This window comes from Solanum lycopersicum, chromosome 5, assembly GCF_036512215.1.
Source record: "Solanum lycopersicum chromosome 5, SLM_r2.1".
NCBI classification, from domain to species: Eukaryota; Viridiplantae; Streptophyta; class Magnoliopsida; order Solanales; family Solanaceae; genus Solanum; species Solanum lycopersicum.
This window is the reverse complement of record NC_090804.1, coordinates 4,305,407-4,374,926: the sequence shown is the minus strand read 5'-3', so window position 1 is coordinate 4,374,926 and position 69,520 is coordinate 4,305,407. Positions and strand designations below refer to the sequence as shown.

Here is a 69,520-nt window from a genome sequence, read left to right as displayed (position 1 = left end):
CATCACAAAAGTAAATTAATACTACTTCTTTACACTATAAAAATAAATAAATAATCATCAATTTAATTTTTTTAGCAATTATGGATATAACATGACAATATACATACCATCCGTTCACATTTTAAGAGTTCATTTCGTACTAATTTTGTTATACATCAACTTTAATCACAATTACATACGAATTTAAAATTTAAAGCTATGTAATTCAAAGTTTAAAATTTTAAAAATTGATCTTAAAATCTACGTTTAAACGCTAACGAATTATGTTTTTACTTTTTGGTTCATGAGATATAAAAAGTTAGGGTATTTTTAGGGTTAGTTAGGTTAAGATATAGTATTATTATTCTCTCATATACATATAGTATAGAGTAGCTATTTTCCACGCCAAACCTTTCTGCTTCCCCAAGACCCTTGTAATCATTGTGTCTTGGAACACACTCCACCCCCCACCCCCACCCCTCATAGTGGGGGTGGGTGGGGAGGGTAGGTAGGGGGGTAGTGTAATATAATTGGTCATTTTTGCAAACTACATATTGATGAGTTTGTCTTCACATGATATATTATTCCTCCTCGATTTCAGTTGCATCTATTCATACTTAATTCATTTGGGGGGAGGGGCTAATTAGTCTTTTGGTAATTGGTAACTTTTTTTATTTTAATTTACGTGGTACGGTTGAAATTTCGAGAGTCAGATAAATTTTCTCGAATTGAAATTTTTCTATGTGTTTTTAGTTAATTATTATGATGTATAATACTTTTAACGTAGTTTACAGATATATATAAAAAATAAAAAAAAAGTTTGAAGTTTTATGTCTGAGATCACTATTATAAGTTGAAAGTTAATTTGAATCTCGAAATTTATGACGTATAAATTGGAATAGAAGGAATGGTTCGATAGAGTGTTGAAATTGATAATGAAAAGGTGTTTGATAAATATTTTTTATCTTTTTGTATTGTGAAAAAAAAAATTATCAGCGAAAAGCAAAAACTTAATTTCTTTGAGCGAATTTTTTACTGGATTAATGTTGAAATAAGAGAAAATATATCTTGATATTTTCAATCATTCTTCCTCATATTTGCGTATAAATGAATAATGACAAAGTTAAATAGGATCATAAGTTAAAAGTGATTAAGTTATTATCTTTAATTAATTTTATTTACAAGCACTTTTAATATTTATACCAAACTTCTAGATTAACTCAAGGATACCTTTTTTTTCTCTCTCTAATCTAATGGTTGGGAATTAGCAACAGATTTCCCACTATAGTTAAAGCAATAGTACTAATATTAGGCTACCACAATTTTAATTATTTATAATTTAATTATGAAATATTTAAATTGTCAAGTTGTTGCTGACATAAGTTGTAAATTCTAAAATGTTGTCTCTATTAACTTTGTGAGGTTTGGTGTGATTCTACACTGACATCATGTTGCATTATGCTTGGTTTTCTATTATTCAAAGATTAATTAATCAATTATTTATATCATCTAATTCCACCAATAGTTTTTCCTAGGGTATTAATTAAGCAAAAATTTCTTTTGTGTTTTTTTGATAAATGGGAAGATCAACCCTTTATATGGATTGAATATAACAACATATATATATATATATATATATATATATATATATATATATATATATATATATATATATATATATATATATATATATCAGTGTAATTTGATAAGTAAAACTCGAAGAAAATAATATATACACAAGTGCAAACAAATTTTTTGAGATTTTGATTAATTTAAATCTACGTTGAGTATACGCTTATGACCTCCTCGCTTTCCCAATCTTACATGAACATGAATAAAATCATTGAAACTAAAACAACATTATGTGAAGAACAATTATTAGCTAATGCTAGAAATAAAGAAAAAAACTTCTTGCTTATATTTTACTTAATTAGTTCCACAAAAGGACCAAAATATTGCTGAAAATGATTGATGTTTTCAAATGTAACGTAATACATACCTAGTGATCAAGAGATTATAGCTAAAATTCTTTCGGAAACAATTTTTCTATCTTCTTGAAGTAAGGATAAGATTTACGTATATATCACTCTTCTCAAATTTCATATGTATGATTACACTGATCGATCGATAGTCGATACATCATTGTTGTTTTTCCTTTTCTTTTTTTTGTTCCTAAAAGTCTCTTTAGTTTAGTCAAATATGCATAAAGCTCCAAAGCTGTTTTTTATGAAATGATTATAATACTACTACACAAAAAGAAAATGACTGACTAAGAGTAAAATGAGGAGAAAAAAAACTGCTTTTAACTCCTCCTGATATGTCTTGACCAACATGATCTGACTAATTACACAGTCCATATGAAATTTTGGCTGAGTAAAGTTAATACAAATATCATCAACCCCTATAATATCTTGGAATAATAAAATTAGACCTTTATTCATAATATTAGAAAAAAAAGAGTTAAAAGAACATATATAAATTTCTCTAGAAAAGTTGCGCATAAGACTCTGAATCGATGAACGTCACCCATGCATTGCTTATACAGCTATATAACGTTACTTTTATTAACAGGCCACATCAGTAAAGACGTAACATAAATATCTAGTAATTAAATATAATCTTTCTTCAAAAGAGTTGCGCTTAGGACTCTTATAATGTTAATGTTCTTTGCATGTCACGTCAGCGCAGACACAACGTAGCAGCATTTTTTGAATAAAATATGGATTTGGATATGTAACTTTTTCCATAATAAATTTGAGTAATTGAGAGAATCTCCTATATATATATTGTCCATGGGTTACTAAATTTTTTCTATAAAAACAAAGGTTAGTTAGGTACTTAATTAGGTTAAATGTTATATGTGACAAATTTGAACAAACATTTTAGGTAGGAATAAGACCCTATGATCAAACATTTAGAGTAGGAATAAAAACACTATGCACATGAATAACAAGTAAAAATAAAACATGTTGATTTCCAATGTCTCTTGTTAGTGCTTTTTCCTAGTCTATTTTTAGTACGGATATTAATTGACCTTATTCCTCTTTACACCATTGTCAGGTCACTCTAACGCACAGATTTGTCACTGCCCTCATAATATATGCTATAGGGTTTATCTAGTCTACGAGACAGGAATAAGGTTTGTGTATTCTGAATTTTCTAGACTTTTACATGTTGAATTATGCATTGAGTTTGTTGTTGTATTCGACACGAAGAAGAAGAAAATATTTTCTTGCTTTTATATTTTTTATGTTTGATAGTAGAAAATAATATTCTGAAAGTTTAACGTAATAAATAAATGTCGTGAATAGGGATAGAGATGGGAGGACGACATTTAGTCGCAAGGTCAGGATTTTCACTAAAAATATTCAAAGCATAATGAAGTAAACATGTGAAGAGGTCAAAAGAGCTGATAATGTACTATATACATGTTGAATTTCATATATCGATCTACACAATAATATATATTTTTTGAACGAAAGAGAGTGTCAATTAACGCATTTCAGGCAAAGATAGCTCCGCCTCTAATGGCATGAGAGGGTTTTGGAAAATGATCCATAAATTAGAGGCACTTAAACATGAAAAATATCAAACAATATTTTCTTTCGTACCAAACGTAACCTTAATTTCCTTTTTGGTTTTGTGAGGGAAGTAGAGGGGTTAAGTCAAGTTCTTTGCATGTAAATATTTGTGTTCAATTCTTGATCCTTATATTAATCTAAATATTGTCTATAAGCAAATACAAAAAGATCCTTTTTTAATGAGTTATAAAAGTTGTTACTTTATGTTATATTAGTTTTAAATATGATATTCGTCATATTTATATACAGTATAATTTTCTGATGATAACGTAAAATCGATCGAGCCTTTGGGATGAGAATTTTTAGGAACCATATATATATAGTGGTCACACGCATGGCTACTTTGGTCCCCATTGTTTTAACCTTTTTAGCTTAGGTTCCTTTTTCCTTGTACTTTTTTTTTTTTTTTAAATTTTAAGTCTTTCCTAATTCAAAGATTTGATGATAGCTAGTAGCACTAGCAAACAATAAAATTTTGAAAAAAATAAAATAAATTATATTGCTTTTATTTGTGAGGATTAATAATTATGACATCAGTCTCATGCTGTCATGACGTTTAATTCCTCTTAAACCACAAGTGCTTAATTAATAATTATGGTGCTAATTAATAATTCAATTGTGTAGTATATTGAGAAACCAACTCCACATGTTTTGGTTAATTATACTAATTATTAGTAGTGATGTTTGATCACCTTTTCTTAGTTTGGCTAATTACATTTTTTTTTAAAAAAAAAAAACTTTATGTAGAGTTTGAAAAAAGAAAGAAATTAAAATCATTTTATATTTGTCTTAAAGTATGTTGGAAAAAAAAATAACTTTTGGCTTTAGTTAGTCCAACTTTTAATTCTAACATGTTTATATATATATATATATATCAACTAATTAATTTTATCCAAAAAGAATTTATTTTCCCTATGACATTGTATTTGCCAAAAGGAAAAATAAAAAAATTAAAATAAAATTAGGCGCATGCTTATTTCACATTACATGATTATTGTTTTTTCAAATTTCAGGTGGTTTGCACATGCTGAGATTACACTGAAGCTTATTTTTGTTTGTTAATTTATTTATTTATACTAAATTTTTTAGCAAGATGTATTTTCATATATATTCAAACAAGTTAAAAGTACTTTCGGTGTGAAAAAGTATAAAATCTTCTTCAAGAAAAATAGTCAATTAATATTTCTTTTATGATGAGAGAGCTTAATTGTGACCCTAGTGACTTGTGATGGAATCATAAATAAAAATTATGGGAGAAGAGTAAAATTTCTGAGAAAAATATAAGTGATATGCTAGACGAATCTTATATATTAAACTAATAAAGAAATTAATATCAAGATTCTTGAAATATATATGCAATGCTAGTCCATATAATAAGAGATTGATTAGATCTTGCAAGATATATATAATATTATTAAACATTAAACATAACTAATAAGACAGATCATAAAGCAAAATAATTAATTAATTTATTATTTTTTAGCATTATGAACTTACTTATTGTCCCCTACTATTATTTTAATCAAAAGTAATTTGCTACATAACAAATTTTCTAAAAGGCACTTTCAGTTTAACTTAAATAACCATTAAATCTAAAAAGTGATGCTATAATCAGTCGCGTCAAAAATATTTTTATTATATTTTATTTACTTATTTTATTATATTTTCAATGGCTTTTTATGAAAAATACAAATCCCAAATCAACCAAAGGAAGAATCTAAATCTATAAATAATGGGAAAGTACTCCAATAGAGAAGTTTGTTTAACTCAAGATTTGCCACTAAACCTAACTAATAAAGTAAAATTTTGTAATGCCACTTAATTAATTAGGTTCAGTTGTATGGTTAATGATAAATTATGCTAATCATATGTGTTCATAACATAAAATATAGTCATTTAGAGAGCACTAGGAAGTACATATACATATATTATGACAAATCATTTATTGGAATGTATACAATGGCGATAATAGAGGCATGCATTACGTACATGTTGCTATACATATTACGTGATAATTTAATTCACTAGTGATATTATTTACTTTGAGTGTAGACTAATATATTATAAAATATATTAGTAAGATCATTTTATTATCACGATTCAAAAATAGAGGTAATGACACTCGTTTTATCCCATCAAGACGAGTTAGTCTAAAACTCAAACCATTACGATAAACTACAGAAATCTATAATCAACTTTAAAAAAATCCTAAAACCTGATTGTCACATGCACAAGTCTCTAATATATCAGATTAAAATTGAAAATAAACATAAGTCACGAATGACATTATTTCTAAAATAGAACAAGATTATACGTGAACGAATCTTACGTATCAATTGCAATGTATTTGGATCAGTTTCTTTGTAAAATTGATTTTTTCTTAAGTTCGATGATACGTTTGATAATATAAATTAATGGACCACATAGCGGTGGTGTTAGTTTTGTCCACATCACGAGCAGAAGGATGATTACATTTAAGTACCTTAATTATTTTTTAAAAAAAGTATATACATAATAAGTGAAATAACATAAATAAATAAATAAAAACTAACTCAATATCTAAGAAGAAAATAGGAGAAAAATATAGGCAAATGATTGGGAGTTGTGTAAATTGTATAGTAGAGTATATGATAATCAATATATATATATATATATATATATATATATAATTATCTTCCTAGAATTAGAGTTAATCATTTGATTTAAAGAACTTCCTATTAGAATTATAAATTTGATTAAACACTAACTTTTTTCCTTAAAAAAAAAAAAGAATCAGTCTATGCCAAAGTTTGACTTAAGCAATATAATAAATTTAGCACTAGGCTTGTCATAATTCAAGGCTTAAAAATGAAAGCATGATTTCCTCCATAATTACACTAGATCTGTCAACGTGAGTTAGTTTACATTATCGATCATAAGCTTGAAAAAAAAATTATAATAGAAAAAGAACTATTATAAAACTAGAGGTAAACCGACGATATGAAGTTATAATTGTGGATTTTTTTATGTGAAAGATAAATCTATGTATAAAAATCTTATAAAATTGAAAAGAATAGTAGGTTCGAAATCATGGTATTAAAAACATAACATGTTTGGTATCTTTTATCCGAACATACATAACATATTCAACTCATCTTTATTTGAACAAAATATGACAGAATTACAAGGAAAGTTGGGTTTGTCTTCTTCTTTTCGTCCAACACTCAACGTACAATATCTATATTAAGGATCTAATTAATCTGAATTTACATTACGTAAAATTCATTTAAAAAGTATTTTCTATCATGATTTCTCATACCTAAAAATCAAATTCAAAATTTTTAGATAAACGTAAAGATTATATTCATCCCGTCATAACTCTAAATAACCTAAAATAAGATTTGTCAATGAAAAAGAACCCAATATACTTTGTTGTCAAGTCATTCTCAAAACATGCTTTCAAATTGTCCATTGCATAGTGTAGCCGAAAGTGGAGTCTTGGTTAATCATATACCTCAAAACCCTATAAAAAAAATTTTAAAAATGTACACTTTTATTAAATTTCAATGAATTAAAGTGGCTTTATTTGCAATAAAATAAAACACATTAAAATTTAGGTCTTTGACATTTTTTTTTCCATGTTTAAGCTAGTTATAGGGTTTGTCTACTATATTATTTGGTCATGATATTATTTTTTAAAAAAATAAAATAAAATTGTTCTTTGTTTCTATTTTTGGTTCATCATATGGTTCCACCTGCAGTTATCATGATTATTATTGATCAAGATCTTGCTAAAATATAAGATTAATTATTTTTTATGTGTTTATTTTCTAGTCATTATTACCACTTGCAAAGATCTCTTGCGTCTAAGGCAAGAATTCTTTTAAGTATTTGCATGCGTTGCATTTTTGTTTTTCCTTTAATATTCAAATTTAAGATTTAATCAGTATGAGTTATGGTGGGATGATTGAGATTCTTTCATTCTTACTCAGAAATGTAAGTTTTGAGCTTCAAGAAATAAAAGAAGAAATCCTCTAAAAATGGGCATTGTAGCGCGTTCGAATTCAAATTTAATTAAAGTAATAGAACGATTTTCATATAAACATCAAACACTGAGCAAAAAACGAAAAGAAAAATAATTCAAGATTTAATTGAAAGTTCATAAAACTTCTAGTTGAAGTTTTGTATGTTTATTAATTGGTGCATGCATCTAATATTAGACTCCTCATCGATTAAAAAATGGTGTGTTGGAGAAGTTTACCTAAAATATTTTCTATACAATGTTTTATGTTTTTATTTGATTGGTCAAATATTTTAAATAATATTTTTTAAAAAGAAAATTCAAAATGATGAACATGACTTTCCTCACGAGTTTCATCTGGGTGATTGGTTCAGTCGCTTTCGAGTACTCAGATTGACGGATAGTGAGATAGCATACTCATATGATTGATTTAAAATCAACCACTTATAGATGACCTTTGATTCTTCGGACGAGTATGCTAGAAAGGATGTTTAGACGTTTACTTGGATCGTACGTGTATAATGTGTTTTCCAAGTAAACGTTTAATGTTCCTTTTCTGAAGAAGTCTAAGGGGTTTTCTGTCTTATTTAGGACCAAACAACTTTTAGGTTATTAGCCCTCTTGGGACCACAATAAATAAGAGAAAGTCGATTGTTGCCTCTAAAAAGGCTCGAATACCGCCTAAACCAGTGTAAGGTTGAGATAATTAGAAAAATAAATTACATAAATGACAGTTAATATTACTGCCACAACAACACCCCACCCCTAGCACCTCCTCACCTTCGTTGTGTTTATCTAAAGTAAAGTATGGTGAATTAATATTTTTTGCTTACTAATCACAAATACAAGAAATAAGAAAGAAAAATCTTATAGCTTCTAGAAAAATGTTTAACTATTAATCGACAACTACTTTAGCTTTAACCCGTTCAAACTTCGTTCAACTCGATCATTTAACACCTTTAATCACAAGCTATATAGGATTTTGTTAATTTTCTAGCAACTCTTTTTTAGTCTCTTCAAATTTACATATTTTTACTACATTGCAGGCCTTTTCTTGTTTTCATTTTCAGGCCCACTGGGCTTTAAAGACAGGACCAATTGTGTATTACAGAGTAGAGATATTGGGCTGGACTTATATAACACTACAAAAATGTCTTAGTGAAAACTCGATAAGTATCGTATCAGAATTTTTAATTAATTGGCGATGAACGTTACACAACATATTATCGATTGACACTATCAAATACGTAGACGATGGGAGAAAATGAAAAGAAAAAAAAAAGACGGTACTCATAACACGAGAGGTCGATCCAAAATGGTTTGTTAAATATATATCTCAATCTATGTGAAATATTTTTAATAAATCTTAAAAAATGTTATGGCCCATGCAGGTCTCGAACCTGCGACCTTCGCGTTATTAGCACGACGCTCTAACCAACTGAGCTAATAGGCCAAGTGGGTACAAATGTCCATTTTATCATTAAGATATTTATTTCGTTGTTTACTATGCTTTGTTTAGAATATTATTTGGACAAAGAGAGTAAATGAAGGGTCCTACATGAAAAATAATTCACATTTATTTGTTATGTTTCGTATTTCGAAAATTAATTTGACTAATTTTTAAAGTAAAATTAAATTATATTAATTTGATATTTTAAATTAAAAATTAAATTGTCAAAAACTATATAAACTTTTTTATTGTTTGACTCTAAAAAATACATTATGACTATTAAAAGTGACGGAGATAATATAACATTAATAGGAAAATAATAATAATGAAGGGTCCAAATCACACCAATATTTTAAATTCCAATATTTTTATATATGGAAATGTAAGGAATTAGAGTGGCATTACTAATAAGTTTATTTACATGTCTTATTAAAACCAATTAACACAAAGAAAATTGTTTTTTTAAAAAAAATATTTTCTCTTTTATTTTTATCTCTTGTTGATATGGGCTAAGGATAAGGATATCAAGTAACATCGTGGGACCTATGAATTATGATATGATAATCTTAAAAATTCAATAATAATAAAAAATAAATACCCTCTCCATTTCATTTATTTTACCTATTTTCTGTTTATCACTTTTTTTATTTTAAAACATTTTTTTTTCGATCAATTATTTTTAAGTAACATGTTTCAGACCATAAAATTAAAAGATATTTTAATTCTAGATCACAAAATTCAAAAATCTTATTTAAATTTTTAAGCTTCGCGTCAAGATAAAATCGAAAAAAAAATTAAAAAAAAAGTTATAATGATTTGTTTTTTTTAAAAAAAATCTCGATCATATCCAAAATTTCTTTAGCCTTTGACTTAATTTTAAAGTATATTTCATTATACGTTGCAATTTATAGTTTTTAGATTGTCTTTTAATATTTAAATTAAAATTGACTTTCAAAAATAAATACTCTTATTTTAAGACCGAATGAATGTTTTCTAAAAAAAAAAGACCGAATGAATAATATTATGTAATTTTAAATTATTGCGTCAAGATAAGACACAAGATCTTGGAGAATTAAATAATGTACTCGTAAGACGAAAATATTATCAAGTAAATAATATTGTCCAAATTTATTATTCAATATAAATATTTAAAAAAATAAAAAATATTATAAAATGGTGGGGTCATTATAACAAATATTAATTCCTTTATATTTTCATAAGAAAGTTGCGTGTATATTTTTTTCTTTTCCTCTAACCTTATTTATTTCTCACTTAAATTTAATTAATTCTTATTCGAATAGAAAGAAAGAATAATTTTGAATATAGATAATTTTTTTAGTAAAATCCTTTCATATCAAAAATTTATATTTATCATTCTATTATAATTTCAACAAAAGCTAAATTTATAAATCATCAAATTAATAACAGTATATGGAACGCCCAAGATTTAAAGGATATTTATAACTTAAACTTTTAACAATTGGGACCAAAATTAACCTATGCATCCCCACCTTAAATCCCTCGACTATATAGGCAAACATCATTTTCCACCACATTTGAGTTATATATATATATATACTAGATATTATGTGTAAGCGTTAGTGCTAGTTTAATGTATGTTAATTTTTAAAAAAAATTTATGTGACACAAATATAATTTGAAAAGTGAACTAAATTTTTTTATATGTGTTTTTTTAAAGAATATTTTAAATTGTTAATATATATACCTTTTTGTGTCATTTTCGAATAATATATGTTACTGTATCTGTTTTATTTTATGTGATTTTTGGAAAGTCAACAAAATTTCTTGTATGATACTCACATATTTTTATTTGTCATTTGACTGTGATTCATAGTACTTTTTAGTTCTTACATTATTTTCAAACAAAAGATGTAACTTTTTTTTCCCAATAAAAATAAAGGAATCAACCAAATTTCATTATGTGTTTTGATTATGTTCTTCTAAAAATATCTTAAATTGTCACACTGCGTTTTTAAGCTTCTTTTTTATGTAATTTTCAAATATGTAACAAATTAGAAATTAAAACGAAGAATTAAAGTTTTCAAATAGTTATATTTTATATTAAAACGTTCAAATCTATAAAACTCCTAAATGCACAAATTAATAGAAGGAAGACAAACACTTTATTTTTTTTAAAAAATATATGAAAGCTCATTTAATAATTACACACACCCGCACGCACGCACGCACAGGGGAGTATTTTTATTGTATTATAAGTGTATAGGACGAACACACACACACACACAGGGGAGTATTTTTATTGTATTATAAGTGTATAGGACGAAAATATATGTATTTGCATATGTATATACAATTTTCTCACGCTTTATACAAATACAAACGCAATTTATACATTTCGCTTATGTTTATATAAGTGAGAAAGGCGAGGGTTGTGAGCGAGATCTGGAAGAGGGGAGAAAGGGGAACAAAAATATATGTATTTATACAATTTTCTCTGTTTTATACAAATAGAAACAATTTGTATACACTTGTTTTATATAAAAAGTGAGGAAGCGAGCGAGAGATTGAAGCGAGAATGGGAGAGTGGCGAGCGAGATTTTTGAGAGAAAGGCGACTGACAAATTTTGGCAAACGTTTGCTATGGAGCACAACTAAATCAAACCCTAGCAACTCCATTTATTTTAGGTTATTAATTTGCTATATATACAATTATCCCCTTTTTATAAGCATAATGAATAGAAAAAATATTAATAATTAAACTAAAAATAATAGTAAAATAGAGTAATAATAAAATAGGTTATCACAATAAAAGTAAGTAAAGTAATAACAAAATAAGTTAATGGTAATAACAATAAACTTAAGATGTTCTAGAACTATTTAATTTTTTTATTATCATTCTTGATAAATTTTTATAGCGTGAAATTACATTTTTGTTCTCGATCATTTTTCACTTTATTTATAGAAGTATGTTTCTAGAATTATTTATTATCTTTCTTAATATATTTTGTTAGCATACACTTATATTTTTGCCCTTGGTCGTCCTCCTACTTCACTGTTCTCTCTCTCTCTCTATATATATATATATATATATATATATATAAACGAAAGAATATTTGTAATGTGTTAATGAAATTGCGTTATTCAAGTCGAGTCAAAAATAATCGTTATTAATTAGGTTGAGTCGAATAAAATATAATTGTTATTAAATAAGTTGAATTGAGCTTAAAATAATCGTTATTATGTTGCGTAAGAACTAATCATTATTAAACAAGTTGAATTGAGCTAAAAATAATTGTGTTATTAAACAAAATGTTTGGAGCAAAAAATAATTGTTACTAAACAAGTAGAGTCGAGTAAAAAATTTATAATCATTATTACACAAGTTGTATCAAGCGAGGAATCATCACTATTAAACAAATTGAGTCGAGCCAAAAGTGAATGTTATTAAATTATGTTTAGTTATGCAAAAAATAACTGTTATGAAATAAGTTGAATCGAGTAAAACATAATCGTTAGTAAACAAGCCAAGTCGAATAAAAAATAATTGTTGTTAAACCAGGTGAATCAAGCAAAAAGTAATCGTTGTTAACAAGTTATTTCGCGACAAAAATAATCGTTCTAAACTAGCTGAGTCGATCCTACAATATATGTTGTATAAAAAAGCGAAATTCAGTAAAAATAATTATTACAAAATGAATTGTTGCGAGACAAATGGGGCACGCTTTGAAAAAAACGATCTGTTACCGAGTCATCTTATTGGAAACAAGAGCATCTCTCAACACAAATAAATCGAATCAAGCCAAAAGTAATCAATATGAACCAAGATGAATGAATCAAAAATAATCGTTATTAAACAAATCGAGCAGAACAAAAAATAATTATTTTGAAATAAGCTGAATCGAGCCTAAAAATAATTTTTATTGAACAAGTTGAGTCGAGCCCACAATAATAATCAAATAAATCGTATCAAGCACAACAACGATTATTAAAAAATCGAGTCGAGCCACATAACTTTTTACTGATTAGAGAAGTCTTCGAATCGAACAAAAAATAACCAAATAAAATAAGCATGAGTTTTCACCAATTAGAAAAATCCTCTTTTATACGACTAGAAGATTTTTATACGGAATATCTATATTATGACTTACGAAATCACTTACGTAAGTCACAACTCACAAGTAAGAGTTTGATGACATCCTTCGAGAAAATACGTTTAAATTTATTTACATACCGATCATCAAATATATATTTTTCTTTTTTCATAAAAATTAATTCACGTAACTAATTAAATAATTAATATCTATTCTTTCTTCTTTTTCATAAGATATTTGATAACTTTATGGATCTGAACATTTGATAAAAAAACTGCTGATTAAAAAATAAGTGTATTCTTTTGTACCGAACACAATTTTTTTCTTATGTTTTTTCTCTCTTAACAATTATATATATATATATATATATATATATATATATATATATCTTAGACTCGCTTATGTGGCACCATTACAAATTATTATTTTTTTTACAAATTTAGTCTTTTCTTTTATGAAAAAAATTGTGACTTTTATGAAAAGTTGAAATTTTTATAAAAATTTGTGACTTTAGTGAAGAGTTGCGATTTTTATGAAAAATTACGACTTTTATGAAAGACTATGAGCTTTTTGAACGGTTGCAGGTTTTTTAATTTTTTTTAATCTTTTTGATACAACACAATAAACATTTGTGCGAATCAACCTTTGTTGTCTATAAATGAAGGAATTTCCTCTTATTTTAACACAACGAAAATTCTGAAATTCCTTCTTCTTTTCTTCCCGATCAAATATTTATATATACTTTGGTTGTTTGAGTGATTCGCTGACACCATTGCTTATATTACATATGATATATATTTTACAATTATTAATTTTTAGCTTATGTTATTAAGGCTAAGACAATGTAATAATTTTCATTTTAAAGCTAAATGATAAGATATAATAATTTTTGTTTTTCTTTATATTATTAATGTTTGTTACTATATAATGTTTTATTTTTGATGTCAAATACATTTTAAATATTATTTTATAAATTTTGAGATATTAAATTTCGGTGAGAAATCGCAAATAACTTTACTAGTTTACATTATTTAATTTTAATTGTTAAAAAATTATGTTTCAATTATTCCATCAATAGATCATATCTGAAATTCAGAACATCCCAATTAGACTGGCGTTTTGCCTTAAAATCCAATTCTATAATAAGTTCTTGCAATTAACGTTGCTTTTCTGTCTTCTTTTCTTGTTCAAACTTCCAAAGACTCCACCTTTTTGCTTTTTCTTCAACACCCACCATTTTTTTTCTTGAAATTCTGCTTTATCTTTGACACCCACATCTTATTTTATCAATTTGATGTGGGGTTTTCTTGATTGGTGAAAAAGATTGGAACTTGGCTGTTTTTTTTTTGGGTGAAGTGATGGGTGGAAGGAAAATCTTGAAGTCTTTACAAGCAGTGGTAGCTCATGGATTGCTGTTTTGTTTCACTCTGCTTCTTGTTCTCAAGCTTGATCGAGCCATTCATAATTCTTGGTGGTTTGTGTTTCTTTACTTTCATTTTGGGATTTTTTTTCTTCCAGAATTTATGATTTTTTTGGGTTCTGATTGAGGAAGTTTTTGACAGTTAATGAGCATATATGTGGATGAAGTGAAGGTCTTTTTGTCTGAATTTCTCAAAATGACATCTTTGTTGAGATTAGTCTTGTTATTTAGTACTTTGAACCTTTGATGTTCTAGATTGTAACTTGGAAGCATGATTAAAAATTAAAACTGGAATGCTGCCTTTTGGATCATTGTTGAGCTTGGAAAAGGTGAAAACTTTAGGATTTTGGATGATTTGGTTACCCTAAAATTGTTAATAGGATTGTTGTTGAGTTTGAAAAAGGTGGGAATTTTAGGATTTTGGATGATGTGGCCCTAAAATTGTTAATAGGGTGGTTGTTGAGCTTGAAAAAGATTGGAACTTTAGGATTTTGCATGATGTGGTTACCCTAAGTTGTTAATAGAGTTGTTGTTGAGCTTTAAAAAGGTGGAAACTTAAGGATATTGGATGATGTGATTACCCTAAAATTGTTAATAGGATTGTTGTTGAGCTTGAAAAAGGTGGAAACTTTATGATTTTTGATGATGTGTGACATTAAAATTGTTAATGGGATTGTTGATGTGCTTGAAAAAAGGTGGAAACTCTAGGATTTTGGATTTAGTCACTCAAGAATGAAGAGGTGCATTACCTACCACCTAGACATTTGTGAAAATTGTTTCGTTTTTTGGGGAATTTCGAGTGTTTTATATTACACTATGTGAATACAGCACGAGTGAGAGGAAGATTGGTTTAAGTCTTACCGACAAAGTGGCTCCTTGCTCGTTGGAGTTCATTCTTTACTGTATGTAGAGTCTGTTTGAATTTGTGAAGGTAGATTTAACACAGAAGAATATCTTTGCTAAGAAAATTAATGAGAAACTCTAGGGACAAAAAGAAGGATTCACATGATATTCAATGACTTGGAAATAATATGTAAGTTTCAAGAGAATTTTATTGGTGTGTATTAGAGAAGAAAGGAACTCGTATGAATTATACAAGTTTCATACATGATGTGTACAAATGAAACATTCGCAAAGTGTGAAAATGAAGGAAAGATAATAAAGGAGTTCCTCACATACTCTGGGTATATGCCTTGAATTCCACTTGTTTACTCTAGTAATAGATGAGTTAACCAATAGTATATAGATAGAAGGTTCTTTGATTTATGCATTTCCAGATGATAGATTTTATTGATCGGCAAAGTCAACCAAAAATTCAAATTCTGAAGTAAGTTTTAGAATAAAGTATAAATAAGGTAGAATATATGCACCGCACCTTTAGTCTTCATAAAAAGAAGAAAGGTAAGGAGATTAGACAGGATTGTAGTGGGTACAAGTACAATTCAGATACTAAGCTCAATCTTCCAGGAGAATAGAATGGATGATAAATGAAGATGCAGAAAATAAAATTAAAACAGAATGGCTGAAATGGAGGAGTATTCCACTGCGGGGTGTCTTTTCTTTGGTGTGTACTACTATCTGTTTCTGCATTTGTTTTGTATCTTGCTATATTTCTGGTTATTTTCTTACAATCTTGGGTCGGATACCTTTCTTTTGAGCCAAGGATCTATCGAAAACAACCTTCTACCTCACAAAGGTAAGGCATAGGTTTGCGGACATCCTACCATCCCCAGACTCCACTTGTGTTATTACACTGGGTATGTTGGTGGTGAAAGTAAGGTTGTCTTTCTTCCAATTTTGTGTCTTGCCCCTTCTGGTATAAGTATTCTAATTGGTGGAAGTGAAATATGCTAGAGCATGCATATGTGTGTGTGTTGAGAGAAAAGGTATCTCAGAAATATAAGCACTGGTTACTAAAGCCTTAGTACTCTATTTTCTGCATTACCATTTGCAGTATACAGGGACTTGAGTTTCTAAGTATTGCTGTATATTTCTTTTCTCCTTTTATTTTACAAGATACTTGAGAACATTAAAACTCCTACTCTCTTAAACAGTATGATTTGTGATTACAGTTGGTTTTCACAATTGGTTCGTTTTTGCAGGGTTGTTTTCGTTCCACTTTGGTTGTTTCATGTGGTTGTAGCAAGGGGTAGATTCTCATTACCTGCTCCATCAATGCCTCATGATCGACATGTATGACACATTAACATTTCTGATTTTTAGATTCAACGTTTCATGTGCCAGTCATTGCTGTTTGTATATTTTCAAAAAGCTGAATAGTGACACAAGCACATATTCCTTCATGAACAGTGGGCACCATTTCATGCTGTCATGGCGACACCGCTGCTTGTTGCTTTTGAACTACTTCTTTGTATCCATCTCGACAGCGCCTATGGTAAACAAGAAAATTTCCTTAGAACATCATTATCTGATGCATCTATAAGCAACTGCTTACTGCCTTCTTGCTGATTCGTAATGTTGTTCACTCACGTCTAGTTACTAGGGGCATTTTCACTAGACTTGCAACTCTACCTTAACCTTTTTCCTTTAACCTATTACTTACCTTTCAGTGCCTTGATCGTGCAAAATCTTAATTTCATCTGTTTAAATCTTGTATCATTTCTTTCTCTCTTTAAATTTGATATGCAATGCTACTTCATATAAGCGAAGCCACTTATTTGTGAACTGTGGATAATTGCAGCTGTAAGTTTGAAGATTGTGTTCTTTCCCCTGCTTGCACTTGAAATTGCTATCTTGGTTGATAATGTTAGGTAAGATACTTTTCCTGCCAAGAAATGCTGAACTTTTAAGCCATCTGGTGGCAGTTGAATTATTTTTGGGGAGGCATAATACTTAGAGCCTGTTTGGCTCAGCTTAAAAGCTGGTCAAACTGACTTAAAAGCTGATTTTTGACTTATTTAGCTGTTTGGCAATACTCAAAACAGCTTATTTTAAGTTTAAAAAAACTTATTTTAAGCCAAAAGTTAAAAGCTGGGGTAGGGGTGCTTTTTTATTTTTAGCTTATAAGCTGTTTTAAGTTGACCACATTTTTATCTTTTTGTGCTTAATATTTTTATACAATCTCCAAATTACCCATATAACCCTAACATTTCTTTCTTCCATTTATCCCTTTTCACGTTTGACATAACAACTTCAGCACTTTTATCCAAACGCATAACTGCTTATTTTAAAAATAAGTTTCAGCACTTTTAAAAGTACTTTTTTAAAGCTGCTTTTATTAAGCCCATCCAAACGGGCCCTTAAACACACACTCAAACTTGGCCTCAGTTGACAATAAGCACTCCAACTTTGAGGAGTGCACATATAGACACCTCAATTTGGTCTCAACTGGCAACAGAATACTCCAACTCGTCCCCAGTGTGTCTCGTAGACAGCAGATGCTGATGTGGCACATAAACTTTGGAGGTGTCTAGATGAACATTCTTTAAGTTGGAATGTGCAGCTGATATAGTGGAGAAGAGTTGAAGTTTCTAGATGTGCATACTCAAAGTTGGAGTGTTTATTTGGCCATTTGAGGCCATGTTTGAGTGTCTGTGTTTATGTATTATGCCTTTTTGGAATAAAGAGATTTGTGATAAGATGTCCAAACATATATTTTTTGCGGTACTTCAAAGCATGTAAATTATTGGTCTTGGTTTTGGATGTTTATCTAATTCCTTTTGAACTTCTCCCCATGCTCAGAATGTGCAGGGCGCTGATGCCTGGAGATGAAGAAAGCATGAGTGATGAGGCTATATGGGAGACCCTTCCTGTAAGTAAAGATATCCCATTCATTTTAAGAAACTACAGTTAACAATCATGTCATTCCTGTAGCTTATTTATTGGGAAGAATCTAATAGTAATATCTATTATACCTTTTAGAATGACCAGCTTAGAAACCTGATTTCTTCACTTGCATGAATCTGTAAACGAAAGAGCGTAGATGTTATTTTACGGGGTTTCAAAGGAAGTGCACTCTTAAATTCGGATCTTTTGTGAGTTGACTGCTATCTCCTCACCTGTGAAAATAGCGTTCAAACACAGTTTATGCTGAGGAGTTGCACATATTAGGAACAAACAGTTTAATTGCATATTTGAACCAGACTTTTTAAGTACTTTTTTCAGCTATATGCAGTCTGGTGTTATGTGCCTTGAATTCATATGCTTTGTGTTGTACCCTATTGATGTGAAAGCTATTTGAAACTGTGATTGATTGGTACATACAATTTCCACTAATATGTGCACATTGGTAGTTTCTAAAAGTCGTCTTATCATCTATGTCTCAGCACTTCTGGGTTGCAATCGCTATGGTCTTCTTCATAGCAGCAACAGCATTTACTCTTCTGAAGATTTGCGGTAATTATTAGACTCAGTTTCTGTACCTGTCATTGAATTCGTCTGGCTAAATTGCACCATTTGCTTCTTCTCATTTGATTTTATATCTGTACGTTCTTATCAGTTTATAGCTGTATGGAACATTAAAAAAAACATGTTTAAAAATGGCAAGCAAAAGAAAGATTATACTATTACTAAGAGTTAAAAGAGTTTGGTCCATTGGTGCAAATTACAGCAATGCTTATTCTCCTAGAGTTGCAGGCTTGTTAGTCTATTAAAGCCTTCAAGCCAGCCATCAAGTAACCAGTACAAGGGTACGTTTTACCCCTGTTTGTATCAATAGGTGTTTCTCTGTTATTTCAAAGAAATAAATCCTAGCAACTGGGTTGTATCCTCCTTTTTTGTGAAACAAAATTTAAGGTTTGTCATAAACCTACTAGGTATCTTATCTGAACGAAGTTCTCGACTAACATTTAACTGCATTCATGGTTAAAGAAAGATCTGAACCATCAGCTGACTGACAATGTGTGGTATTACTCACTGAAGATTGTAATATAATGTATTAATAAGTAGAAAGGATACTTCAACACTCCATAAGTTACATGTAGCATCTTGTTGATGACAATCTACTTTCCTTGAGCTTAGTGTTGATAACTTTTAAGTGATAAATTAACTCAGTTCGTTCTCCAAATAAGGATCAGTGGCTGTTTACCGTTGTTTTTAATTGCTCGATAGGTGGCCATAATATGTGAATTCAACAATCATATGCATTTTGACTGTGATTCATGCAGCCTAGGAGTTAAATTATTATTTCCCTACTTCAGCTTTATTTACAACAACGTACCCAGTGTAATCCCCAAGTGGGGTCTGGGAAGGGTGGTGTGTATGCTATCTTGTGAAGGTGGAGAGGTTGTTTTCGGCTCAAGTAACACATAAAAAATTAAGTATGTAAAGCAAATACAGTAGTAAAGAAGTCATGCTAACAACAATATAGAAGAGAACAAAAGCAACGACAAATAATATGATAGACGAAGAAAGAAAACAACAGGTATTACTAAATCGAAGAATACACTAGTATGAGAGTAATAATGAACAACATGCTCTACTATCAATTAACCTTCCTAATCCTCCTATCTAGGGTCATGTCATCGGTTAGTTGCAGGTATGCCATGTCTTGTCCAATCACCTCTTCCCAATACTTCTTCGGCCTACCTCTTCCTCTTCTCTTCCACCACGTCACTGGCATCAGCATATCTTCTCTTCACCTCTACATCTGCTTTATTTAAAGAACAAAAATTTGCAAATGTTCTTGTTTGTGGTAATACTGTTAGAAACGTAGTGATCCAAATATTAAGCTGGACTACAGATTAGTTTGATAGAATAGTTATAATTATTGGCTTTTCCACCTCATTCGTTTATCAAATTACAGTTTCATGTTTGTTTGCTGTGAATTGCAGGAGATGTTGCTGCTCTTGGGTGGTGGGATTTATTCATTAACTACGGGTACTAAAGTTCCCCATTTATCCTGCGTAATTGGCAATTGTGCCTGATTGCTTGCTAAACCTGTATCATACTTGGCATTCAGTGTCGCAGAATGCTTTGCCTTTCTTATCTGCACAAAATGGTACAACCCTGCAATCCACAGACAGTCAAGTCTGCGTACACCCAGCTCTTCTATAACAAGTTCTTCTATAACAAGCATGAGATATCTTACCCGGAACAGTGGATTTCTTGCATCTGTGGATGAAGATGATCAGCATAGTGGAATATGCAGTTTGCAGGACATTGGTGGTCATGTGATGAAAATTCCTCTTATTTGTTTCCAGATATTGCTTTTTATGCGCTTAGCGGTACGAAAATTCTAAGAACTAAGAAGTTTTTTTTTCAATATTCCAGTTAGTTAAGATGTGCAACTAACACATTTTGATTACAGGGGACCCCACCAAGTGCTGCATTTATCCCAATTCCTGTTCTGTTTATTCCTCTTTTCCTACTTCAAGGAGCTGGTCTTTTATTCTCTGTTTATAGACTTGTGGAGACGGTTATTCTTCTGGTAGATGGTGAACGTGGTGTTAGAAGCTATTTTAGGATGTCTTCTGTTATTCGTGATTCTTTCAGTTGCATGCGTCATGGGTCAAGGTAATGATATCAAGGCGAAACTGTACAATTTCTGATCCTTCCCAACATTGTTTAGTTTTTAATTCATTCGACGTGCTTGTCTCTTTGTGTTGATCTTATTGATACAGGTTGTTAGGTTGGTGGTCAATTGATGAAGATAGCCGAGAGGAACAAGCTCGTCTATATTATGCAGAGACAGAGACATCTGGGTCAGTGTCTGTCAATAATTGCAGCTTTTGTATTTCTATCCAGTACCTTCAGGGTCATCTGGTTCAGCGTTATAGATGGCCTTTTTTTTTTATGTGTGTGTGTGGTGTGTGTGTGTGTTGGCGTCTTTATAGAAATTTTCTGTAAAATTACTGCCACTACAACAACATACGCAACATAGTTGGGGTGGGTAGTGTGTAAGCAAACCTTACCCCTACCTTGTTTTAGGTAGAGAGGTTGTTTCCAAAAGACCCTCGTCTCAAAGAAAGCAAAAACACAACATTCATGAAGACATGAGCAGTAATAGCAGGATAAAAAGAAAATTAAAGCATACGAGAGAACAAGTAGTAGGAGAAAACTAAGGGGGAGAAATATGGAAATAGTAAATAATACCAATACTACTAGCTGGAGAGACCAGACAGGAAACAATTTACTACTAGCCTTGTACTCAAATCCTCGACCTCTATACCCTCCTATCAAGGGAAAATTTGTTGTTACTGAATAATTAATATTGGGAATACCACTATGACACTGTTGCAGCCTGTTACTGGCTCGGAGAGATTCACTTCATCATTAAACCCAAATTCTTGGCTTAACAGTCTCATATCAAACAAGAGCTTGATGAATGAAAATTACTGATGAAAAAATGATCTAAGCTTTCAAAAGCGATTAGATATAGATACTGTAAAAGCAGGACTGTTGGTCAATAAAAAGATTCTAGAAATTACTTGTTGCTTATACGACTTTTGTCTAATTTTCTTACAATGGGTAAAATTTCTTGATGGTCTACGCTTGAAGCTCTTACTGAAGTTGTACATGCATGCAGTGTTTACTTATACTTCAACTGATATATCTTCACGGCGTCTTCTGATTGTTATTTCAGGTACAATACTTTCTCACCTGATACTGTAAAGCAAATGCCTAAGGCGAAGCTTACTGAAGAGGTCATGTCTTTTTTCTTATTGCCTCTTTTCTTCGTTTCCTGTAGTGCTCTTACTGAGATGGTTAGCTTGACTGTTGCTATCTCAGATATGGAGATTACAAGCAGCACTTTGTGAGCAATCAGATTTCACACAGTCAAAACAGGAGGAGTTCGAAAGACTTCAAAATGTAAGATTACATCAAAATACTGTTAATATCTAATTGATGCATTATATTATCACGGGAATATCTAGCGTGCGTTTAACAAATATGTGATGTGTTTGAAACAAGGAATTGACTCGTGTTACCTTAGTATTTGTGTTATATTGTTTCTCGCCCTTGCTAATTCTTCACGAGTGGAATTTATTATGTAATCGGTGCTGGTATCTACTGAGCCACTTACATTTGGATCCTTTTGTCAGGAAAAAATTCTATGTAGAATTTGCTTCGAGGAACATATAAATATTCTCCTCCTTCCTTGTAGGCATCACATCCTCTGCAGGTATTACCTAGACTTCATGCCACTCGTTTTCTGCAGTCGTATATACATTCTTTCTATGATTTTCAATGTTCGATAAATATACTGTTTAAAGCAGTTTCCATATTTTGAAGGCATGTATTTCCTTGCAAGCTAGATTCGAAAGAAAATTAACGTTTCATTTCCTTTCTTGCATATCTAATCTGATTATTGCAACGGATCATTCTTTTTCAGTACCTGTTGTGACAAGTGCAAGAGGTGCCCTATCTGCCGTATGTTTATAGAAGAACGTTTACTTGTAAATGATGTGTAGTTACTATCGACAAAGAAGCTTAGTTTCCCCCGAGCTTGTTCTTTTGATCAGAGGAACAAGTTAGATGGTGAATGCGGTTTTATTGAGTCATGTCACCACAAGTATACATTGATTTCAATGTGTATTCGTCTGAATCGAGTTGTGTCTGTCTTGTGAACTGTGTATATTAAACACAAGATTATGTTAATACTGGCAATAGATTCTGTAAAGCAATTGTTATACCAGTTCTGTGCATATTTTCTCTGATCTATCAAATGTATGATGATGACATTTGACATTTTTACCAATTGTAATCTGAAGTTGGGAAAATGTTTTCCTTCATATCATTTTATAGTATCGCTCTCTCATATAACTCCTCGTTCAATTCTTTTGAATTCTTTTATTAATCGTTCGAGGATTCCCCCTCCCAACTAGTTCTTTCATCCTCCTTGAAGAGTTATACTAATTTAACGATGTCCTATATACCATTAAAGTTATGTTCATTTGCAATGAGTGGCCTACGCGCTCTTACTTGATCGCTTGATGTCTACTCGGTCACCACGATGGCAAAGATTAAAGGCGGCTGCTTGTAAACTAGACAGGTTGTATTTATTACCTCTTGAATTTTGGATTTGTTGTCCTATAACTAACGAGTCCTTTAAATTATAGGAATGACAAAATCAATAGATATTGAGCTTTACTATTATTTGGGGAAAAAAGACGAATATACTCCTGAACTATCATAAATGATATGTAAATATCCTCCGTCATATTTCTGGGATGTTGGTGTCCCTATCGTTCAAAAATTAGAAATATATGTCCTGCACTCTAACGGAAGACAAAATTGGTACAATCTTATCCGTCGATTCGATATTTGATAAATGTCCGATCGATGGATAATATTATGCCACGTGTATGTCTGTCAATATAAAGGGTATATATGCTTAAGTTTTAGGAGTAGGACACTAATATCCCAAAAGTATGACGGAGAGTATCTGCATACCATTTACAATTGTTCGGGATATATCTGTCCTTTTTCCTTGTATTTTTTTCATCGATACAAAGGAAAATGACAAATATTTACATCAAAATAAGGGGAAATATTCACGAGTCTTTCTCGATCCATCTTTTTTTTTAAAAAAATCATTGAAAGACACATCCATAGTGCAAAAGGACTCATTTGTGTACAAATCACAAACTTCAAGGTCTTTTTTGCCATCAATTGAAAATCCAATTTGACAGCCCTTTATAAAAATTTCATGATGCAACTACACTTGTAGGGATTATTTTATCTGCAAATTAAACACAACACGTTAAAAATTAATATAATCTATTCAAAATTATGATTTAAATGGTAACACCATAGGCACGTTAACGATAATGGCTTTGTACCAATAACAGTGTCATAAAATGAAACGGAAATAATATATTTATACCTGCGGCAATAGCTAATAGGACATCCTCAGTAATTGTAACTCTTGGTAATTTTTTTCCAATTTTATTTTCCTATATATTAAGCTGCATTTATTTTTAGAAAAATTAATGAAATAAATAGAAATAAAAATTAGTGAATATAAAAAAACAATTACCTTGAAAATTAGTCTCTATTTATTAAGAAAACAGTATTTTTGATCCAACTAAGTGACAAAGTAAGGTATATTTGACCAAGTTATTAATTTGGGGTATTTATAAGGGCATTTTGACACTTTTCTATAGTTAATTACACATTAAATTTATTTAACTTCTTGGTATGTTTTACTTTTTAATTTTTTAAATTTTCTTCATTAAATTTCTGAATCTATCACTAATAAACACACACCTATATTAATATATGGACATTTTTCAAAAAAGAAACATGAGTTATTACATTCTAAATCTATCTTCTTTTTTTTTTCCTACTCGATGTTCGAAACCAACGTTAAAGCTCCGACTAAATCCGAATCGCACATTGTAGAGCCCATTTGGGGGTGGCGCTCCCAACATAATTTTCTCCATACCCAGGACTCGAACCCGAGACCTCTGGTTAAGGGTGAAACACTCCGTGCACCACAATCCATGTTGGTCATTCTGAATCTATCACTGATAAACACATACACCTATATTAACATATAAACATTTTTCAAAAAAGAAACATGAATTATTACGTACAATTTCTATCGCCAAACAACAAATATCGTTGATCCTATTTAATGACGGATTATCGAAAAATGTATTTACCTTTGAGATTGCCATCACCATAAATTTGGAAATGATCAAGAGGAGGAAGAACATGAGAAGGATGTTTATTGTCATAATATGGCCAAGAAGCAATTGAATTGCAACAAATATAAGTATAAGGTATTTTCATTTCCTCTATAAATCTTCTAATTTTTCTCTTTTGTTTATACATATTTAGCCCTGGCTCCACTGGATTTCATCTGTCCACTTCATGTCCAAAATCTGATGGCAAAAATCTCTTTTAGAAAAAAATAAACACGACGTTATTTGTTATAACATGTTAAAATTTACTGATCACAAAAAAATATCATCCGTACGTATATATATGTCATTGTCATTTTAATTACTTTAATAAGGTCATAACTACTGAGAAGGTTCTGTAATCAAAGTAATTTCGTTACTTTTGTGTATTCATTGGATGGTAACTCTTTTGGAAGTTACTTAGGGGGCGATTACTATGCATAGACTGACTGAATGACGAAATCATTCACTGACAAACTTTCATGTAATTTACTGTCACTCATCATGTCAGCAGTCTCACTTCTGATATCTCTTAGTCACAATAAACCCTAATTCTTGAATCCACATTTGGTCTTGCATTTATCTTCTTTTTTTTTTTAAACAAAGACTTATAAGCTTGACATTTACATTAATAAAATCTACGAAACATTCTCATCTTTCTTTTTCCGACTCTTTTACACTATCAGTGTATATGTCATGTCTTTGCACATAGATGAATTAAGGCTGGTTCAGTTGAATCCACTACTTTCGACTCTAAGTATAATATAAATATGTAACAAGAAAATAAATATATACGTATACCTATATAAGATCATAACTCACTCTAAATTCGTTAACTCTAGATCCCGAACTCGCCTAATTTTACTAGGAAAAAGATTACCTTGATAGACCCAACAACTTTTATGGCTTGAACAAGGACAAGTTGATCAAGTATACTTTCACCACCACCAACCGATATTACAATATCAATCTCATAAATTTTTGATCATTTGTAACACCCTATTAAAAAAAATTATAAAATAAGATTAAAAATTATTGCTAATTCATCGAAGTGAAAAACAAAAATATTCTGATAAGGACATTCCTAGATAATATCATCATGACTTTCGAAGTTAAGTCTGATTTTTTCTTATTGTTTTCATTTTTCGATCCACTCAAAAATAGTGAAAAATAAGTAACAAAGAGAATATGAGTGTAACATATTTACGTGCAATATTATGGGCCCCTTTATCTTCAAATTCTTTGATAATTTTGATCTTAGGATGAAAATTACTTGGAAATGATCTAACAAGAATATATGTTCTTCTATTAGCATCAAGACTTGCTTGTGTTATAAATTGTCCGATGAATCCCGTCGCTCCGACGATCAGAATCCGGCCACCTTTTCCGGCAGATCCATTAGAAATTAATAATGGTGAAGACATTTTTTCTTTAACTTTCTCAAAATAAAATAAAATATCACAGCAAGAAACTAGAGAAAAAAAGAAAGAAATATTTGAGGTTTTTCAATTGGTTTGGATGTAATGGTTATGGTATTATATAAATACTATGGAATATGATGTGAAAAAAATGGTGTAATGTTGACTTCTCAACTACCCTTCTAATTTTATTTTTTTGTGGGGTCATTTATTTATAAGTACAACGTTGACATGCAGATAGATATTTATAGTTTAGGGGAAAAAAACTTAAATATATTATTGAACTTTGTTAAAAATTTAATTTATTTGTGTCATTTCAGTTAATAAACAATGGAATAAATCAGTCTTTTCTTAAATAATATTGGCATAGATAAATTAAACTTTTAATGATTGACATAAAAAAAATTATTTAATTCGATAACATATTTAGGCGTTTCCTTGTAATTTATATTGAGTAAAAAACTGATTGACTGATAGGTCACAGTAAGAACACCCCACAATTAAGAATAATTAAGGAGAAAGTGGAAGTAATAAGTCAAATATTTTACTTTAATAAATCCCTCAAAAATCGACTCCGGGCTCGAACCGAGAACACGAGTAAAATGAAGAAACACTTACTACTCCATTAAATGACTGACTCGAACGCGAAAGCTCTAAATAAAAGAAAAGCACAATCCCTTGTGTAGACGTAGGGTAATCTGGGACTACAATACAACAAACTACACTTTGTGCCCAAACAAATTAGGGTCGACTATATGAAATCCTTCGGTTCTTCGTTTAAGCTTCATTTGTATCATCAAAATTTGTTATTTTTGTAACTACACTAAAAGAAAAACTAATGACATGAAATTCAAAATTGTAGAAGACTGCTAAAACTGAGAACATCCCATGAGTTTTTTAAGACAATGGGGACCAAGTAGATAGATCACAAGGCCTCCTTGATGTTGAAGGTTCTTGATATGTCCCTGGCATAATCATATTGATTCAATTCTACGAGCATCTTCTTCAACCGACGAGCAAATTTAGATGTCTCTATCTCTCCGCTGCTTGATGAGTGCTTCTTTTCGAGCACCCTGGCAAGTGAGAGCAAGTAATCCACCAACGGTCGTAGCTTTGGACTACACAGGTTAAAGAATACATCATTAGCAAGCAGAATTGAAAACTTTGATGGGAAAGAGAAAACGGGATGAAACAGATGAAAATATAAAAGGGCCTACACATTTTCTCCATGAAAAAGGAACCACGTAAATCAGATATTTGTAAAGCTAGCTGATCGTGATATTAATGCAACAAGTACATAAGTTTTATCTGATGGTGGTGCAACAGGTTTGCTTCAAGGAATATGAACTTCCAAAAGTCGAATTCCAAAACCCATACTTAACTTATAGAAAAAAGTTGGATTCTAAAACTTATACTTATCTATCGGTAAAAATGTGAACTTCCAAACCGAGAAAGCTAAGAGTACTTAACTCCTTTTGCTGTTTCCTTCTATTACCTTTTTTTTTTTTTTGGGGGGGGGGGGGGGGGGAGACAAGGTATATCTCTATTTCCTTTGAACCTTTCTACTATCCATATCACCCCAACATATATATGACAAGTTAGCATGTTAAGATAAGGGATCTAAAGATGGAATTTTCTCAAAGTAACTAGTGAGAAAATGAAATGCCAACTAAAATATCGTACTCAAATTAACTGTACCTGCAGTCTCCTGTGGCTTTGGGGCCAGCCCAGACACCGTGTAGTGAAGTGACAACTCTTTCAGTTCTTGTTACAGCATCATGAATGTTTGACTGAATGCTTCGAAGATGAGGTACAATCTTTCCACTTAAGAGTTGATCAAGAACCAGCTCTTCCAGGACAGGCATGGCAAAAATTTCATGGAACAAGCATATGTTCCTGATCAAACGAATAGACATGCCAAACCTATAAGCAGCAACTCGTGCTGCATCAGGTACAGCCCTCATAACAAGGGTGTCCCAAGTTGGCACCTGCAAAAGCAGTTCAGAAGATAAAAATGAGCAATCCAGTTTAAACTAAATAAGCATACAAAGATGGGTAGGAGCATTTACCTATAGTATTAACTAAAAGGACATTAAAGAAGTATTGAATCCATTGGAGCCTCTTATCCTTGTTCACATCATAAACCTATGACTTCACTACCAACAAAATAAAGATGAAGTCCCAATCCTACTCCACTTCACTATTTCTAATCTGTTCATACTTTGCTAGGAAAACTTATTCCCAGTAGTTGTTTCACTTAGATGATTGGAAACCTAAACTCAAAAATAATATTATATTCGGTCTTAAAAATTATTCTCACAATTTGGGCCTCCAGAAATAAGAACACACCTTCAAATTAGCCACCGCATCAGCAAGACGATCACGAAGTACAGCAATCAGATTGCTGAGGGCTGAGCCAGAAAAGGGGCCGTATCTCAACACCAATCGCATGGCAGAGACAGCACACACTGTTTCACTGGTGCTAAGCATATCCCAGCAATTAGCTAACTGGTTATGAAGAATGGGTATTGCAAGCTTCTCCACCAACTGAGGAATAAGATTGACATCAGTATCATCAGCACTTATTTCGGTTTCACCTTCTGGGGAAATTCCATAACTGAATAGAGAATTGTGCCTGGAATAACACAAAATTTAGTTGGCAAGAGAATTAAATCTCAAGGAATAAGTAATACGAACACATGGAAGATCAAACGAAGCGCTTATGTCTAGTTTCCTGTATGATTGGTTGGCCTGGTAAACATTCCTGGCAAATACTTTGTCAATTCAAACAAATTATATTGCAAAAATCATCAAGAATTCTACTATCAGTATTGGCAAGTACACATTTCTTTGGCCCTATGTGACTACAGAATAAAGCCACAAAGCTCCTATCCTCAAAAGGAAGGACCAATCTTGGAAAGGAAAGGGTTGAGGTCATAATCCTTGAAAATAATTGATACAAGTAGTTGAGTGCACATACCAATTCATATCCATAAAATCTGTGTTTTCATGCAGTGGATCCCACTTCAGAAGCTCTAGTCTCACATAGGGTGAAAAAATAACAGGTATACTAAGTGACATATACGCATCACGATAGCTTGAGGCATAATCTTTCTTCCATCTGTCAAACTTTTCAACAACCACAGACAGTTGAGAGTATTCCTCGTGTGCATCACCAAAAATCTGCTCGGAAACCTGAAGCAATTGATCACGGTTTGATTGATATGCCGTACTCTCAGAGTCACTTTCGTCGGTGCTAGATTCTCCTTCTATTTTCTGATAAGAGCTATCACATTTTATAGCTGACATTCTTTTAACATCATTTTTCATTCTCCTTCGCTTCCGAGCCTCTGCCCTTCTTGTTGTATCCATCCGTTTCTGCAGGTTCTTATCTCTACCAAATTCATCTAGCTCTACAGGTAAGTCTCCTCCTTTCCTCATTGCTGCTGTTGACGTCTGAGCAGCAGCTGTGGCAGCTTCTATTGTTGCTGCATTGCTCCCACCTCTGCTTAGAACTTGTCTTGCAGCACTTACAGCAGCTTCAAGTTCCTTCATCTCATCATCATTATCAGCAGCTCTCCTTTCTAAGATAGCGGCTGCTCGTTCTTCATGAAGTTTCTGCATCTGGTCTTCAAGTTCCTCAATGTAAGGACCTTTATCCTGTAAGGATTTATATACCCATAATAGTTAGCACACAGGATCAAGTTCTCCTGGACAACTCAAACAAAAACTTTCTGCAAAACTCAAAACTAGAGCTTTACAAACTCAGATTTTCAAAATGTCAAAACAGACCCTAGTTTTTTTTATTTTCAAAATGTCTAAGGGTTCCCTTAGGCTCTTTGACCCTATAATCCTACCAAAAAGTCTAACTTCAGACAGTTCAAAAGTCCTCTACTTTTCACCTTGTCATGGTACAATACTGTATTAGTGGCCTCAAAAGAGAGAAACAGTAATCAGCAAGTTACTGATCGCCACAGCTGGCATAAGAAAGTTCAGTCGACTGGAACAACCTAAATGTAAGTGAAAAGGAAGTACCAATGAACTAAGCTATGAGTTTCAATGATTGTTCTTCTGCTTCAATACACACAATACTTACGATAAATTATAACTCGTTTCCTATTGTACAAGGCATCTGGTGCAAGTCACGGCTTATTTAGAAAACGGGTCATGACATCATTGACCCAAGACACGTGCTTTATGCCTTGGAACATTTCATAGAAGAGTTGCTTAAGTAAGCCAAAGCACCCAAACTGCACTAAACCTAGTTTAAGGGCTTAAGCATGTGTCAAGCTATGTCTTAACACTAATGACTAAATGGATCAGACTCTGCAGGATCCACCTAATAGATCGATTTCTAGAAGAGCAACTGTGCTTGTCACCGTACCCAGTAACTGAAATTATTTCACAACTACAGTGCAACTGTGCTTGTCACCCTTCTAGGTCATCTTTTGTCAATTTAATTCCTCCTAAAACGAAGATAATGAATGACCATTGTGCTCGTATCACAAGTAGTGCAGCAGCAGCGCCAGAATATATATGGAAATACATAATATGCCACTCATAAATCAGAAAACCATACCTGCAAAAGCGCACAAATAACAGAAACAAAGTCGCGAAGCTTTTGCATAAACATGTACTTCTCACCAGCAGCAGACAAAGAATTTTCCAGCGTAGTGACTTTCGACAATGAGGCAGACAAATTTTCTTCAGTCTTGTGCAATGATGTCACAGTTCGGCCATGGGATTCCTGACAAAGAAAATAAAAAATAATACAGTTAGTCTATGTATCCGTTATAATATCTTTAGAATGCTACACATGCTATTAAACAACAACAACAACAACTATAACCCAGTGAACAGCCCACTTAGTGGGGTCTGCGGAAGGTATAGTGTGCGCAGACCTTACCACTACCTCATGGAGATAGAGAGGCTGTTTCCAAAAGAACCACGGCTCAAGATAGTTAGTTACTACAAAATATATGGGAGAACTGTGCACATACACATGCTTAAGTGCAGATTCTTAGTGATGTTTTAAGGACAAGAGCTGCTCTATGGAGAAGATGAAGCTGAAATGTTTAGCTCTTTTCTATTTTTGGTGCAAACATGAATATCTTCATGAAAATGAGGATATCCCTAGTATCATAGAGTACTTAAGTAGTTCTAGGAAAACATAGGAAAACAGCAACACTTCTGTATTCTGATTGCAAGTATTACTGGAATACGTCCTGAGTTTTCCTGTGTTTATATTACAAGTTACCTTTTCTCAAAAAAACAAATGCAATTTCCAACATGACATAAAATTGCCCGTATGTGCATCCCTCCTTTTAAAGACTACATCTATGACTTCCAGTTTAAATTCCTAAATCCAGTGCGCTAATTACATGGCACCATATCTCCATGAACATAATCCAGACTATCAATGGTTTTCTGTACAATTACCATAAACTGTTTTAAAGTCTTACAATCATGAAAAACCCACTGAAACAAATGGAAACTGAAGGGCTCATGATCCAAAACAGACTATATTTAGCCAGGACAGAGGAAAGACGACAAATGACCGCACAGGATATGAACAACATCACATAACAAAAGCTAGCCTCAGGAGAATACCAATCTAGCATTATATTAACTATGACAAATGCTTTCATGATTAGTCAACAGAATGTTAGGAAAGAGAAAAATGTTTTTGCAGAAACCTTCTTTCTTCCCTCAATAGATCATGACATAAAAGATCTCCAAACTCCATTTTATCAAATGTCTTGAACCATTGCTAAACATCAAATTGGAATTCATAAAAAGACATAAGAGCTTGTAGTTTATTCTTCACTAATGAACTTCTCAAGCATAGTCAATTCCAAGCTAGGATATAGGAAAATGGTTGCAGGCAACATAAAATACTCAACTATGATAAATCCTCTGAATATTGAAAAAAGAACCATTTCTTTTTAAAAGGACTAGTACGCAGTCAAGTCCAATTAGTCTGAGATCGAGGCGTAGTCAATGAATTGGCTTAGTGATTATTCAGATTAAAAGAATTGCTAGTAGGCTGGATATGTTGGATCAGTGAAAATGAAAGTGCCAATAAAATGCATTTAGACTAGAGCTAACACTTACTTTGAGTCTTCCCATGCTCTCATACAAGGCTTTCTTAGCAACCTCAGCCTTCATAGAAATTGATAATGCATCCAAACTGGGCAAGCCTCCAACCACTCCTCCTCCAATAGTAGGACCATCAGAAACATCAATACTTTGTACTGAGGAATATACACTAGCTCCTACGGCTGAACTTCCAAAATTCGCCTTCTGAGCATTCTGAACTGCAGCTGCACTGCTTACAACACTACTCATCACCCCTCTGTTAGACCCATCATCCAACCTTTTTCCTAACCCCTTTCTAACCTGCTCTTCCTCCCACATTTTGTCCTCCTCATCTTCCTCATCATCATCGCTACGAAATCCACCATCTTTCTGCAGTGCCTTATCGTCAAAATCCTCAAACACACCCTTTCTCCCACTACCAATCTTCTCCCCATAGAACCCAATTCTCTGCTGAAACTCCGGCTCCTCATCACTCAACCCCTCAGCTTCACCATGATTACCTCCTTCATCCAATGCTATAAAGTCCTGAGCCGCAGGCCTAGCTTGACGTAGCCTCTCCCTCTTAGCCCTTATTGCATCAATAGTCATCTTATCAGGTATTACTGACCCAACATCATCTTTCTTCCTCGAATCCTTCTCCAATGCCATTGAACCCAACCTATTAACAGTACCACCAAATTGATCAACATCCATTTCGTCATCTTCACTCTCTTTCCCATTTTGCTGAGTTTGGGCACTCACACTAAATGGAGGTTTCACAAGCCCTTTCAAAACTATAACTGGCTCAACGGGCCCAGGCCTGGGTTCTGGTTTGGGTTGGGAAGAGCGAGAACCAACTAAGGTTCTAGTGTTCTTCTGGAGCTCAAGGAGAGCTTCCTTGGTGTAAGTCCCAGCTTGAGGTTGTACATTGGAGGTGAATGAAGTAGGTTTAGGGGTAATTCGGTCTTTTCCAGAAGTAAGCTTGTGCGCAGAAGATGACGAAGAGGGTTTCGTGATTCGCGAAGAAGCAGATGAGGGTTTGGAGGAAGGCCGAACGAAGGGAGTATCGTCGGACTCTTCGTCGTCGGCGAAACTAAGTAGACTTTTCTTTTTGGGTTTGGCGGCGGAAGCGGAAGCGGTGGTCGTAGGTTTAGCAGCGGTACCGTTGGTGGACTTAGTGGCGGTTTCATCATCGTCGCCGTCGTCACCGCCACGACGGCGGAAGTTTCGGGATTTGCCGGACATGATTTGGCGCCGGAGACGGGTTTTTTCACGGTGGAGCGAAGAACGTGGAATGAATGAAAGAACAAAAAGATGAAATGTGTAATTAGGAGAGGAGAGAGGGGTAGAAAAGGTATTTCAGAACCTATTAAATATTTTATTTTAATCATAATTAAAATTAAACACATTTTATTCTGCACAAATAAATTTTCATAATATTATTCAAAATTTATGATCAAACATTACGTTAATTAAAATTTATTTTTGTACTTTATATTAATTACTCCAATATTTTACATGCAGCACCACCATTTTCAATCAATCAAAAATAAAAACATTTTGAATAAAAAATATACACTCAATATCTTAAATTCAAACATAAATAAGTCAATTACAAATAAAAATAATTTGATTAAAGTGAGCTATAAGCAAGATTTTCAAAAAAATGAGTAATAGTGTATTCTAACAATTTTCACTTTGCTTTACTACGAGGCACATGGATAGGAGTACTTTCAAAATATATAATAAGAAATATTTATAAAATTAATGAAAAAGTAAATATTAGTCAAGGAAAAAAAACATGTAATCAAATAAAAGCTTTAAATTATTATAAGAAAAAAAAAAAAGAGACAAATATAATGTCGTAAATTACAAAATAAAAAAATTGTTGTGCCTCTAAAATGTCAAACAACTCATTATATATATATATATATATATATATATATATATATATATATATATATATATATATATTTCCTTGCATCTTTTATTCAAATCAAAAAAGTTTATATGATACATAAACATAATACATAATCTTCATATATTTTTATATATAACAATTTAATTATATGAAATTTATTATTGACTTGGCTCTTTGCGGTCTTTTGTTGTCAGTGTTTAGTCATAACATCATTCAAATAAAAAACACATTTCTAAATTAAAAAATAAATTAAATGAATTAAAAAGTGGGAAACTACAAAGAAACCACTAGGACTGTACTTATTGCGACATTCTATGATAATACCCCAAAAGGAAAAGAAAATCAGCAAAGGGTTTTGATCACATCATTCTTCAATGGCTAGGTATGCTGATTCTCTCTCTCTCTCTTTTTTTTTTTTTTTACTTTGAATCTCTTTTTTGTGTTTTTCTTGGATTGATGTTTGCTAAAGTTTCATTTTTTATTTAATCTGGTAATCAGTTTGATATGAACAAGATTGGATTTTTACTAATGTATGTTGAATCTTGAAGTGAAGGGATGACTCAAGTTGTGATTTTGGGTAGTGGTGAGTTGGAATTTGTGTATTTTCTGGGTTTGCTATGCTAGGTTTAGCCTCTCTACCTCCGCAAGGTAGGGGTAAGGCTAAGGCTGTTTAGATACCACTCTCCCCAGACGCCACTTGTGGGATTACGCTAAGTAGGTTGTTTTTGCTATGCTGGTTTGATACAATGGTGGATTAGAGTTCCTTTTGGTCAAAATAGACCCATCTTTGATTCTTTCTAGTAGTTTTAAAGGTTTCTTCTTTTTTCCTGTGCGAATGGGCTTGAAGGGGTTTATTTGGTAGAGTGAGTGATGGATGTTTAATTTGTTACTGGGTTTTTGAAGTGAAGGGATGACTTGAAGTGTTGATTTTGATGAACATCAAGTTGTATTTGTCTGTTGATATTCTTTGAGCAGATGTTTTGGTTTGACTCAATGACAAGTTTTGGAGTTCTGATTGCTCAAAGACTCAAAATCGGCCAATGACTGATGCTCTAAGAGTGGTAGTAGGTTTTGATGTTTCCTTTAGGTGACTGGGTTTGAAGTGGTTTACTTGATCGAGTGAGATATGGGTTGTTAATTGTTTTTAACTTCTTTTAATCAAGGAATGACTGAAAAGTTGTGATTTTGATGAATGGAAAAAGTTGTATTTGTCTATTGACTTATGCTGAGCTGATTCTTTGACTTGGAATTTTTTGCTTAAAATTTCAAAACCGAGCAATTACTTAAGAGTGGTAGAGGTTCTAATGGCTCTTGATCAGTTTGAAGGGGTTTCCTTAGTTGAATGAGGTTGGGATCTTTATGTTGTGGTATTGGTTCTTAGTGGAATACCCAAAGAGGGCTATGCATGGAAGGCCCATATTAATAAGGATATTTTATTTGCTCAAAGCAATAGAAACAAAAATTATGACCTTGTCTTATGCTTATTGTGGCAAACAAGATGAACTTTCTAGTTTAATGTATGCTAAAGTCGGAACATTAAGTCACCTTAAATAGGTTAATCAAAATACACAAACAGCAGCTTGCTTCAAGGGCTCAATTCCAAGCCAGAGGGGTTGCACTTATATGAATGTTCTCCATTTCACGGCACTTGGTCCTGTTCATTTGATATTCAGTAGTTTGGGGTTTTCGGAAACTAGTGATTCTCTTCATCTTGTACTAACATAAATGTCTCTTAACATAGTGGAAGACTCAACATGTCTAAATCATAACCTCAATTAGTTGGTTATCGCCTGTATGTATTTTTTGCGTGAATTGTACTGTTGCTCCTTTTCCTTTTTGCAATCATATTCATCTCTTTGCAGAGAAGTGTTGCATGTTTTCTGAAATTGCCAATGGATTTTGAATTGTTTGTTACATACAATGATTTTTTAACACAATTGAAGCTATATACTTTTGATGACCATTAGATTGTTTGATAAATTGATATATCTCTGCGTCTTAGAATGAGTTAATAATCTCTTCTCAGAAAAGGATATTATCTCTTCTCAAAGAAAGAATAAGTGATAGTCTCACAACTTTAGATGTCTAGTTCAATGTTACAGATAAAAGAAAAGCATAAATATAAATCTAAGACACGTTGATCTTCATTTGGTAGCTCCAGAAGGATAACTTAAAGATGAGAAACTCACACAATGGATAATGCATCCCACACACCTTATCTCGCTGACTGATTTTAATGGGATGAGAAAACGAGGACAAAACTTGTTGTCCGCTTGTATTAGTAGTCGTGGTATTGCTCCTCTGGTTTCTTGTCCTTTGATTACTATCTGTTGTTTCTTGTACCTCGATTGTCTATTGTTTTATTGTAGTTCTCGTCCTATTACTATCGGCTGGTTTTGGTTTTGTTATTATCTGTTGTTTCTTGTGCTTCTATTACTTCTTTTTTGGGACTGCTTTGGACTGTTTTTCCGTGAGCTGAGGGTCTTTTGGAACGACCTCTCTATCTCTGAAGTAGGGGTAGGGTCTGTGTACACTTTACCTTCCCCAGACCCCACTTTGTGCGACTATACTGGGTATATTGATGTTGAGAAACGGGACAAAAGGTGATCCTCGTTATACCTTGCAGGCCATCATGGTTAGTTGACAGTAGGAGGATTGCAACAAAAATTAAGAGTGCATCAGGTGATCCTGCAACAGTGAATTGGAAGAGCAACCCTACAAAAGCTTGCCCTAATTGCCAGTTTATCATTGACAACAATGACGTAAGAGTCTTGTCTCATGAACTTTAATTCTCCCTGTTAATCATTCTGTTGAATATCCTTTGTATGGACTGTTAATGAAAGTGCTTATTATTTGCAAATTATATCAATCTTCTCGTATATATAGTATTTTGGAGATGAATTTCTTGACAAATTAGAAGTATGTTTTCCATAGCTATTATAATCTGTGATTGATTGTAATTAGCTGCCATGAAAAGTTATCAAGAACCCCTTTCCCCTCTACTTCCATGGCTATTATAATCTGTGATTGATTGTATTAGCTGCCATGAAAAGTTTTCAAGAACCCCTTTCCCCTCTATGTAAAGGAAAACAGTAAAATAATTCAAATACGAGGGAAATGAACAGAGGGAATTGGTAGTTATGATACCTTTAACTGAAACATTTAAGTTCGTCTTTCCAGGTCAGCCATGACTGGCCAGGATTGCCAAGAGGTGTAAAATTTGATCCAACTGATCAAGAGATTATTTGGCACTTAATTGGAAAAGTCGAAGGTGGTGATCGGAATTCCCATCCTTTTATCGATGAGTTCATTCCAACTGTTAATGAGGATGATGGTATCTGCTATACACATCCTCAAAATTTACCAGGTATAAAAATGATTATCCTATTCCCGTTCTTGCAATTTCTGTTTTTGATTTGTTATGGATCTTCGTCTTTGCTGAATACAAGTTTTGTAGGTGTTAAGCAGGATGGATGTGTCGCACACTTCTTTCACCGAGCAATTAAGGCTTATAATACAGGAACACGTAAGCGTAGGAAAATACATGGTGATAATTCTGGTGATGTCCGCTGGCATAAGACTGGTCGCACAAAACCTGTTATCTTAGATGGAATCCAAAGAGGGTGTAAGAAGATTATGGTTCTTTATATAAGCCCATCTAAGGGTGGGAAAGCCGAGAAGACAAATTGGGTGATGCACCAGTATCACCTAGGAACTGGTGAAGATGAAAGGGAAGGGGAGTATGTTGTGTCTAAAGTATTTTATCAGCAACAGCAAGTCAAGCAGGGTGAAAAAATTGAACAAGAATTCCCCGAGGACTCCGAATGTATGGTTGCTAAAGTAGATCCACATACCCCAAAGTCTGTGACTCCTGAACCCCCTCGCAGTGACAGATTGTCCTCCAGTATGGATGCAAGACAGCAAATTGCTGCTGCTAGTCCCGTTAACCAGGTATTACAAAATGTAATGTCGTTGCTGATCAATGTTAATTTTACGCAAGAATAGACCAATTTAGTAAGTTTCTCTATGTATGATATGTTAAAGTGCTTTTGTTCATTATTGTGAAACATCTGTTTCTTTTGGTCGGTACGGGACATTACTATGGAAACACCCTCTCTACACTGGGTATGTTGTTGTTGTCGCCTTGTTCGGTATCAGATATTACTTAAGCAAAGAAGAGAACAAGATATTCAAGCTTGTTGCACCTAGTATTATGCTTATCAATGATAAAAAGTATTTATACAGTCCTGGCTTTCTTACTAGTTACTACGTCTCTTCTTGCTTTGTATCAGTATCATGAGGTGGAGGATTACGTAGAAGATGACATGGGAGCTCTTCCTGAACAGCCTGAGGATCAAGATCAAAACATTGAGAATCAAATCGATGAAACTGGGACAAAAATTGAGACCGAGACTGGAGATGATCCGAAATGGTGGGACAGCGAGTCACAATATTTGCTGGATTCTCAACAACTTGTAGAAGGGCTATCCTTATGTGATGATCTTCTCGCGAGCCAGTCTCCTAATAGGGATGGAAATGAAAATGACCAAGTGCAGAAATGTAGACCTAGTCTTGCTGATTATGCGCGTTTAGGACCCGAGGATCTGAAGAAGGATTTGGAGGAGTGCCAACAATTTGTTGCTGATCCAGCCAACATAGAGATTGGCACTCCACCTGATTTCCGGCTTAGTCAACTTGTAAGTTAAATCTTGTATCTTCCATAACATTTACATATTCCCTCCGTTTCAATTTATTTGTCTAATTTTTACTTGGCACAACGTTTAAGAAATTAAGTAGGATTTACCAAAACGCCCTGGTCTTAAACATTGCCATGTAGAATTAAAGAGTTGTCAAAAAGAAAAGAAGCATTTTGTTAATGTCAAACAAGTTGAAAAGGAGGGAAGTGCTAAATTTGTACAAGGTTCATCTCTTCTTGGTTAATGTCATTGTTCTTATATTCTCTGCATAATTGTGATTCAACATCAAATTTTCGTGTAGGAGTTTGGATCACAGGACAGTTACATTGCATGGGGCGGAAACAAGTATGGCTTTGATTCCGCGGAGCAAAATGGTTGAAATCATAGCTCATCGAATGCTTTCAAGATTGCTAATCCTTAGGTATCAGATTTTTGTCAAGCTTGTGGTAAAACTATGTCTACTGCAAGTTAACAGAAACTATAACTTGATGCAACTTCCTTTTTTGTTACCAATGCGCGGTAATGCCTGAAAAGGCACGTTAAGTGTTTCTGTGCTAGAACGTTCGTTGAACGATCTGGATTTCTTGCTTAGTTAACCTTGTACATAAGGTTTATTATTACTACTATTTCCTATGCAAGTTTACAACTTTTTCCCTGCTTACTTGGTTTGTGCTTCTTCATCTAGCATATGAACTCGATTTGATCTGAAACCTATTGGGATATTGCTCGTTCTAACGAGTTTAGAACGTATCTTCAACTAGTAGTTATCGCTTATATAGATTTATTTCTTCCTTTCTATTCTATTTTTTCGCTAAATCTTCATTGATACAAGGTATTTGTATGTTTTTCGAGAGAATTTCCTTTCATGTGATTTTAAGTCTACTTCATCGCTTTGTATATCAAGTGATCTTTCTCGTATTTTATCCTGATATTTGTACCTTCTGACGAATGTGATTATTTCTTATTTAACATAACCATGCATCTATCTCAGCATCTGCATCTCTTTTTAACACTCCATCCATCTCATTGATCTCAATATTTTATATCAAATAAAAAACTAGATATATGTATTAATGTGGAAAATTAAATATATTCTTGGAATTGCATGTGCTCCATAGAATTTTAAGCACATGTACTTAAATACTATAGAGTAATATTTGACCATAAAATCTGTTTCTGATATTGTTAGAAGATCACTTGACACATCAATATTCATAGTTGATTTTTTTTTCATTTTTTACTACATGAAGATTTATTTATTTTTAATTTTGGTTTTCTCGTCTGAAGTTCGTTATTCACATTGAAGCTCGATTAAAGTGAACACTTCTTAACAAGGATGACTCCGTAGTCAAGAGATTTAAATTTGAGATTTTTTATTAAGGATGAAAGAGTACTTATCGCTTCACCAAAATCATCGTCAGAACATGAAGATTATATTCCTTAAACAGATTTATAATTTGCTATTAGAATTAGTTGGGATTCAGATATGTTGGTCCTATAAACATGTTCTGTTGGAAACTAGGAGATAAATACAGGTAAGATGATTTTTAATATGCATGCATCTTAAAATCTAGAATAATAATTAATGTCTTTGAAACTATATATCAGCCTTAAATTATAAGAGGGGTCATTTTAGTTTGTTCATTTAATTTTATTGTAGGCATGATTGAAATTTGAATACTTCATATATCAGTAGCCCACCTAAGTCTAATAGCCTGTCAACATGTTAGAGAAGAAAAAAAAAGGAAAGATTTTTGGATATGATATCTTTCTTTTCGATTTGTTTATCTAGTCGGTTTCAATTTTTATTATATTATATTTAAAATTATAAAAGTAAATAATATTTTAATATATTCTACATATAAGAAAAAACAATATTTCTAGATAAAAGTAAATTTACTTACATTTTATTTTTCTTAAACATACTTATAAAATTATACTGAATATATGTTGTCGTCCTTATAAAATACTCTTTTTACTCCAAGTGTCTTTATTTGTACATGATATTGAAAATGGGCCATTATTTGTTATCTATTGTTTCATCCTATAAATGTAGCAAGTGCCCTCTTCCCATATGCCATAATGTATTTCAAGAATCAGACACAAAGGGCTCTCTGATCCATTTGAACTTAAAAGTTGAATATTTAAAGTGTCTGTTTAAAATATTTGTTTGTATATTATAAAAGTTGGAGGTCAAAATTAAAGTTTGAAATCAAATTTAGAGTCTAATATACGTATTATGTCATTTATAAATTATACGAAGGAAGTTTTACTATTGCTTCAATCTTTTATAAAATAACAAACTTTTTATACATGGAACCATACTTTTTACATCCTAAGAAGTGTATTATAGGGAGTATATATATCATGATAGAAGTGTTAGTAGTTGATTTCATCATTTAAACATATGAATTGTAGATTATACGGAGACGATTTTATTGTTATTTCAATATTTTATTTTTTTTTAATAAAATAGAAGATTGTTATATACGAAAACTCAAAAATAACATTTACTATTTTTTCTTTGTTAAAACTGTGTAAAGGAAAATCGATGCACGAAAAATTCTGCATTCACTCAAAATCCGAGAAAGAGATGTACAATAGAAAGCATATCATGACGGAAACATCAACAACATATTTCAGTATTCGAACCCTAATCACATGAAAATAACTCTACCGTAAATACTTCAAAGACTCTTTAATTTATTTTGATTTTCACAACATGGAATATCAATTTTATTTTTTTAAAAAAATAAATCCCAACTACTCATCTTCTGTAACATGCAATTGAGTAATTAAAAACTATTTTACTGATTCAATTACTCTGCAGAGATTCTAAAATAAGATCAAAAAAAAAAAATTCTTTTTACTTCATATTTTTTCATAGGCAGGCAAGAACCAACTAACTAGATATTGTTGTCTCATTCAAATCTAATTTAATTAAAGCACCAAATCTTAGTACATTAAATAATATATATATTATGAACCATATAATATATGATATGTAACTGTTTTTTCATAATTCATACCTAACCTTTAACTACTAATCACCGCCAAGGATCTACAATATTTGCTGTTCTTTTTTATTTAATGGTTAACAAAATAGAGTTTGAATATTTTACGACATTATCTTTATATTTTTTAATTATTAATTGATTGGATTATAAAAAGATTTTGTGTATCCTCGATATATATATAAAATATAAAATTTATTTATATATCTTATACTTACGATATATACATATATTTTTTTCTAAGGTTATCGAAGGCATGTGTGATTTGACCCTCCTAGGGATTGCTAAATCGTACGTGTAAAATCATACTGAATATAATATATGTTAATCGCTATATATATATATATATTGTACAATCCATGTAAATCTTTATTAATTATTAAGATAATTGAAATAGGAATGTGATCGAAATATATTATTTAAGAAAGAGACAATATAGGTGCAACAACATGTGAAAAATAGTAGAGTTATACCATATGGTATTGATAGGTCACAAACAATACTAGCTAGCTAGCCCTGTTTATTTATATGTTCATTTTGACCCACCAATTATTATCTATTGAATTAAGTACTTTGAATCTATATCTATAGGTAGGGGGAAAAGAAAAAAGAAAAAAAGAGTGATATAATTTAGCCCACAAAGAATGCAAGAGGGGTCATAAAGTTTTAAAACTTGGCCAAAGTACATTTCCTTTACAATGTGCAGTATGAACCCTTAGACTTGTGCTTCTGTCCCTTTTGTGGTCCTATTCCTACATATGGACACCATAAATTTGGACAAAATACCATACAAAAACTTTAATGAGGGGGGGGGGGGGTATGACAGAGTGTTGTTTATACGTATAAATACATGTGTAGATACGTACATTGATTTGTATGTACAGGCGGATTTAGGTTTTGAATCATATGAGTTTGGATTTGAAATTACATTACATTCTGTCTGATCTAATTGGTTCGTTACATGTTATTTACACTTATTTAGTGAAAACATTTAACATGTATTTCAAGATTTTTAAACGATCAAGACTATTAGATTCGAATCAATGAATTTGTATCTTTTTTTTCCACTACATTGATCATATGAACAATGAAAGAGATAGCATCACATAAAGGTTGGTATCAATTAGGGTTCTCTAAAAGGAAGACATTTTTAATATGAAAATCGTTTTTCTATTAAAAGAATTTGTAACTAATCACAAAAAATCAATATCTCGTCTTTTTTTTTTTGTATGACGACCTCATATAAGAATATATACTCTCATATAACGACAAACGACAAATATTAATCTTATATTATACAATGTAATTTTCCTTAAAATAAGAAACATATTTAGATAAACCTCTTTCTACCACGCTTATCTATCTATCTACTATACATATATATATAACATCATATACACCAATGATATATACGTATATATGGTGTTGTGGGGTGGGTGGGGTGGGGTGGGGTGGGGGTGGGTTAGGGGACCATTTGATGATTAGAAAAAGAATCCCAAATGGGGGGTGGGTGTGGGGTGGTGGGGTATGGGGACCATGAGGACATAGGGGTTTTGAATAAGATAGAAAGGGTGCACGTGGGGATGGATAAGGCTGCCGTTTTGACTGATCACATAATGTCGGGCCAAAGTCTTTGGGCTGAGGTGTCACATTGGATTATATGGCCGACAACAGAATATTACATTACCTGATCCAGCTCCTGTACTACTTGACACTATTTGGCCCACAATTATTTTTCTTCGACGCTTCATCGTCGTGATGGATTAATAAGTATTTTTTTATTTTTTAATCAAACGTTTTGAGTTTTGAGTTTTTAAGTATAAACGTGATAGACTAGTAAGTACTATGTCTCGAATTTGAGTTTTGACTTTTGATAAGGTGCATTTTATTCCCTTTTTTATACGACTTCAAGCTTTAATATGAATTACAGATAAAATAGAAGAAGACAAAAAAAAAAAAGTATATATATCTAAATTTCACTGTAAAGCTGAGGTGCTATGAAGATATAGTGTAGTTAATGAGACCGTTGATGTTTTAATTAGAAGTCTCAATTTTAAGTTTTCATTATATAAAAAAAGATCTCATGAATATATATATGTAGCATGTACAAAATATAGGAAGTATCTATTAACAACAATATATCTAATGATATTTTAAAAGTGAAACAATGGGTTAAATTATACAAATTTTATATCTGTTCTTATGAGATAGAAAAACTATTGTCGATAGACTGTTGATTAATTTTCTTTTTTAATCGAGGTGCATGTATGATTGTTTTTTTTTTAAATTAAAGTCTGCACTTTGAATAGTGAATTTGGCTCTTTTCATAAGAAAAGTATGTAAACATAATAAAATTGGATTTTACATCCATCTTGAAATGTAATAGAAGTATAAAAAACTTTGATTTTGTCAGTTTTTTTGGTATTTTCTTCCCTTGTTGGTAAAATTAATAGTATGAAAAGATTAAGTGGAATGTGGTGCTTGGAAATAGTATATAAGAAACTGATTCCTTTATCTATTTTACTTATATATAAGTTAGTTTGTAATATTACGAATTTTATCAGATTTTAATGCATCAAAATATATTTAAATACATATATTTCATACTACATAGGATAAAAAATAAATGTAATCTGATTTATATGTATTGTATCCAAACAGATCCGCACGTAGAAAAATCATGTTCATCACTTTCATATCTCACATAGATATATATATATATATTTAGTATGATTCACATGATACATCGATTACTCTTATTAATGCAAATATCAAATACCAAATTGAAAAACAAAGAAAAAAAATAAGTGGTCCTGTTACAAAATTTTATTTTTCAAAATAAAATAAAATAAAATAATTTTATGAATGTTAATAAATGAGTAGTAATATTGTTAGGTGGAATTAACTTGGAAGTCATTTTCTCACACGTGGATATGGGCTGGACTCCAAAACCCGATTGGCCCACAAAACTAGTTTTGACCATCAAACCTAAGAAGACCATTAGATAACATGATAAGCCTATACCACTTTTAAAACACACATTTAAATCCGTTCGTCCTATTTAATCAGAAGTTTCATGTTTGAGTTTTTTAAATGTAAAAATATTTGTACTAGAGATTATTTCACTCCAAAAATAAGGTTTTTGATATGTAACTTAATTTAATCGAGTTTTAGTATATAACGATATATAATAACATATTCAGTAAAATAACAAATAAAAGAGCATATAATTGAGGATTTTGGGTGAAAATGAATTATTATTTTTCTTTGATAATTAGAAGACAACTCTACCCAACTCCAATAATTTAAAGGAATGAAAACCCTTCCTTGTTTGGTGTGTGAACAAGAATATCCAAACAAATATTGTATCAAATCATTATCTTCTAATTGGTAAGTTAAAAGTTTTTAACAACCACTAATAATTGTGGAAAAAACTTAATTATAAACCACTAAAAACCTTTGTTTGTTAGGAGTATAATCGATGAATTAGTTCAATTTTACTATCACTCTTATTTGTTTATTTTGAATATTGTACTGTTTTTATGACGAGTACATATTTTTTTCTCACTATTTTTATCATAGATTATTATACTAGTGTTTCGTTTAAAACTGTTTGATAAAATGACTTTGTTAAATCATAAGTCTATCGAAAATAACTTCTCTATTCTACAAATATAGATGTAAGGTTTGTATGCAATATTCCTCCCACACTGTACTTAAGATGTTACGATGAATATGTTGTTATTATATTTTGATCGAATACGAATCGTTGTTGCTCGATTTAGTTGAAGATCAATCTAATTGTCTAATTTTGTGTTATTAATCGTGGTAGTAACCCCATATTATGTTAAGTATGATTAATTTAAGTAAGTGTGTTTATTGACCAAATGACAATAGTGTAAGGCACTTCTTTTTAATGTGCTTTTTCCAATAGTAGCAAAAAGTGAACAAATAATTGGACTAATTGAGACTAGTTTCATGTATCTAGTAGACTTATTATAGTCTTGATCACCAAAAAGAAAACGGCATGCAAGAAAACAAAATGAATGAATTGCTTTTTTTGGTACATTTTTATAATATTAATTATTCTTCTGTTTACTTTTACTTGTGACATTTTATTTTACGAAAGTCAATTTTTGGAGTTAAATTAAATTAAATTAGTTTAATATTTTAGATTTAAAATTTAAATATTCGGAAAATGCTACAAATTGCGAAAAATATTTATCAAAGTCCACAATTTGACTCTTAGAAAGTAAAACATGACAAGTAAGGAGTAAATTGTAATCCCTCCGTCTAATATTTGCTATTACTTTTCTTTTTACACGTCAATTAAGAAATCATAATTCTTTTTATTTTTTATTTACCAATTTATTTTTTGAAAACTTTAAAAATATATTTACACTTTCAAGAAAGAAAATAATTGTCAAAATAAAATTTTATAAAAATAATTAATTTAATTTGACACAATTAATATGAGACGAAGAGAAGAGATAATAAAGAATAATATCTTGCCCTTTGGCTTTTGGGGCTATGCTCATGATTCAGTTAATCATGCTTAGAAATTCGATTTTTTTGAACAAAAAAGTCTTTACTAATTTGTAAAAGCCGTCAATATTTTCTATAATCAATGTTTGTTTGATTCTCAGACAACAAAATCAGTCAAGATTTACTTACACATTATCATCTAGTTTTATGTTAAAGTAATGTTTATATTAATTTAGATTAGATTATCATAATAACAAGACAACTGTAAAAGTGCTAGGAAAATAAAAGTAAAAAGAAGTAAAAAATAATTAAAAAGATAACATATGTACTTTAGAAGATCTTTTTACTATACATGTACTGTTTTTTTATAATATAAGTTATTTTTCGTATTAATCGTTAACGATGAATAGGCAGAATTTAAACGAGTTATAATAAATGTATTGTGAAATTTATTTTGGACAAATTTTAAACTAAAATGAAAGAGAAAGTTAGAGGTTAAGACGTACGACTTTAACTATTGAAGATTTTTTTATTGATAAAACGTTAAAACTTAAGGTAATAAAAGTGCAAGGTGTCAATAACTTGGCGAAAGAAAATAACATCTTGATAGTTGGGCCTAGATTGATTAATGTTCTCTCAATGACACGGCGAGGCATAGAGTAGAGATGTGACTAAGAAAACAGTATGAATTGTGAAAGCTGGTTTTGATTAGAAGATGAGAAAGATATTCTATTAATTAAATGATAAGATACGAGGGCTGTATCGCCCAAAAAATGAAGCGAAACATGGGATACACAGACCTATTCAAACTCTTATGAATCTAAATGTTAAACTCCTTTCAAGATAGAAAAAACCCCTCAGTAATTCTAAAAAAGATGTAAATAACACATAGTTAATATAGACGAATTTCAAAAATTTGAAAAATAATGCATATATATATTGATAAGATGAATATTGAGGACAATTAAATCTTAAAGTTCAATCACATCAATTGATAGGGAGAATAAAGGAAGTGATTAAAAATGCTATTATAATATAATTTTTGTGCTTTAAACACTTACTAAGCGTGCTTTTCCAATAGTACCAAAAAGTTTGGGATAAATTAGTTTGACTAACTTTATGTACATTTGATCCTAATTGCTACACCAAATGATTAATTTATGGGCCTATATTGATAATCTTAGCATTAGGTGCTAAATTTAACCTTGCAAATTGTAATCATGAAAAGTTTTGCACTTTAGATCATGCTTTAAAAAATTAATCATAATTAATGATATAAAATTTAATTAAGAAGCACTAAGGTACTTCATCTCCTCCCTCACCAAAACATAAAATAATAATAAAGCAAAAAAAAAAAATTAAGAGGGAAAATCATGTACCAAAAAACTTATAGATTCATAAACATTCAAATATATGGTAGAACTTCAATTCAAATGAAAGTTGAAATCATGAAGTAACATTGATCTAATTTTGATGTGCTTAATAATCTAATTTTGGATCAACTAATTTCAAACAAATTAATTAAATCTCCATGACCAAAGTATTTGACCAACATCTAAATTGAATTTGAATTTCTCCATAGTAGAAAACAATTAGGAATTGAATTTGAGAAACTTGATATAAACAAAAAGGCTCATAAAAATAAGATTATTCCAAAATTATAATTTGGACAAAAGTATTTGACTAAAAATTTGAATCCCAAAAAGCTCGTCAAAATAAAGTTATTCCAGAATAATAATCTTGAAATTATAATTAAGAACACACCTATGAATACATAACACCAATAATCAAATATCGAAATAACCTCAAATCCATGTAACTTGGGAAAGAAATAGATATTAGAGACAAAATTGAATCAAAAATACTCTTCTTTCATTGAAACTATCCGATATGTATACAAGAAGAACTAGTCTTAATAATAATCTAAAAATTAGTACAAAACTTGTTAATCAACCCCCATTTTTAACTAATTTAATTTCCTCCATTGATATATGTACACTCCCAATATGAGGGAAAAGAACAATAGAAAAGAATATAAAACAAAAAGCCCCTAGCAAAATTTTAATAATTTTTTTCTTGTACTAAAGATTTTTAATCATGCCAACAAAGAAGCATGACTACACATCTTCTAATAATGTAAAGTTTGGCTCTTTGTTCTCTAAGAACTCCTCCAACTCCTCTACTTGAAATTCTTCTCTTTGAACTTCCCATATTTGTGCTTCCCATCTTCATATTTGATTCAAATTGTTGTGTGTGGTTACAAAAATCAAGAAAATATGAAGGAAGAAAAATGGAATCTTTGATTTTCTTGATTTAGAGCTTTGAGTTCTTGATGATGTGTGTTTGAGAGATTGAATTGAATGTGTTGGAAGTTTGAGTAGTAAGAGGGGGTTCTTATAGGTGAGTTTTGGAGAGTGGTCCAAAATTGTATTGGTCTACTAAAGAGGACACTATGGGGCCATCAAAGGATGTGCAATGCCTCTTATGTGGGTCCTACTTTCCACTTGGTACCCCCCACCCCACCCCCCAAGTAAAATAAAGTAACATTATACAACAATAATACAATATATACAACTACATATAAAGTATGTAACATGTATAATCCACTTCCCAAATGTTCTTAATAGATTTTAATGGAGGGCAACAAAAAGAATTACTCTCTCCATTTCATCTTACTTAATGTTTGTATAAGATAGACTTTTTATTTACTTTCAACATTACACTTATTACTAAGTAACTATACAATGTATAATAGCCAAATTTAAATTTTGAAATATAATTTAAACAAATTTTTAACAAATAGTTTCTTAAAAAGGGTCTCATGTTAATTCGGTAAAATATTATAAGGGAGTATGTGATTTCTTCCTCATTTGTCTAAACTTTGATGGTAAAGATTTGATATCTATACTGATAAAAAAATAATATGTTAAATTAATCGAAATGCACGTAAATCACGTAAACATTATAATAAGAAAGAAAATGTTATCATAATTTTGACGGATAATTAATAGTTTGAAATTTTTTTTTCCTTTGCACTTGTATACATCAAACGTTTCAAGTTTAATTTTTAAATCATTAGAATAGAAACACTTTGGAGACGAGTTATTTATTTCTCTTGGTGGATTTACTAGATGAATCTGAATTAATTAGGTTAGTAAATTTCAAATACTCAATTAAGTAAAATGGATCAAAATGGCAATAGAAGCATGATAACACAAGCATATCATGTGTTTCTTCTTAGTTCCAGTAGTTAATTCGTATGTTCAAATTATGAAACAAGTTATTTTCAAATCATAATCTCTCATATCACAAATTATATATGGCTCTAAAATATTTTTTATAACCATTTAAAAAGAATTTTAATCCACCACACAATTCGACCCCCTCACCCCCCATCCCCACCCCACCCTCTTTTTTTTTTTTTGTTTTGTTTTTTTGCATGATTTAAGTCAAAACATTAAGTTATAATTGTTATACAAAATGTCATAGTCTATAAACAAATAGTGTAGGTAATACCTACAAACATAACGGGTCGGCCATTACAACATGTATTTATGTGTTGGTTCATTCATAATTTATTTTTTTTATCATAAGGTCATTTTCATTCTTATGTGTAATTAATATTTTTGTCTAAAGAAAAAAAATAATAAATTTTTAGTTGGTTCCACCTAAGGTATATATAATTCAGTTGGATCCTACTAAAATATGCACATCTTAACCACCTTCTTAACGTTTAATGACCTTTTAATTATTGTAATCTTATCCTTATTTTGACTTAATATACACACCAACACATACTTCATTTAATTTGCGTAATGATGTGGATTATCATAAATAGAAATTTAAATAGTAATGGAAATGGTTTAGATGATGTAAGTGAATTTGAAAAATTATCAAGAATAATAATTTAACTAGTGGATAATTAGTTATTAAATATATATGTATATACTTGAAAAGCTTATGAGTGATATTTTCCTTTTTTTTAGTATTTTTTTGTCTTTTTTTTTTCTTTCCCCACTTTTTGTTATGTGGAGTTGAAAGTGGTCAAAAATATCTTTAAACTGTGAATATAAAATAATTATATTATTTGTTTGCCTTTTGGCATTAAAAATATCTTTATTATTAGTTAAGTGGAGTATTTTCATCATATATTTATGTTAATTTATATTTAATATGAAGTCGGTTAATAGAGAGGGCTTATATAAGAATATCTTTGTGCTTAAAAAGGAAGAAGGCATAATTATTCCATTTTAAATAGTTTGGAATAAATTCAACTCACTTCATTAACGAATAATTTACAAAATCTTTTTTGTTGCTAAAAGCAAATAAAGAGTATAATTATTCTGTTTTTAATAGTTTAAGAATATTTTATATAATTTTTTATATAGTAAAATAAAAAAAAAGTTCAAATGAAAATAATAATAATAATTACGTTTGATCATGTGTAGTATTCTATTAAAGGGACACTAATTTATAAAAATAAGAGAACAAACGAATTTCAACGATAAGAGAATTTAAAGAATAATTTAATTAGTGGACAATTAATTCGAAAAATCTTCTTACTTTGAAGGAGGAAGATATTTTCCTCTTTTTTTATTTTATTTTATTCCACTTACTTCTTTTCCCTTTTTGTTGATTAAAAAAAAAAGATTAAAAGATATTCTTTTCTTCATGTGTATAAAAAATTTTCTATTAAAAGGGACATTATAAAATTAAAGTATAAAAGGGTCAAAAAAAAATTCAAAGATGATGAGCTTAATTCAAAGAAAAAAATTGTTATCTTTGTTAAAAAGAGAATTGGATAAAATTAAAGATGCTGAGGCAGATTCTAGTCATAACTACAACTTTTTTTTTAAGGAGGTCAATTTTATGATGTTTTTTTTATTTTAAAATTCGATTGATTTAGAATTTTGGTTAGATATTTTACTTAATTTAGCGAAAAAATATTATTATCAAATGTAATTTTATATTCAAAATTTAACCTCAAAATTTCTGATTAAAAAAAGTTAATACTTATTATATTATCGTAATTTTTTAATGATCGATTGAATTATAAAGTAATGATTTAAGTATTTTAAATATTTTTTAATATAACATCGGACGTGGAATATGGAAATATTAGAATAAGAGAAAATGGTTTATTTCTATATAATCACTTCCAATAACTAAGAATTCACATAATTATATATTTTGAAGCTATATATACAACAACAAAAATAACTAAAATAACATTGTTATACGACCAAAAGAACTATTAAGGAGCTCTTTTTTAAAAAATAAAAAATAATTTTGTTAATGTTTGGTATTCTGGGTGAAAATGTGATTAATCTGAATTCACGTTAAAATGTATCACTTTGAGATAAAATATTTCTATCAGTATTTTTTTTAAAAAAAGATTACGTTATCAATTCGTCTTTATTTGTTACACTAGGCACAGTATCTTACCTTTTCTTCAAACCATCAAATTTCATGTTTTATAGGAGCTTTTTTTTACATGATTTATAGAGTTAAGAATATATATTATCGATATAGTATATAAAAGTTATACTCGTTACAAAATATTGAATGAGAATTTCCGTAACGAATAATTTTATATATTGGGAGACGTGCTCATTTTTTACACATTTTTTTGCGTAGAAATTCTTCTTTGATATTATTGGCTTTTTGTTGTTGCAAGAATTTTACGCAACTTAACGAAATAAATGGATCAAAAAATAATAATAGTCAAACTTATCACACGTGAATTCAATATTTCCAATTAATTTAATAAATATTATAACCTAATGTTTTAAAATTCCAAGAAATTATAACCCCTTTTCAAATTGACAGAGTTTTGTGTTAAATTGATTCCAGACAAAAAAGAAGAAAATATATAATGGGGTAAAAGCTCAAAACCCAATTAAGTGATAGATTAAATTATGATTAATCAGTAATTATAAAAATTATAACCCATAGTATTCTTTATCTAGTGTTCCACCCAATTTCACTTAATTAATAATATAACTACAGTATCTTTCAATTACCAAGGGATTATAATAATTAAATAAATTTAACGTTATTTAAATTTCACTGTCTTTTCGACACTATCAGAAGCTGTTGATTTCGAATTTTGTGCGAAAGTAATATTTTTTGTTTCTTACAACACTTTCCTTTAGGGGATGAAGGACAACATTATCGATATGACCTATGGTGGGATAATTTAAATCTCGTTAATTTTACTAAAAGTGTTAAAATTGAAATTTTGAGAATAAGAGAAATCTTGTCGGAAGGTCGCTTTTGAAAATGATTCTTATAATATATGAATTCAGATTAATCGAGTTTTTATGTGAGTAGCAGGCAGTACTCACCAGGTGAAAAACTATATGATTTGTAAATTTTAATAGGTATAAGGTATAAGTATCACATAATTTTGTTTAATTATAATTTTATACATCTTTTTAGTTTACGTGGCATCCAAGTATCTCCCACGTGTCTCAACTGCGTAAAGTCACAGAGCGTGCTACATAAGTCAAAAGGTGTAAAACATTACAAAAATAAAACGAGTTCAAGAGGATAATATACCTTAATTTAGTGAAAGTGTGTCTTTACATCTCTATACTTCAATCATAGTCTGGGGGTACTTGTCTTGACCCTTTTTAATACATTGATAATTCTTTAAAGGAAAAAATGTCAAATATGTCCCCTAAACTATTCAAAAAGGTCTTAATATACCTTTCGTTTAAAGTTTGGTTCACTCATGCCCTCGCCGTCCAACTTTTGGTCCAAATATGCCCTTATGGGCGTTAGTTGCCATGTTGGACATATCCAACTCATTTTTCATTTCTCTAAATGCCACATGAAATTGTCATATCATTTTAACCTTACCACATAACATTTATATAAAAATTGAAAGATATTCGGACTCATAAACACCTAATCCGACCAATAAATCTGCTCCTTTTAAATTCACTATCCGACCCATTTTTAACAATTTTGTGTAATTTTTATTATTGCGGTAAATCCCGAAATGAGTGATTGATTGATAAAAAATAGCTAAAATATGAAGAAAAAAATTAACACCAAAAATTCATAAATAAATAGTAAACTTAAATCTAACATTTCAATTTTTTTTAAATTTTTTTTTATTTTTCGATAAATCTCAAAAATGAGTAATATATTAATAAAAAATATGACAAGTGTGAAAAAAAATATAAATCAACGCCAAAAGTTCACAAATAAAATATAGTAAATTTCAATCTACAATTTTTTTAAATTTTTATATTTTCGGCAAATCCCGAAAATGAGTAATGTTTTAGTAAAATGGAAAAATATTAAAACAAAATAAAAAAATATACGTCAAAAATTCACAAATAAATATAGTAAACTTAAATACAATAATTTCAACAATTTTTATATTTTTATTTTTTTTTCATATTTTCCTGTTTTTATTTGTGATTTTTTTGCGTAATTTTTAGATTTTTTCATATTTTTTTGTTAATAAACTTATTTTTGGGATTTATCAAAAAAATTAAAAATTAAAAAAATATTGAAATTTTTGAATTTAAGGTTATTGTATTTATTTTTAAATTTTTTGCTTTAATTTTATATTTTTTTCATACTTTTTATTAATCAATTACTCATTTTGGGATTTATCGAAAAAAATAAAAAAATTTAGAAAAATGTTTAAATTGAATTTAAGGTTACTATGATTATTTATGAATTTTTGGCGTTAATTTTATACTTTTTTCATATTTTCCTATTTTTTTATTATTCAATTACTCATTTTCAGAATTTATCAAAAAAATAAAAATTAAATAAAATTGTTGAAAATTGGTTGGATAATTTATTTTAAAAAGGGGTTGATTTATGGATCGGATTAGGTGTTTTTGAGTCCGAATATCTTTCCATTTCATATAAATGTCATGTGGTAAGACCAAAATGACATGACATTTCCATGTGGCATTTAAAAAAATGAAAAATGAGTTGGATATGTCGAACATGACAACTAATGCCAATAAGGGCATATTTGGACCAAAAGTACCAAACTTTAAACGGAGGGTATATCTAGACCTTTTTGAATAGTTTAGGGGCATATTTGACAATTTTCCCTTCTTTAAATTTATTAGTAAACTTAATTTACATATTTGAACTATAATTTGGAATGTATGTTAGATATTTTTATTAGATATTTTTTGTTCAGATTTTGGAAAAACCCTCACACATTTTCTTTATAATATAATTATTACATAAATAAATTAACCACTTAAAATATGTCCTTTTTTATTATTATTATTATTATAGGCATTTACCTTAATAATCGTAAAACATCAAAGTCTGTTTTCAATTTGAGACTAATTAATTGTTTTGTTGTTATTACTATTATAATATTATCATTACAAATGGAATTCTTGTCATTTGAGTATATACGTCTGTACAAATACATGCATGGAAGTGCCATGCATATATAATTTAAATGCAATATTTTAAATATAGGACACCCCAAGCTTGTGGAACTATATTCTTCTAATTCTTTTCGTTAATAAATGGGAATGATTTTTTAATTTTATTTTAGAGAAAACATGAAAGAAGATTAGTTGGAAGGGGGTGGGGGTGGGGTGGAGGATGATAGTGTTAATTTAATTTTATTAAGTACGATCTCACTTTAGTTATTACATCTCATTTTAGTCACTGGCTCTATATAATATTTAAAATTGCAGTGAAGATATAACGACCTTAGACATAATAATCAACTCTCACAGTGTGATACGTAGCATGTATAAAGTTCAAAAATGAATTCACGATCGTAGTGGTGATTAATGAATTTTAGCCATTTCGACTTTTTCATTGAATCAATTGATTTGAATTCCTTTTTTTCAAAAATTGCATTTACAAATCGTAATTTTTAAAATTCGTAATTTTCATTCACTTCATTAACGTTTGTAATTTTCACTCACGGGGTGGGGGTGGGTTGGGGGTGGGTGGGTAGTGAACAAGAAGATGTGGCCACACGTGAAGGTCTCGTGGTTGATACGGCTGGTTGCTCTTCCCATTCTCGACATCATAATCATATTCATTTTTTATTCTCCTTTTATACTTTAATTATTTTTTAAACCAATTCTTTTTTCATAAAAGTATTAATATATGCATTTAGATTAATGAATTAAAAAAAGCTAATTTTTATTTAATTACTCCATGACCATGCTACTTCTACACATGATATGTGATGTAGTCATCATTTTCAAACCTCATGTTTGCTTAATTAACTCCTTCATTAATTATGGAATTATTAAAATAATATAATTTTTTTTCAAATTTATAACCTAATTATTATTACACCCCGTTTCAAATTATTTTTCGTATTTCTCTGTTACACATCTCTTAAAAAAAATTAAATAAGAGCCCTCATTTATATCTTTTAAGAAAACATTAAATATTTTACGTTATTTACGTATTATAACATCATAATTAAAGTGTTTGTTATCATCAATAGCAATTACTCTTAAAGGGTAAAATGGAGAAATAATAATAAATGACTAATAATTTAAAATAACGATTTAAAAAAATCACGACAGATAATTTGAAACTGAGAAGATATAGTATAGAGTTGTTATATAATAAGTGGCATCGAAATCCATGGAACTTTACTTAAGGAAGTGAACTAATTAATTAGCTTTGTGTTAGTATGCTAAGTTTTCGGATTATGAGTTAATGACAGTGTGTTTACTGTACGAAACTACTATTATTTTTTACATGATTAATTATTTAATTAGTTACTTGAAATTATCATTAAAATTTAAATTAAATTAGGGTTGACTGCATGAAGTGGAGAAAGTTGTCAATCAAATAATACAAGGCAAAATCTCACTGGAACTTAGTTGCATTTTTTTTTTGACAACTTATAAACTAAGATTATGGACTATAAGTGGGAATTAGTGATGGGTAATAGAATTATATTGAATATGAAACTTAATGGAAAGTGTATTAAAGTTTCATATGAAGGTTCCTCCTTCCAATAATTTGTGTTAATCTTGGAAGAAAGAAAAAAATGGGTAATGATAAGAAGTTTCTTATATCGATTATTTCCTTCATCTCAAATTATCTGTCGTGATTTCTAAATATAAGTTTCTTATATCGATTATTTCCTTCGTCTCAAATTATCTGTCGTGATTTTTGAATATAGGTTTCTCAAAATGTTTGATATTTTACAGACAAAATTAGTTATTTTTTTTTTCACATTTTATCATTTATATTATTTATATTTGAAGACTACAAACATATAAATTTTGGATGATAACACGCAAGTATATATAGAGTAAATATAAGTTCTATCCTAGAAGATTGGATTATTCAACTTGCAGATATTCAATAAAAAGAAATTACATTTTTAGATAAAAATTAGGGTAAGATATTTTTTTTTAAAAATCTTAATTAATATTTACTATGATAGTATTTAAATATCTTCTATGATGCTAAAGGTATATATATAGTAGAGAAGTTATTCAAAAGTATGAAGATTACTTGGTATGTTGATGTAGCTCATAACTTATGGCTAAATTTTCGATTTTCGTTGGTATTTTCATTTTTTGTGGAAAATGAATCCAATTACATTCAAGTCCATAAACAAAATTGGTCCAAAAAAGCCAGTCTTGTATTTAAGAGCCCAAGTGGTTTCCCAACACCTAGAACAGGACAAATTTTTGGGCCAACAAAAATGGTCCATTTATTTGTTTTGTATGTCTATGGACAAAAATGAATCACTGAGGATCTTTCGAAAATAATCTTTTTACTTCTACGACATAAGGGTACAATCTGTATACATTTCATCCTCTCTATAATCCACCTACGATATTTCATTGAGTATATTGTTGTTATTATCGAGTTTGGGACAATTTTTTTTGCCGTAATTAGAACATATACCGATCCAGAGACTTGAGAGGAACTTACATTCAATGACTTCGATTATAAGTAAAGTTCTAATTTCAACTCTTTATTCATGTCATTTTTCAATGAGCTCAACTTTTTAGAGTTAAGAACATAGTAACTCAACAAGTTCAAGAGAAGATATACATAAGCGTATATAGTGTAGCTTAATGGGCTTTGAGCAGAAATGATGGGCTTAATGGCTTTGATAGTTTGAGAATTGAGCCAGAAAAAGCACATATCACCACAGCATGCCCAAAATTGTTCAGAGAAATGTACCAAATGCCAATCCTATAAACACTTTTAGAAACCATTCTCAACGAGTCCATCAGAATGATCTCATCATTTTCATTAGTTCCGAAAAAATACGGTACTTGAAAGATATACAATATATCTATCATTTGCGGGATACAAAAGATATCTACAAGTTATTCAGGGAAATCATAGGAAAAACTGAGTGTAAACTACAAAGGGTAATGAAGATAAATTGGGCCAACAAAAGCCTATTCACCTCAGCAAGCCCAAAATTGTTTCAAGAAGTGTACCAAGTACAATTCCTATTGTTGCAGTAGAAGCATAGGAAAAAGGATACCTATTCAAATAAGTAGTCGATTTACCGTTTTACTTTTTCTAGTTGATATACATAAAAGCATACATTATATATGGATTACGCTTATATTATACTTATAATATATATCCACCGGCTATGTTTAATTTAAACAACTAGATAAGTGACTATTTAGGTTAATTCTTATTCTATATGGACCACAAAGGAGTGTAAAATGAATTGAAGAAAGTAGAGTGTACGTATAAGTTATCTCAATCATGAAAAAAAACAAAAATTATTTTTTAATAGACCTCGATTCAAGAAAAAACATGGCAAAAGGCATATTTCATGACAAAAAAAAACTCATACTTGTAAACATGTGTTATTATGTCATTGTTTCATCCAGTGTCTCTTATTTCATTCTCTTTTTCTTTGTGGAATCACTCTCCTACTTTTCCCAAATCAAAATACTGGAACATGTGCTTTTGTTTCCGGCTTTTTCATGTAGACATTTGTTTGAATTAAGTAATTGACATCCATTAGATTGATTAGCTTTTCAATAGAAACCAATCCTTATTTGTTAAGATATAACTTTATGGTAAAAAAAGATTTAAAAAAATATTGCTTTTTAACTTTGAACTCAAAGTATATAAGTTTACCTAACATATTCCTTGGAAGCAAAGATGTCTCGAGATTCTCCATTGAAATAGAAAAAATTAGCCGCTAATACCTAAGGAAGTATAACAAATCCATAAAGAAAATGACTCTATTCTCCCACAGGAATTTTCAAAAGATTGGTGGGATTAACTATTCTAAATATGATTAATAAAAGCTATTTTCATGAAATAGTCCCAAAACCATTAGTGGAATAAATATTACAAATATGATTAATAAAAGCTAGTTTCATGAAATGTTTCAACAATGGATAAGTTCCAAGGAAACATTCAAGAGTTACAATTTTATACTCCACAAGTGAGTGATATTTATGAGAGATCATAATTGAAAAAAAATAAAAAAATTTATTTAAATTTTTTTCATCTTGTTAAGCATTAATGGTATGATATTGTGAATACTTGTGTTAGTGGGGTTGGAACTAGGTAGCAAGTCAAGGGTATATAAATTGATGTTAGTGTAAGTTATCTCAAGGTTACATTGCTTAATCAATAAGCATTATATAGGATTATCAATAGCAAAAAGCAAAGTATATTATTTAGCTAAATGGAATACGATGTTGGCTTTAAAAACCTTATATAATTACCAAAAAGGTTCTCAACTTTTTAGTTTATTTTAATATATTTTTGTGTAAACCTTACTTAATTAGGAAGTTCTTCTCTAGAGTTCAAAGTGAGAACCTTTTTTTCCCTTTAAAATTAGTAGTAAAAGTCCTAACATTAGTTAGGCCTCTATGGAGTTGATCAATTTTTATGATGAATACCCTCGTAGTAAAAAGGTAGTCTGGTTTGATGTACTAAAACTCTTGCTGTGTGTAGGATTTAGAAAAAAAAAATTAAATTATAAAAATTTATTATACACGAGTTTACATAATTTATACAAAAAGTTAATTTAAACGATTAAACACATGCAATCACTAATACATGATAGTGTAATATTACCCCCCCCCCCCCCCCCAGTACCCTAAATAGTAAATTCTAAAACAAGAATAAATATCCTAATACTATTCATTTTTAGTTTCTCCCATAGAATTCTTTTTGAATGGCCTATGCCCCTATCCAATTTCCCACATAAACTAGGATGTAGATATGAAGGAAAAAAGAAACCAAGGAGAGATTATTTGTTTATCAAATGTCATAATACATAAATATAATCCTTAATTTGGTGTTCATTGATAATTATGACCTTTAATTTTGGATGTGCACAAAAGACAGTTAAACTTGTATAAAATTGAGCAAATGAACACAATCGTCCTACATGACACCCTACATGACAATTTTCTATCCTACATGGCATCCTACGTGTATTATGTCATGTAAGACACTTGTGTCTACTTGTTCGTTTTTATAATAGTTTAAGTGTCTACTAAGTTAAGGGACATATTTATGTATTATGTATTATTTCAATTTCAAACTTAAAATATGAAATATAAAATTTGAAAAATAAGTTTTAGGAGTTCTCATGCACAAACCTTTAATTATGTTCTCATATTGAAAAAGAGAATTGCTCGAATGGTAAGTATCCTCACATTCAACGGGAAGGTTGTGAACTCAAGTCTCCAAGTGAACAAAAAGGGAGCGATTCAACAAATGGAATTTGAAAAAAATGTAATGCACAAATTTATGAAGTTAAAACGATTGTTTAAAGTAAATTTCAAAAAAGATACTTCAAATTATAGACTATCAATATGAAATAAAAAGCAATTCAATCAATATCAAACACCATTTTTTTTATGATTTATGAATGACATCCCAAAGGGAAAAAAGAAGGCAAATAATTGAAGTAGGTCACAAAAGTGCATATAAATCATCCAAATAACAAAAATAAAATCTATGATAGCAACACAAAGAATCTCTCCCATAATCCAATCACTTCCTTCCAAAAAATCTAATTATCAAAATCCCATCCACCAATCACCATCTTCCACGTCACCTCTATGAACCCACACTTTGGTAAATCCATCATCCACCTCAATCCAACGGTTAAAATTCTCTTTAACCCCACCAAACTTTTCCCAAAATCCCAAAATTACCCTTCCTCCTACACCGCCCTATCCTACACACTTATGTCCTCATTCGTCTTTTTACAATCTGAGTCTCACTGTCTCCAACTCACTCTTAAACAATTATTCACACTACCATCAAAGTTACGTAATTAAAAATTTCGAGTTCGAATCATCAAGTGCTATAATTAAAGATTTTGAATTCGACTCCTCTTAGCTATCCGAAAACAATGATTGATGTCGGAATAAATCATAGGGTGCCCATAAACTATCCAATGGACATGGCTTCTTTGAGTCTAATCTTAGCCATGGCTTCCCTTTTCCACTCCAATGTAATAAGCTTACTGGCCCTGGATGTAAATCCCTACATTGTCCTTCAAGATTATCACCACCAAGCCCATGTTGGTTCCATCTATGCTCCACTTGCTTTACATTTCCGGCGAAAACCAATAGAAACGGAGGCAATGAGCCTAGTTCGTAGATTCTGTACCTGTTGAAAATATAATCAAGTAAATAAACGTGTAATATATGTCCTAAAATCACACATGTATAGGTGGTAAGTTTCAAGTTTCACTATCGTTCATTTGACATAATATTGACAAATATACAAGTTCCGAAAATCAAGTTTCGATGACACCATACAAAAATACAATATTTTCTATTTCAAGTACAAACAAATACTAGTTAAGGGCGTGGATTCAGATCCAGTCGACACAAAAGGAAAATTACCTTTTCTGAACTCTCATCCAGTGTTCAAGTTTTTGTGTATAATCATCATTTCGCCATTTCTGCAAATCGATAACCATAACTCCGGTGTTGAAATAACAGGGAGTTCGATTTTTGAATGTGTTGGGGAAAATTGGGTGGAACCAAAATTTGTGAGTAAAATAGTGAGTAAAATTAGCGTGACAGTATTCCGGGGCACCTAAAACCCGATCGTTAAGCTCAATGTTCCAGAGTTTATCGACGTCGTCGACGACAATGAGGTCGGAATCGAGGTAAATAATCCGGTTAACGGTGGTCGGAAGTAAGTCGGCGAGGTAAATCCGAGCGTAATTTAAGGGTTGATCAAGTGCACGGCGGATCGAGGAGGAGATTAAGTGACGGACTAAACTAGGGTTAAAGTTGTAGAGATTGAAATTGAGGTATGGGAAAGTTGAAGTGATGGTTTTGTTGAGGTGATTGAAGTGTCGGCGAACGGCGAGGAAGTGGAAGAAGGTGTTTTCCGGGCAAGTAGAGTGTTGAAGAACGGAAAGTACGCCGGCGATTGAGCCACGGAGGTAAGGGGAGGAGTAATCGAGAGTCATTGCGATGTGGATAGTTGATGGATCGTAGGGATTTTCAGGCCATTTTGAAATTGGGCAATTTTTGCCGTTGCGGAATGCTGGAGCTTCCCGGAATTTGGGGGTGTCGGTGGTGGTGATGGCGGTGGTCGGAGAAGTAAGAGGGAGGAGAATGAGGAGGAAGAGGATGGTAGTGATGAGGTGATTTTCCGGCGGCATATTGACGGCGATGGCCGGAGAAATGAGAGAGAATAAAAGTCTAAAAAAGGAATTTATTTTATTTTTTTGCTTTAGACAGTGAAGCAAGAAGAAATAAATATTTAGGTAAAGTGACCGTTGAGCCCATTGTATTAATTTGAGTAAATTTCTTCATTTATTATTATTTTCGGTTTCAATTTATTTATTTTATTTTTTCTATACAATTGTAAGAAAACATTTACTAGTATTACCGTTTTAATTTGCTTATCATTTTTCAAAATGATATGTTTGAGATCACAACAACAATATATTTAGTAAAATTTCTCAAGTAGAGTGGAGAGAAAGTAAAATAAAAATCATAATCAGACCTTACCACTTTCTTCACTAGTAGGACACAAATACAATACCGTGCTAGTTGAAAACACGCAAAACAATAATAATACTTCCAGTACAACGATAAACATTGTTCGACCTAATATGTGTCTTCTATATTCTCCTATCTAAGGTCATGTCGTTGATAAACTAAAGTTAAATCATATCTTATCTTATCACCTCTCTCAATACTTTTTCGATCTACCTCTATTTTTCCTGATATTCGCTATAATCAACCTCTCGTACATATATTTTAAATCATTTTTTTTTTTAATAAAGAATAATATAGTTTACGTAAATTAATTTTAAGACTCCCAAATTTATAACTCTCTTTTTCTTTTTCTATTTAGAGAAATATACTCTTTTTAAAGGAGACAAAGTTCTAAAACAAAAAAAAGCTAAAAAGTTGTACTAATAAAACCAAAAAAAAGTTATAATTGTTAAGGGAGTTTTTCCTCAAGCTTTTTAAAAAAACAGTTATAAGTTAGTTACATATATAGTATTTACGACATATAATTTTTATGCTCCAAGAGAACTTTGAAAAGATAATTTAACAACAGCTAATCATCACGCACAAAATTTAAAATTCAATCATAGTGTTATAAATTATAATATCATACTTCTAATTAAAAAAATTATTGCTTCTATTATTGTATGAAATTTGAACAAAAAGAAACGTCTAATATGGATAGCATATAATATTTAGTAGTACAAAACATATTAAATCTTCTTAATTAGTATATTAAAGTTTTATTCAAAACGCTTCGTTGAGCTTCAACCAATTATGCATGCACTTCAATAGCACTTCAATAGCATTACACACATCGAATTCACTCTTTAATACATCTCGTCTTCATCCATACGACTTCATAATTTCTAAAATATATTATGTATGGAGTAATATCATAGGCTGACACTCATTTAATAAAAAGTCTGTATAGTACACTTGATTGAACGTTGAGTTATTTATTTATAAATCACATTTGATGCAGTGATGAATTCAGAAATTTCGTTAAGAATATCAAAAATTATGTTATTCATATATTGATCTCGTATAACTTATCTGATATTTGATAGATAGATAGAAAAGAAATTATTCATTATAAAATTATACGATATTTGATTGATTGATTTAGAAATCTGTATAACTACTACTTATAAGTATGTTATGAAAAAATACATATATTATTTACGCATAATTTCTAATTTTTATATTACTAATATCGAAAATATTCTTTCATTCCAAATTAATTACATATATGAGTACATTAGAAGGGTATATATGAGATTTTCACATGGTGCCAGCCTGGAATGCCGCGTATTTGTCTGTTTAACATTGATTTGTTTCAACCAATAAAAGAAAAAAAAAACATAAATCATGTGTGGTTTCACGGACTCCTTTTGTAAGCCCGTACTAAATTTGGGCCGTCCGTACATTAATCTTAATCCATTATGGCCAAATCCAACGGCTTAGATTGCATTTTAAGGGGTGAGTGTTAATTACTTAATTAGGAAAATTTAAACTAATTAGACAAACATCTATATTAATGAGAAAGAAAACTATAATTTCAACTCTTTCGATAATGATGTGTATCAATACATCGATATAATCAAAAGTGGATTCAGAATTTTAAATTTTTGAATGTCAAGCTACTTTGAGTAATAATTTATGGTAAGAATTGAGTGTCACGCTGCTTTAAATAATAACTTATGACAAAAACTTCTGTGTGAAGAGCAAATAATACTTAATATTTAGTAGAAAATTTGCATAATTTGGCCTTGTATTGTTTGTTTATTTAGTTAGAATTTTACATTTTTACCTACAAAAGGTTTAGGGTTATAATATACATTTATTCACGATTTTTTAGGGAAATTTAAAAATAAATTTCATAGTGTTAAGAGTTAATTATATCATATTCAAATTATAAAAATCTCTTAAATTTGGTGGAATCCGAATACATTCCATAACATCACTATATATCAGGTTTTGATTTTGGATATATCCCTCAATATCGCGATACATTGCGTCTTAGTTTATAATAAATCACTCAATATCCCGTTACATCGCGTAAAGTGATGTATCTGAGATTTATATATATCGCATAAAGTGATGTAATTTTATACACCGAGTAAATTGCTATATCTGAGAATATAAGAGATCATGGTAGAAACTTTTATAATTCCTTTAAATGATAGAAAATTTTAGAAAATATGATAAAATAAATTGTGAATTTAAGTAATTTTTTCTTCAAATACAATGTCTCATATTAAATATTGATGAATAAATATCTATACAAATATATCTGAATACAATCAACACATATTTTGATACGAAATTTTAAAAAATATATCTGAATATACAATAGTATATACTTTCTTATAAATATCTATACAAATATATATGAATATAATCAACGCGTATTTTATACGAAACTTCAAAAAACGTCAAATACATTTATATACTTTCTTATAAATATCTATACAAATATATCTGAATATAATTAACACATATTTTAATACGAATTTTTTTTTAAAAATATATTAAATAAAAATAATAATAGCCATAATTTTTAAAGTTAGGTATAGGGGAAAGTGTGGATTACAATGTCAAACAGCCTGGCGGATTTGGATAGGAATAGAATCTGATAGCACCTTATAATATACATCCCATATTTCAAATTTGTGAGGTAGTGCATTAACTATTAAAAGATGGTACTATTAATAGTGTTACGACTATATATACGAACTAGTTTTTGAGGTTGAGTAATATCATTTTTATCGAGATACAATATGGTCTATTAATGAAGGCTATTAATTTTATCTCATAATTAGTTGTAAAATAGATATTTTAGTATACCATAGACTAAAGTACTTCCTATTAAAATAATAATAATCAGCATGCACTAGTCTTAATTTTCATATAACATGTTCTATTCGATGTTTCATATATATATATATACGTCAGAATATCTTTAATTTAAATTTGATTAAATATAAATATAATATAAATTATAATAATTTCATAATTAAAATATTTTGGAAGTCATTGATACGAGATATAGAGTACTATTTTAATTTCTATTTTATTTTTAAAATTATTATACCTTATATCTCGTAGCAAATAAGTTTCGAAGTATTTTGTTGGTTTTAAATTAATTTGGGGGTGGGAGTAAATTAATGAGATAGTAATAAATTTGAACTGTTTTTGTTGTAAAAAATGTCACCTACCTCTGATCATCAATGGATGCCGCACCTTTATATTTTTTTATTAAATAATTGTCAGCCAATTTAATTTAGTAAATACTGAGATATTTATTGCAATCATATCTCAGACAGGTAGACCATCACAAAATAGAATTTTAATTTTTTTTTTCTCATTTGAGATACTATAATTGGAGCAATCTCTATTAGGTTCCAGATTGAACATATATACGATTAAAAAAAATAAATATAATACTTATCTTTTCTTTTTAATACATAGTATGACGTTAGTTGAGGTCCGATGCTTAAAATTTATTTAAGAGAAAAATATTTTATATATATATATATATATTTTTTGTATTCATGATTCAATTTTAAGGTTCTAATTAAGAATGTAAGAATATTATCTATTCGATTACAATTTATATCTATCATTATCGGAATATAAAGTATTGCAATGAGTAAGAATAATCTATTATATTAACTTGTTCTAATCGAAATTCCCTAAGAAAAAAATAATGTATGACAAGATGTGTAACTAATTAATATAATATCTTAATCTATGTGTTAAATCAAAAGATATCTCACTCGAGTTAAGTAATTTGTTCGTTTCGATTAAAATTCAAAACAAATGACCCCTTTTTGCATTTTAGTAAATAAAAAGTGATCATTTTAATTCACGACTCATTTAATTACGTATATCATTTACTCCCTCCGTCTGAAATTGTTTGTCATGTTGAGTTTACCGAAAGTCAATTTGATTAATTTTTAAAAGTAAATTATATCACATTAATTCAATATTTTAAACAAAAAAAATTAAATATTCTAAAATTATATGAAAAGTACTATAAATTACAATCTTTTACATATTAATATGATGAAAGAATACATCTTAAAATGTTAGTCAATGTTTTTCTAATTTGACTCTATAATTAAAAATTATGACAAACAATATCGAACGGAGGGAGTAAAAAATAATATTAACATTATCATTTTATCTAACTCTTAAATGGTGGCGTTGATGAAGGATATATTCTGAATTGAACATTCATCTAGAAATTAGAGGCCAATTTAATTAATTAATTAGTGTTAATCTATGTCTAGACTTTTTAAATTTCAACATAGTAAAACATTGCACGATCTCTCATTGGACTTGACAAAATTTTTATGGGATAATCCACCCACTTTTTAACAAAAATCAATACCCCTCCCCCTCTTAGGTCGTGGAGCCTGATTAATACTCTGATTTATTAATATAAATATATTTCATCGCCGTGGAAGTTTACTCACGGCGTGTTACCACAAAATATTGATTTCTCTCTTTCTCTTGAAAGTTCTTGTGTTCTTCAATCATCAACTGTGAGTACGTGAATTCGATCTTAACACCACCACACACAGAAACATAAAATAGATTTAACCAACAAGAATAGTGGATTTGTGGTGGGACTCATAATATTATTACATTTAATTAAAAAATTTGAGCTTGAATTTAATTATTAAAAAATATATTCTATTTTGTAATAGTCTTATATGGAGCAAAGTTGAATCAACTGAGATTCTAATACATATATATATGAAACATCTAATAAAATATGTTAATGTAAAAATTAAGACTAGTGAATTCTGACCATTATTTATTTAACAAGAAGTACTTTAATTAGTCTATGGTATTACTAAAATAATCTCCTTAATACTGGCATTTAAAAGTTAATTATTGACTTTGAAAAATTTGACATTTTGGAATGTGTGCAAATGTTTCGTTTGATTGTTTTTTTTAAAGGAGGAGATTATAGTTCGCGAAAAATCGAATATTTATCAATAAAAATTTATGTAATATACTATATTTTTCCCTCATTTTCTTTTCATTTGAAAAGGCTACCATACTTCCAGCCCAAATTATATAAAGCCCAAATAAAAGCCCAAGTTTCTTCACTCAATATTAATGTATTAAATTCTCAATATTAATGTATTAGATAGATTCTTGTAACCCTTTTTTTTCTTCCAAAATGAGATATAGCAAGAATAAGATTATATAGAGAGCATCACTTTTAACTTTGGATCCCACCATTATGTGATATATTTTATGAAAAAATTATAAAAGAAAGTTGTGTTAAAGGTCTTGGCAACTTTAGAGATTCTCAAATAGTTAGTTTTATTATTTTTTTATCCAATAGTTAGTAGATCTTGGTTATTCTTTTCTTCTAATGAGGTGGCCATAATAACAATCTAACAACAACTTGAATGATATTTAATTCTAAGTTTGATATTTGTATTAAAGTTCAACTAAATTTAAATTCATGTATTACAATACCTATAATATTGTCCATTCTTAGGCACCAATGACGTAATAATTAGTAGATGTTGGTTAGTGCGAAGCCGAGTGATTATAACCATCTTTATATGTTCTTGAGGTTAAAGTATAATTCTTCGTCAAAAAGAAAAGAATCATAGATGTTCCGATCAGGAGCTACTATAATTGCTTCAAAACATTCAAGATGTCTTGATGGTGAAATGGTAGACAGCCGAAACTCAAAATCTATGATTCCATGCGAATTGATTGTTAGTATTAAAAGCATCTGTAATTTTTCAATTCATTAATTCGTCTTGCGAAACTTATATCTTATTAATTTTGTTTCTTTGAGTTTTGCTTTAACCGAAGCTACTAGCTAATGGAATTAAAACTTAATTATTTCAAACTCTGTTTCAAATTAAGCAAGATATATTAATCTATGTTCCAATACATACAATTGATATAAAAATATGATTAATTTAGGGCATAGAATCTGCATGCATGTCTGTAAACGACAAACAAAATGCTCCCTTTTTCAACATATAATTGCGTGCCAAACATCAATTATATATTATTTATATAGTAAAAACTAAACAATACTTTATTTATTTAGTAGAGTTTAATTAATATTCTGTTTGGAAGGAAAAAAACAAAGCAAAAACAGACGTGATGGATGTCACGGGAGTGAGATAAGTACTATAGTACCGTAAAAAAAATTTATTCCATGATTAATATTCATATTAAAATTTAATTAATTTAAATTTTAACTTGAATAAGATTTTATTTCCAAGATAAAAAGGATAATGCTCCATATATAAAAATCATACTTAAAACTCAAAATTTAAAAACTTTAATTAAAAAAGAAGCGATCGCATCCATCCGCCCCATACATTTTTGGTAGACAGGGTAGTACTAGGTACCTAATATCCATCACCACAAGCTTAGGAAACTGAATTTTTCTTCCATTTTTTGGTTTTATTATATAGTCACAATCACTTGAGATTAATAATATTTTTTGAATTTTATTATGTTGTTTCAATTCATACAATAACTCATAGGAGTATTTCGTCTTAGTCAGACAAAATAATAATAAATTTTTCCTATTTAATATTAATTGAGATTTAAAATAACTACAATTTATAATCATCAGAATATTTAAAATTAATTTTAGATCACAAGCTTAAATTTTTTCTTTTCAAAATATTATATCAAATTAAATAATATAACTTAAATTATAAAGAGGAAATAACCATTTAAGGTGTGATTTCACATTTTTCTACTTTTTTAAAAATGTGATAGAATAACAAGTGTACTACATGCACAAAAATATGCCAGAATTTCAAGTTAATTT

At 30.2% G+C, this 69,520-nt stretch overlaps 5 protein-coding genes, 1 long non-coding RNA gene and 1 other non-coding gene across 9 annotated transcripts; 2 read left to right on the top strand and 5 right to left on the bottom strand.

The window, feature by feature from the left end:
- Positions 1 to 8,939: 8,939 nt before the first annotated feature.
- On the bottom strand, positions 8,940 to 9,013 carry TRNAI-AAU (transfer RNA isoleucine (anticodon AAU)). The gene has a single exon. It is a non-coding gene; the product is annotated as a tRNA-Ile (tRNA).
- Positions 9,014 to 13,269: 4,256 nt separating this feature from the next.
- On the top strand, positions 13,270 to 23,227 carry LOC101266509 (uncharacterized). 2 transcript variants are annotated; one of them, XM_004238920.5, is made up of 14 exons: positions 13,270 to 14,557; positions 16,606 to 16,696; positions 16,814 to 16,898; positions 17,205 to 17,274; positions 18,206 to 18,275; positions 18,790 to 18,859; positions 20,296 to 20,341; positions 20,424 to 20,688; positions 20,772 to 20,977; positions 21,085 to 21,165; positions 22,047 to 22,107; positions 22,193 to 22,273; positions 22,507 to 22,586; positions 22,797 to 23,227. In XM_004238920.5, the coding sequence occupies exons 1-14, from the start codon at positions 14,442 to 14,444 to the stop codon at positions 22,873 to 22,875; spliced, it is 1,401 nt and encodes a 466-aa protein (XP_004238968.1). In that variant the 5' UTR covers positions 13,270 to 14,441; the 3' UTR covers positions 22,876 to 23,227. The 2 variants fall into 2 exon arrangements, with proteins under 2 accessions (XP_004238968.1, XP_025886833.1); XM_026031048.2 differs by having other exon boundaries at positions 14,030 to 16,067.
- A 1,449-nt stretch (positions 23,228 to 24,676) lies between these two features.
- On the bottom strand, positions 24,677 to 26,608 carry LOC104647292 (uncharacterized). 2 transcript variants are annotated; one of them, XR_011221093.1, is made up of 4 exons: positions 26,300 to 26,608; positions 25,973 to 26,091; positions 25,072 to 25,293; positions 24,677 to 24,950 (listed from the first exon to the last, which is right to left on the bottom strand). It is a non-coding gene; the product is annotated as an uncharacterized lncRNA (long non-coding RNA). The 2 variants fall into 2 exon arrangements; XR_011221092.1 differs by having other exon boundaries at positions 24,677 to 24,933.
- Positions 26,609 to 27,038: 430 nt separating this feature from the next.
- Positions 27,039 to 34,298, bottom strand: LOC101266217 (transcriptional repressor ILP1). Its single transcript, XM_004238919.5, has 6 exons — positions 32,625 to 34,298; positions 31,090 to 31,257; positions 29,491 to 30,170; positions 28,860 to 29,145; positions 28,209 to 28,498; positions 27,039 to 27,628 (listed from the first exon to the last, which is right to left on the bottom strand). Exons 1-6 carry the CDS (start codon positions 33,831 to 33,833, stop codon positions 27,436 to 27,438), a joined length of 2,826 nt encoding a protein of 941 aa, XP_004238967.1. The 5' UTR covers positions 33,834 to 34,298; the 3' UTR covers positions 27,039 to 27,435.
- Positions 34,299 to 34,730: 432 nt separating this feature from the next.
- LOC101265920 (SUPPRESSOR OF GAMMA RESPONSE 1) lies at positions 34,731 to 39,867 on the top strand. Its single transcript, XM_004238918.5, has 6 exons — positions 34,731 to 34,891; positions 37,136 to 37,271; positions 37,690 to 37,876; positions 37,967 to 38,460; positions 38,802 to 39,206; positions 39,508 to 39,867. The coding sequence occupies exons 1-6, from the start codon at positions 34,884 to 34,886 to the stop codon at positions 39,583 to 39,585; spliced, it is 1,308 nt and encodes a 435-aa protein (XP_004238966.1). The 5' UTR covers positions 34,731 to 34,883; the 3' UTR covers positions 39,586 to 39,867.
- An 8,684-nt stretch (positions 39,868 to 48,551) lies between these two features.
- LOC101265638 (small polypeptide DEVIL 4) lies at positions 48,552 to 49,088 on the bottom strand. Its single transcript, XM_004238917.5, has one exon. It carries the CDS (start codon positions 48,935 to 48,937, stop codon positions 48,797 to 48,799), a length of 141 nt encoding a protein of 46 aa, XP_004238965.1. The 5' UTR covers positions 48,938 to 49,088; the 3' UTR covers positions 48,552 to 48,796.
- Positions 49,089 to 60,531: 11,443 nt separating this feature from the next.
- LOC101265331 (probable galacturonosyltransferase-like 3) lies at positions 60,532 to 62,587 on the bottom strand. The gene is made up of 2 exons (XM_004238916.5): positions 61,555 to 62,587; positions 60,532 to 61,315 (listed from the first exon to the last, which is right to left on the bottom strand). Exons 1-2 carry the CDS (start codon positions 62,325 to 62,327, stop codon positions 61,039 to 61,041), a joined length of 1,050 nt encoding a protein of 349 aa, XP_004238964.1. The 5' UTR covers positions 62,328 to 62,587; the 3' UTR covers positions 60,532 to 61,038.
- Positions 62,588 to 69,520: the final 6,933 nt, after the last annotated feature.

What these genes read in the sequence shown, in the direction of transcription:
- LOC101265920 (XM_004238918.5), top strand. An exon ending in TTATCATTGACAACAATGAC is followed by an intron (nt 37,272 to 37,689) that starts GTAAGAGTCTTG and finishes TCGTCTTTCCAG; the next exon opens with GTCAGCCATGACTGGCCAGG. An exon ending in ATTTCCGGCTTAGTCAACTT is followed by an intron (nt 39,207 to 39,507) that starts GTAAGTTAAATC and finishes ATTTTCGTGTAG; the next exon opens with GAGTTTGGATCACAGGACAG.
- LOC101266509 (XM_004238920.5), top strand. Translation starts at nt 14,442, where the DNA reads ATGGGTGGAAGGAAAATCTTGAAGTCTTTACAAGCAGTGGTAGCTCAT. An exon ending in GCCATTCATAATTCTTGGTG is followed by an intron (nt 14,558 to 16,605) that starts GTTTGTGTTTCT and finishes TCGTTTTTGCAG; the next exon opens with GGTTGTTTTCGTTCCACTTT. An exon ending in GCAGAGACAGAGACATCTGG is followed by an intron (nt 21,166 to 22,046) that starts GTCAGTGTCTGT and finishes TTGTTATTTCAG; the next exon opens with GTACAATACTTTCTCACCTG.
- LOC101265638 (XM_004238917.5), bottom strand. Translation starts at nt 48,937, where the DNA reads ATGAAGATGGGAAGCACAAATATGGGAAGTTCAAAGAGAAGAATTTCA.
- LOC101266217 (XM_004238919.5), bottom strand. Translation starts at nt 33,833, where the DNA reads ATGTCCGGCAAATCCCGAAACTTCCGCCGTCGTGGCGGTGACGACGGC. An exon ending in GATTTTATGGATATGAATTG is followed by an intron (nt 29,146 to 29,490) that starts GTATGTGCACTC and finishes GTGTTATTCCAG; the next exon opens with GCACAATTCTCTATTCAGTT. An exon ending in AAAGCCACAGGAGACTGCAG is followed by an intron (nt 27,629 to 28,208) that starts GTACAGTTAATT and finishes TAACCTGTGTAG; the next exon opens with TCCAAAGCTACGACCGTTGG.
- LOC101265331 (XM_004238916.5), bottom strand. Translation starts at nt 62,327, where the DNA reads ATGCCGCCGGAAAATCACCTCATCACTACCATCCTCTTCCTCCTCATT. An exon ending in TGGATGAGAGTTCAGAAAAG is followed by an intron (nt 61,316 to 61,554) that starts GTAATTTTCCTT and finishes TATTTTCAACAG; the next exon opens with GTACAGAATCTACGAACTAG.